The 72,089-nt window shown below is 29.9% G+C and overlaps 2 protein-coding genes across 2 annotated transcripts in view; both read right to left on the bottom strand.

The window, feature by feature from the left end:
* The window catches only part of LOC107444720 (uncharacterized), a 15,703-nt gene extending 5,402 nt beyond the window's left edge, over positions 1-10,301 (bottom strand). The window contains exons 1-4 of the mRNA XM_043050138.2: positions 10,200-10,301; positions 6,928-7,048; positions 5,618-5,818; positions 1,230-1,352 (exon numbers count right to left, since the gene is read on the bottom strand). Of these exons, the coding sequence (XP_042906072.1) occupies positions 1,230-1,352; positions 5,618-5,818; positions 6,928-7,020 (417 nt within the window). The 5' untranslated portion in view covers positions 7,021-7,048; positions 10,200-10,301. The remainder of the gene's footprint in view (positions 1-1,229; positions 1,353-5,617; positions 5,819-6,927; positions 7,049-10,199) is intronic.
* Positions 10,302-16,835: 6,534 nt separating this feature from the next.
* Positions 16,836-63,211, bottom strand: LOC107445542 (CKLF-like MARVEL transmembrane domain-containing protein 4). The gene is made up of 4 exons (XM_021144308.3): positions 62,739-63,211; positions 28,470-28,634; positions 24,548-24,682; positions 16,836-18,726 (listed from the first exon to the last, which is right to left on the bottom strand). Exons 1-4 carry the CDS (start codon positions 62,913-62,915, stop codon positions 18,595-18,597), a joined length of 609 nt encoding a protein of 202 aa, XP_020999967.1. The 5' UTR covers positions 62,916-63,211; the 3' UTR covers positions 16,836-18,594.
* Between the last annotated feature and the right edge of the window lie 8,878 nt (positions 63,212-72,089).

Below are 72,089 nucleotides of genomic sequence, written 5' to 3'. Positions count from 1 at the left end.
AAGCACTTTTTCGTGATTTTTATCAGCTTTTTTTTGCTTTAAATATTGATTTGATCTATAGTTGTAGAACATTTATTTCTCCCTCATGAGATTTACGTTTCTTCATTGTATAAACTCACACTAGAGTAGATGTTAATCAAAATCATACAACATCACATACATCAACAATCTAATTTTCACTTATTAAAGCTCATCTTTGTGAGAGAAAAAAAAATATATGCATTTTAGTAGAAAAAATATCTTTATCAAGAAATAAACTGTCAAAAATCAAAATATTTTTACAAAAATTCTCAATCATGAGAATCATTCAGTTTAAGAAGTGACAATAGTTTTATTTTAATATCAAAAGTATGTGAATTTAAAAACAAGACTTTGTAATAATTTGATAAAATACTAATACCTTAATAAAATTAAACTTAGTAAAATGAAAGTTCTAACAAATTAAATTTTATGAAGGGTTCTTTTTTAATTAATTTTATTTCTTAGCAGGAGAAAGTTTTTAAGAATTCGATTTACGTAAAGCGACTGTTTCGCCAAATTTGAATTTTGTGAAAAGGAAGTAAAATGGTACTAATTTCCCCCATGATAGATCCTTGTTAAAAGTTATTTTTTTATACAAATTCTTATCCTTCAAAATTAACAATTCTCAAATGAAGAAGTATTTTTTAAGCATTACTTTAAGAATAAAGAGAATTATAAGATTACAATGATTCAATTTAAATATGAATCCTACACTAGTGTAAAAACTAAACTAAAAAATCAAACTCAGTGTCACGACTGCCCATGGAAGACTAAGGCCTAATGTGCCCATCTAAATTTTCTAGATTTAGGGCTCTGAGGTGCAAGAACATATGTTCCGATTAGGTGGTCGGCCAAAAGCAAAACCCCCAATGTGGTATAAAAACAAATGCATTAAAATTGACTACTGAAAACAAAATTGAAATATTTCTTATTGTGCGATTTCTGACTTTAGAGACAAAGGAATTATATAAGTTTTATTATGAATATAATAATAATTATTTGTACTTAGATATTTCTAGCAAAGATATGTAATGAAATTTTTTTTTGAAAAATGCATTAATTAATTTTGGGAAATACGTGTGAGACAAAATAGTAGTAGAACCGTCCTATTACTTTTGATAAATTAATAAACTCAGAACAATGACAAAGTTAATTTATATAAAGTTTTAAATCTAATAAATAATGGATATACTTCAGAATATACTTACAGAGGCAGCTGCTTTGTGAGAATAGCCATATATTTCAACATTCTTTGATTCATTTATAAATATAATTAAGGCGAGACTTGTTACAAAAGACAAGAGGGTGGCAGTAAGCCAAAACATGATTCCCTAAAAGGAACAAAATATAGATGAATTTATCTTTGATGATAAAAATCTTTATGATTAATAAATGTTTAAGAAATAAAAAGAATTTTTTTTATAGGCATGAGTACTAAATCCTATCTTTGCTGGTTTTTATTAAAACAGAAATAAAATATAGCATATGCTACTCAACTATGGCTAAATACATAGTACTGTTTTTATAGCTCTATCTTTTAATCTAGTAATGCCTGATCCCAAAAAGCTGTTGACATATGAAAAACAACAGAGTGATAAAAGTGGTAGTTCATATTTGTTAAAATCAAGTATATATAAATATACACCTTCAAAAGTCCCATATCCGGATGTCCCTTTACTGGTAGGTCCCGTTTATTGGACACTTTAATAATCAAAACAAACTTTTTTTAATATTTAGGATCTGTAAAAAAAGTATAAAAGAATGACAATCCTCAATTTTTTACCCAATTTCCAATTTTTGTTTAATTTTAATCTGATTTCCTCTATAATATGATAAAAAAAAGTTTAAATACTACCAACAGGAAATCCAGAGTTTTGTAATTTTGGAGGCATTTCATTACAGTTTGAAAAAAAATTATGTGTCTTTCTCTTGTTGGGCATAAAGACTACTGCCAAGAGTCACACACTCAGTTTCAGAATGTGCAAAACTCTTGCATTTTAAAAAATATCAAGGACTTGAGATGAAATTGTCACAACTGGAGGGCGTCATAATGGGATCAATTAAAAGTACAATTTGTAGTATGCAGATCAAAGAGTATTAGTATAACAAAAAAATCAAAATATTAAAAAATATGTAAAAATTCTACAAACTACGGAAAATGTGGTCGACAAAACCACGTCGACAGTAAAACCGTTACAAATCCAGTGCCTCAAAAAATGATTTCTTCAGATCTGTGATTCAAAAATATGCATACAAAACAATGTAATATTAAAAAATCAAGATTTTTAAAAACCTTGTGAAACTCCGTGACAATAACGCAAAAACAACCAATAAAACTACATAGTTTTATGAGTGAATCATTAATAATGCAGTGCGTAAAAAAGTGATTCTTCAAATGCGCAATTCAAAATTTCCTGTGGGTTATAATGCAAATCATTTAAAGACCTGTGTGTGATTAAAAAATCATTTAAAAACTATGAAAATTTGTGGCAATAACAGACAAAAATGCGATCATAAATCCTTTTTTGATTACGGGTGAATTGTCAATAATTACGTGCATAGAAAAGTAATTATTTAAACGCGTGATTCAAAGATTGCCAAACCAAAAATAACATATAAAAACACAGAGATTTTTAAAAGCATGTGAAATTCCATAAAAATTATAATAAAAATCACATGAATTCAGAGTGGAAAGGTCTATTATTGAGAGGATTGAGAAATAATTAAATTAAATTCTTGATTCGGAATTTCATCATAGCGATATGAAACATCAAAATTTAAAAAACCAGTGGAAATCTGCAACAACAGCTACCAAAACTGCCATTGGCAAACTAAGTGGATTTATATGTTGATGAATGAGTTTGATGTTAATTATCATCCATTTTTTATTTTTAATAAAATAAGGAATACAATGTTTGTTTACCTCAAAGATCTATTATTCGGAAAAATCTATTTTCTACTTCTGAACTTGCCGAGTTCCATTGATTCCAGATGTGGGATTTCCCACTGTGCGTGTGTGTAAATATAAATATATGTGTGTGATAAAATAAACTAAATTAATTAAACACTAGTACTATTATCTTTTTTCTGAGAAAAAGGAATTTCCTTTCAAAATGACCTTAAGCACAAATGCGTTAATGGTAAAAAAGTAAGTGATTTTAAATGCTATCAGGTAACGTGGACAGACACTGAACCAGTATTTCACTTTCTAAACTTCCACGCTGAAAAGAAGACTTTCAGCAAAGATGGAATTAATGTACATCTCTGATATAATGCATGCTGGTTGTTTAGTCTGCAACCAGGGCTGAACTCATGACTCCTACCTCTCCACCAGCAGACTTTATTTAATCTAACGAATATAAATTAAAATCAATTATGCATTAAATCAAATTGGTATATAATTAGATAAATATTTCATGAAACCATAATTTCCTTTTCATATAATAAATTAGATATCTTCACATTAGAGTAATGGTCATTAAACACACTTAGAACTATTAAAATTTTCAAGGAACTGCAGTGTAAATTATATAATTATAAAATTTCATAAGTTTTAATTTGATGTAAACTAAAATTCATATCATTTTTGAATTAACACTTCTAAACTTCAAACTCAAATGAATTAGGTTGTAAGTGATCATATTTCTTTAAAATTTATAGTCATAATACAAAAACTATTTTTGTAATAAATTTATACAATGTATATGGTACACAATATCCCAACAAGTATATAAGATAGATTTTTGGTCACAACTTTGAACAACAGCCATACAGACTTATATGAGGAAATTGGCATAAAATTATTAAATTTATATGCATAAAAAAATAGCTATGGTTGAAGTTTTTTTTTTCCTGTTAAACTCTTTATTTTGTTGTTGGTTCGTTTAAAAAAAATAGTATTTTGAATGAAGAATGTCATAAATATATGAATTTGAGAAATAAATTATAATAACTAAAGATCTTAAAGACATTTATTTATAACTTTACAACTTATTTATTACTTTAGCATGCAATTAAATGTTTAGTATCTAAATGTTGTTTTAGAAGTGCTTGTATAAAAGAAGTTTTGCTCTTGATAGCTTAGTTTATACAAGAATTTTATATTTCAGCATTCACATAAACGTCATTATTTAGCAGTATACATTTTGCAGTATTTATAACAATTAATTGCTGTAATGAAATTTTTTTTTAATGAATGAATAAAAATTTTAATATAAAGGTTCAGGAAATATTAAAGACATTGAATTTAATGAAAAAATATTTACAATTAATAAAGTAATGAAAAGCAAATAAAAATATGAACATATGGTTGGCATACATATAAGCACAGAAAATAACAAAAGCATATTAGTTATCATAAAATAACAAAAGTATGTTTGTTTTAAAAATCCAAACTAAGTTTTTCATTCTAAAAAAAAAAACAAATAAAGAAAAAACTTTTAAGAATTTAATTGCGGTTTAAAATTAGCCAACACTGCTTTTTCTAATACAAGAATTATTTTAATCCAATCACATTTTGCACAAACAAGAAACATTTCGTTTAAAAAATGTGTATAAGCGAATACAAATTTCCCTGCTTTAAAATTTTTACTTAAATAACAGTAAATGCAAAATGAAAAGTTAAATAATAGTAGTTGTAAAGTGAAAATAATCATTTCAGTGAAATTTCTAACGTTCTTAAATATAATCAAACTACGAAAAAAGTATAATTATTCAGAGATGAATATAAATTATATGCAATGATAGATTGACTATGCAATGCTAGGTAAATGAACAGTTTCAGTGTTAGGTTAAAAGTCTCGAACAAAAATAAATAGACATTTGTAGTGTGCTAGTATGAGCCCACTACTATAGTACTAACCTAACGCTGCTACAAAACAAATACTGTACTTAAAAAATACATAAAATTAATATAATTTTTTTTAAGTTAAGATAATGCTTTAAAAATAAATAAAGAGGTTAAAAATCTGGAGATACAAATTTAATATGCAGGCAGTTATACCAACTAAATTCATTACATACCTACATAATACTCAAATGTATAAAATGATAAATTAAAACTAACATATTGAATGCTTGCATTTAAAGCAAGAGATGTCATCCTAATTGGTAGGAAAATAAAATTAAAATATTCGGCTAGGTTATGATCAGAATAAAATATTTCCAAAAAATATTCAGGTAAAAAAAATAATAAATTATAAAATAATAGGAATTAGCACTGATTTCGGTCTGTAAAAATAGAGTGCTCAGGATTTGTAGACTTGTGTACTAAAATTATTTTAAAAAAATTAATAAATATTTAAGTTTATTTAATTTGTTTTACTTAATATTAAATTTTAAGATAATTATATATTAAAAATCTTTTAATAGAAATAGTTAAATATTTAATTACAAGTTTTTAATCAGATCCATTAATTTAAAAAAAATAGTATTAACATTGGTGCTCAGCTTTCAGAAATCTTGATGCCATACAGTCACATTTTCCCCAAAATAAAATATAGGAAAAGAAAAGTTTTATGAAAATTATTCAGCTTAATTAAAAAGCTTAGCAGAAACACTGAAATAAGAAAATTATGATTTTGGGGAATCAACTTACTAGAATTGTTCTTTCCATCAAGAGAAATGATATATGAGACACAATGAATGAACATAAAAAAATACAAGTTATAACCATGCAAGCACATGTAGCAAGATAAAAATAAGTTTCAGCTGCACTTCCAACAAATCCTCCAGTGGAATGTGAATATGCTGGTCGGCAAGAGTTACGAATCAAATCCAAGCATGCGTAACAAATCACCTAAAATATATAACTAGTAAGATATACATACAAAAAACAATGCTGATTTTCCCAATTTTAAAAAAGTAATCATGTAAGTGAAAAATTTTTAATTATGTTTTCCATAGTATACAATACATTTTATAAAACCTTATAAGATTTTATTTAAAAAATGAAATTGCAAGCTTAATATTTTAATCATAAAAAAAAATATGAATTAAATGTTTCATATTTTATTAGAGATAATAAAATTTATACATTAAATTAAGAAATACAATTATTTTTCACTTATAGCCTTTTGTGCATTTTAGAAGAATGTTCTTCGATAATAGATTTAGCGTAGATAAAAAAAAATAATGACTTTACAACCAGAGACCCAGAACACTCTGAAGCTGTTGATTTCCTAGAGCTGGGAATAGTGCTCTAAATTTTCCCATGGTCCAGCAATTTCATTATATCCTATAGATATTCAAGCGGCCTGCCCCATTGTAACGATATTGCCTGTTAACAAAGGTGCTATAGAAAGACTATTCTTAGCATTATAATACAATTATAAAGTTTTAAGATCAAATATGAAAAAGGATTAATCAGATTCAATTCTTTTCTTAAGAATGAATAAATAAATCAACTTGGATTTAAATTAAATTTGCATTTTCTGCCAGAGTACTTGATAATGTTATTATTTTTTTATAATAAAAATTTATAATTAAAATTTGAACCCCAAATGCACACGTAAATATATAGTACAACAACTGCAGCCAGAGCTTTAGCTTATTACTTGGGAATGCAGCTGGAGAATCGAAAAATTTTCAGCACGTGATCCCTACTATATATCCCCATGGCAGAATCGCAGCGACATGGTGCCATTGTCGCAGTACGTTACGGAGTTCTTGCAGATAAACTTTTCGTTTAAAAAAATTACTTTTTCTTTCCACAGAANTTGGCAAACTTTAGTTTTTTACATTTTTGACGGGTTCTTGACGGTTTAAACCAGTATTATACACTTGTCATGTCAAAAACCACTTTTTGACGTCAAAAACCCAGCCCTGCCGATAGTATCGTAAATCGATGTAATGTGGGCTATATATGTATACATGTAAAGAAAAAATTAAATAAATTGCTATACTTACTATTTCACAAACATTGAGAATGCCATAAAAAGTACATAGGTACTTATAATTCCAACCAAGAAGTTTAGAAGTTTTTGTTTCTAAGGCAAACATTTTCAAGAAGAAGAAAACTAAAGCATATCTAGACAGATGAAATTAATCATTATAATATCATGTAACATCACAAATCATGTAAACATAAATATTCAGTTCATTATTTATCAAGTGTATCAAAGGTATAACACAAGAAAACAGCGTTACACTTAAAATGCATTCAAATAGGAAGTTGATGCAAACAATATTTCAAGACAAGTTACATATTCAGAACAAAAAAAAAATAGGATGGCGTTGTAATGGCTACAATGGCAAAAGATGCTGAATATTAAAAAGCATGTCACACACTAAATATATTAGAAATTTCTAATAGAATTAACTAGCATCAGATATGATCTTCCTAATTGATTTGTTCCCTAGGCCAGGGATGAGATTAGCCAAAAGGCAAAAAAGCTGAATTTCCACGATAATAAATTTTACGCNTCCCTGCTAGGCAAACATATTCGAGAAGAAAAAAAACTAAAGCATATCTAGACAGATGAAATCCATCATTATATCATGTATAGATCTACACAAATCATGTAAAAATAAATATTCAGTTCATTATTTATCAAGTGTATCAGATGTATAACACAAGAAAACAGTGTTACACTTAAAATGCATTAAAATAGAAAATTTCTATATTTTATAACTGTTGTTGAACAGCTGACTCAATTTTTGGATTTACAACTACTAATGTTCAACTCTGTAGCCTTGTAATTTTGAACCAATACAGAAGACAAAGGAAATCCTGGATCAGTACTCCCGGAAGTATGATTTGTAACGGGAACATCGAGGACTTTCAGATTTGACGTGCATCAGTCACCATTTACTACAAGGGAGTCTTCGGCTGGAAGGGATCGAACCCACGACTTCCTGGACATGGGTCCAATGCCCTACCAAGGCTATCCCTACCCCAAAATAGAAAATTGAAGCAAACAATATTTCAAGGAACGTTATATATTCAGCTAATTAGAAATAGGATGACGTTGCAATGGCTATGATGGTAAAAGATGCTGAATATTAAAAATATTAAAAGAGCATGTCACACACTGAATATATAAAAAATTTCTAATAGCATCAAATATGATCTTCATAATTGACTAATTAATGATAAAAAATAAAAAGATTTTCCCTTAGATACACACACCAAAATTATTGTCAAGTTTTGATGAATGACAGACACACAAAAAAAAAGTAATGCACAATAGTGCAAACCAATGGGTCAAATTATCAACCACACAAGGTGAATCAATGTAATAAAATAAATAAATTTTAAAGCTTATTGCAAGTATAAGAAACACTGGAAGTCATAATTAGTGAATTAAAATGGAACGAACAAACACCAATATAAAAATAACCCCATATAATTATCTTCAAAAGGCCATTACTTATAGCATAGTTATTTTATGATCAAAACTAAATCTGTTTGTATCCTATAATTTATAAGTTTGCCTTAAACAGATAATTGGTATGTCTACATTGTTTTAGATAGGTTAGGGCAGTGTTTCCCAACCTTTTTTGTACCATGCCCCACCTAAGCCTTTCTGAAATTGTTATGCCCCCTTATGTAACATATACATAATTTTTAATAATAAAAAAGTCGAATTGTTCACTTAAGAAACGTAGGAAATTGTTAGCGAAACAAAGTAACTAAATTTTCTGAACATATAATGAAGAACTAAAATTCAAATTCGAAATAATTTTAATAAATATTTTTCTATAATAATTTAATATTTTAATTAAGTGAGATTCTTGCCCTTGATGCTTGCTGCACGTAGACTTTATCTTAGGTTCCAATTTGGTTAGCCTCAGTCTCAAGTCTCCCCGTTGTGTTATATCTAGACGATTTTTTTTTACCAATAAAATCATTTACAGCACTAAATCCACATTCAGCTAAATATGAAGATGGAATCGGTAACAATAGTTTTCTTGCACATTTGATTGATTTTGGGTATTTGTTTTCTGTTTCCTCACGAAGCCAAGCCATGTTGGAAAATAAATTTGTTTTAAATCAGAATATCTTTCTTTCAAATCAGCCGATAGAATTTTCAGATAATAGACAATAACAAGTTAAGGGGTATCATTTACTTCACATTTCTGGAGCCAATGAAACTGTTCAAAGTTTTTGTTGTTAATATATTTCTGACATAACTCAATAAGGGTAATGAAGCCATATATCTTCGCTCTTGCACCAACAAGGTTTTATTTGCTCCTTGAAATTTCTTATTTAATATATTCAGTTTTTCAAAGATATTGACTAAATAACTCACAAATGCTTTACCATTGACTGTAAAAAAATACTTCATTTCAGGTTTGTCACTTAAAAAATCCCTCAGTCACATAATATTTATTGACCGCAATTATTTAAGAATTTGCTTTTTTCTTTCGATTTTGTCACCGAAATCTCACATTGCATTTAAATGGCTCAGGGTAAAAGGTTTAAACTCATGCCAAGTCCATTTTTGAATTGCCCCCCTTTGCAATTAAATTGCCCCCCGGTGGGGCGTGGGCCCCACGTTGGGAAACACTGGGTTAGGGTCTTCTGCTGGATATTTATTATTTAATATTAACCCACAGATGTGCCTTCTGTAAAGTTCAATAACTATTTACTTCCAGTGTTTTCCTCTAAAAAACATATGGAAAATTGCAAATCCAAATAATAGGAGTGCAATGGTATTTTTATTAATTTTTGTTTTGCTTGATATTAAATAAAAATAAAAGAATTGTTAGATTGCAATAAAAGTAGAGGGGAAAAAATGATAAATTTCATATGCTTTCAATTGAGACATTTTTTCCAATAAAAATCTGGAAACAGGACCCGAATAATATTTTTAAAATTAATAATTTTTACTTGGCCAGAATAAAGCAAATAATATAAAATTTTAAAAAAATGAAGAAAAAAAAAGGATGAAAAATGCATTTCACTAATACAACATTATTTCAAAACAGAAATCCACTTATTTCTAATAACAATAGAGATGTACATTTTTGAAGGTATATTTTTCATAAGCAATCTCATTCTTTTTTTATTACAATTCTAAATCCTGTTTTTAATCAGAATTAATTTTTACGAGTTTACTGCTTCAGAACTCAAATTAAAATAAGAAAGCTTTGAAAGAGCGAATAAAATTTTGTGCACACTTGCATCATGACAAACAAAACTTCAATTTATTATGTTTAAATTAACATCTCATTACCGTCTTCGTAATAAAAATTTAATGTAGATGCTGTCGTTAAACTTTCGAGTTGTTCCTTGGTTTGTTTGGGAACTAGGAAGAAAACAAACAGAAAGATAAGCAATAACGTTTCTGGCTCTCTATTTTTACCCATTTAGTAACCCTATCGTTGTAGTTGTTTTTTTCTTTTTACTTCATACTAGGGGTCCTGCATCACTGGCTGCGGTCAGTGTGTGGGTGGGCGACTGCAGGTCGTTGGGCTACCGAAGCGGGGGTGCCATTCCTCTGCAGAGGATCAAAATTGAGATGGCATGTCTTCGGATCATCGTCAGGGATGTTTCCGAGACCGTCGCCAATAGCCCATTGTGCAGCAGTAGTGCGACGTAAATTAACTAATTCCGAATTAATTCCGTAGCTCGAGTGCAACATTTACACCACAATCAAATCAAGCGTCTTTTTCAGGACCATTGTTACTGCAGGCGATTCCCATACCTCGGATCAATGTTGAAGAAGACTGAAAATCTGATTATTGAAATATATTTCCATGCGAAAAATTCACCAATCAAGGCCTCTTTCTCTCCTGACGGTGATCAAAAGTAAAAGAATGGCATGCATTGAGAATGAATAATTTGAAGATTTAGTTGTAGTTTTTTTTTATTTACTTCCCATTAGAGCTGCTCGATGGGCTATTAGCGACGGTCTGGAAAAAAACCAAGCCATGCCATCACAATTTGAATCCTCTGCAGAAGGGATGGTTCCCATCTTTGGTAGCCCGACTATCTGCGACTTTCGAATACTTTACGATTAAACACTTTATGGTACAACAGTTTAAAGGACACCATCAGTCCCGTCCCTTCGCAATCTATTTAAAGAGGTCCCTGTTGTGATGTCAACCGACGTCACCTTCCGTCATCACTACGAGTCAACGACGACAGCCTGTAGTTTCTGAATAGTGGCGCTGTCTTACCTTTCCAGAGAGTATATATACACATTCCTAATAGATGTTCAGCGCTAACCTTGTTACGTGCTGTAAGCATGTTATTGTTATGTTATGTTTTGTTGTTTTATTAAACTTATACCTTAGTTATTATGTGTCTTACTTGGATACCACCAAGGATAGTTCACAATACGATAGTCCCCCACCCAGTGGCGTACGCAGAATTTTTTCAAGGGGGGTGTTCATAATTTTCTGAAATTACTAAAAGAAATTCGAGTCTGTAATAAAGCACTATTATTTCCCTAATTTAGACAGCTAGACAATTTTGACTTTTTATTTAGACAACATTTAGTTAAATTTTGATTTGATTTTTTAAGTTTAAGAACATAATGTAATATCTTCTGAAAAAAGTCCAATGTCATATGGGTGGGAAGTAACACTTTGAGGGCCACTTTCACATTCATCAGATTTTGTTATGCTAGAAACGTTTTCTTCAACGGAAGTATCACATTTCTGTACAACAGAAAAACTTACATTGGTACTAGATGCTGTCACCTCACTAATTTCAGGTCGTGATTTTTTCTCAAAATAATTAAAAATTGTTAAATTCTTGCGTTTTGACATCCTAAAGATCCAAGAACAGCAAATATATATATATATTGGCACAGAAATATCCGCTATGCTACGATCTCAAAGTTTCGAGCTGGAATGAATAACTTCAACGAGCGCTGTATCTCCAATGGTATTGTTACTGATTTCTTCACTAGTCGAAATAGTGGCGACGACGGGTTCGGCGATTGAATGAACTTTTTGTTGAGATAAATCAAAACAGATTTAGCGACAAGCTCCGAAAGACAAGCGACAGAGATAACTCTTAGTCTGACTAACTAACTCCACTGTACTCCGTTCCCCCTTTTATATAATTTTTCACCGCATCTCCAAAATTCTCGAATTGTCTCAAGGACGACAGAACGTCTAGGATTCCAGAATCATCGCGTCAAGATCTCGCGATGACAGCCAGTCTCGAAAACTATACTGGCAGGACAGAAAGGAACCAGTCCGTAACAGTATCACGTGAATTTGGTTTCAAAAGTACAACCCTATTATAGTTAATGTTTTTTCAGTATTCTGAGAAATACCGTGAGAAAAAAAAAAGTAGGCATAAGGCAGATAAAAATATATAGTCTTAAAAAATAATAGCTCGCATAATTTCTACTAAAATTTTTATTTTTGATATTTTGTCTGAGCTCAATAAACCCCTCCCTTGCGTACGCCACTGCCCCCACCCACTCACTGACTGCAGCCAGTGATGCTTTGACTTCTGTGATCGATTGGGAACCTATCTTACTATTAAAAAAGAGATAATTTATTTCGTGATTTAAATCCAATAAAGTATCATTTAGGTAAAAGTTTACCTCTTCTTTTAAACAAACCGCTTTTTATTCACTGCGGGCCTGGCCGTATTTTCCTGCAAATAAATACCTTCTTCTCGTTGAGGTTCTAATAATAACTGATAAAAAGGAATGATAGGAAAATTTTATTATGGTATTTACAAATGTACAATTAAAGAGTAGAGGCATCCATTTTTATCGGAGCGGTTGCTCCCTTCGTTCGAAAAAAAAAGCAATAATAAAAAAACACATCCGTTTCAGTTACAGAGTTTTGGTTTTAGTCCGCTAGATGGAGGTGGCGGATTCGCAACACTTACGGTCCATTGTGGGACTGAAAATATAAGGCAACTGTTATATTATATATTATTTTGTTCATGATACTAGGGCTGCAGGTCTGTCGCGGCGCGAATTTCCGCGATGATTTCCGCGAAATTGTCTTCTTTTTTCCTAAAATCCGAGAAATTTCTCAATATGTCTAGACTTGCTCAAAAATTGCTTAAAATTTGATTTTTTTCCCATTTTTTATTTATTATTTTTACTAAACAGAATTTTTTATTTTCCTGAACCTTAAATTGAACATGTAAAATTGATTAGATATTTAGGGGAGTGAATCAATAGCAAAATGACATAAAAATAGTTCAGAGATAAGAGATAATCACTATCTTGTCCTTGTCAAGTAAGGTGGTCTTTCTACACTTAAGGAGGGTAATTACCTCCCTGAAGTCAGTAAGAGTACAAAAGAAATTGGAATCGCAAAAGAAGGAAAATGTTATAAATCAAATCTTTGACAGAAAAATTGTTATACATGCTATTGCGCTGGGCAATGAAATTTCTACTGCCTTTCTACATATCCAGTTAATTTTTCCTAGGCGGCTTCTTGTGATTTCTTAAATATGGATCAGTTTCTTAGGTGAAGGGGGGAGGGACTAGTAGTTAGTAGGGACTTGTAACTAGTAGTTTGAATGTAGAATGTTTAAGTTTTCACAACAATTACTTCTTACAAAGCAACGGTCCAGGGTCAAGGAATTGCACGTTGGTGAAGGAAAATTGATCGAGTTTTGGAAATCAAAGACCGAACGCTCCAAAATTGGCAAAAGCGGCCTGTCGAAGTTTGTCGGTGCCTAAAAACAGCGTTGACGCAGAAAGATCGTTTTCTAGGTATAAAAATGTATAAAGTGATGAAAGACGAAGCATGAATGAGAATAATCTGACAATGTACAATACTTTGTACCAAAATTCTGTTCATTTAAATAAAAATATTAATGTTGCTTGAAATTCAAAGAAATATTTTTGTTGTGTATTTTTAGACTTTTTTTTATCATTTGAGCAATTTCTGTCTTTTGCATCATTTATATAATAAATTTTTACATGTTTAGAATTTGTGTAATTTTCAAAATTTCCCGCGATTTTGGAATCTTTTTTCCCGTGACAAACTTGCAGCCCTACATCACAACGTAGTATTAATTTTCACACTAAGTAGACGCTTATTTGATGCATGTGGACTGCACAACTTATTTGATGAAAAGCACTAAACTAATCCAGCAAAAGTTGGTATAGATGTTCCATGGTTTGTATGTTAGAGCTATGAGCTTCCAAAGTTATTTAAATTTTATTACTTTTCCTTGAAGAACCATTGTGTACAGTCTAAACATTGAAAATCATTGAATTTGGAACAAATCCGTGACCGGTAGAAACCTTGGTCCTGCACATTTTAATTAATAAAAAAATGAATCTTTTTAATACGATGTGAACTAATGCATTCGTAAATCATTCGTTAATTATTAAGTAATATATCTAGAAAAAAAAGTGTGACAATTTAATATTCCTGATAACACATAAATTTTTTTTTGTTATTTGGGAAGAGAAAAAAATATTGCGATCAGCAAATGATAGATAGATACAGCTTTCGTCTTTCGATGATTTTCATAGTAAAACAATGACTAGGCGATCGAAATGGGCTACAGATTGTTCAGAGTATAACTCTCTAAATATGGCAACAGTTCGCATGCTTTCACTTTTAGAGGGTGGGTAGGCATAGGAGAAGTTAGTACGTAAGCTTCCGTCTTGAATTTCAAATATATTAAAAACTAAGTTAGGAAACTATAACTCAATATTGCATTTTACAAATTTCTTAAGGAAAGCGCCGGGGAAATTTTAGAAAATATTTTTGACTTTGAAATACAGAAAATACCATAGTACATTCCCATGCAACTGAGAAAAGGAGAGAGACGGGGCAAGGGTCAAGATATGGAACCGGTCTTCTCTCCAGATGGCGTATTCGAGCGTTGTGATCGCAAATTTCACATTGTAGTGATAAATAGTTGGGGAGTGGAAGTATTTTAAAAGTAAATTTTATTTAAATCAGTTTTGGAGATATTCAATGACAATTTCTAAAAATTCGAAGTATATCTCTAAAATGCTAAGTCCCAAAACGCACACCGTTAAGAAAATCTAAAAATTCTCTATTTTGAAAGTACTAGCATATTTTTTTTATCAGTTAATAACGTCGTAGCAACGAGCAATTTTATATGGAGTACTTCGCCTACATATATTGCAGTAATTTCGTTATAAATTAATAACATCACAGTCTCGAAAAATTGGAATTTACTTATTTTGAAATTAATTTGTTCCAGAAAATTGAAAAAATATCGTTTTTTTGTTGTTTAATTTAAACACTACGACGGTTTGGAGAAATGAAAACGTGCGTGGGTCATTCTCAGACTTTTCCTTACAATAAAGACTTAAGTTTTTGAAAATGAAGAAAATGGGTTACCCTTAATAAACTAATGGAAAACACTGAAATCTCAAATTTGGCAAGAATTTTTAATTTTTTTAAATTCGAAGCCTGTTTATAGATAAGTCATGTCTGTGGAAGACATTTCTTACTAAGATCTAGCCTTATAGTTAATTACTGAAGTAATTAAATAATCTCATTAAGTAGAGCTTTAGATATAGAATGAACTGTATGTAGAATTTATCGTCATTCTAAATTTCGGCCATTTTCCAACTAGCTAGAGTGATTAGGTCACAACACTTGGTGCCTGCTGATGATGTAAGTTTCAATCGTTTCACGACGGCTGCAAACAGGAATTATCCCCATTTACAATTAATCGTCAACAGAAATTTTGACCACTTCCAGTTGAAATTTGAACACCAGCTTGAGTGCTCAAATTTCAACTGTTTTGTGCCTAATGGCCTTACTATTACATCTATTTACAAGATGCTGAAAGCAAAATTTAGCACCATTATATTACTATTGAATATTTTGACCACTGCCCGGCACAAGCAAACTGACTGACACAAAAATATAATTAAAATAAAAATTAGCAGTAGTATTACTTTATTCTCGTCGAGCTAGAGCTGCACACTGAACTATTGGTGACGGTAAGGGAGATATCCCTGAGGGTGATCCGAAGGTATGCTATCAAAATTTTGATCTTTTGCAGAGGGAATGACTCACTCGTTTTGGTAGACCGACGACGTACGTACGGTGTAGTTTTAAGAATTAATAAGTACGTTAAATCTACTAAAATGAAGAAAATAATTGCATTTTTCTTACACCTTAAGTGAAAAATATAGGGTGCATCACTTTTATATAATATTTTATCAGAACCGAAAATACCGTTTAAAATGAATTAGAGGTTATATCTTTAAAATAATTCAGTCATGAAATTTCTAGATATTTTTTCTTAGAAGAAAACATCCGACTTTAAAAACATCCTCCCAAATAATTTTTAATAATTTTCATGAAATTTCTAGATATTTTTTCTTAGAAGAAAACATCCGACTTTAAAAACATCCTCCCAAATAATTTTTAATAATTTTCATGAAATTTCTAGATATTTTTTCTTAGAAGAAAACATCCGACTTTAAAAACATCCTCCCAAATAATTTTTAATAATTTTCATGAAATTTCTAGATATTTTTTCTTAGAAGAAAACATCCGACTTTAAAAACATCCTCCCAAATAATTTTTAATAATTTTCATGAAATTTCTAGATATTTTTTCTTAGAAGAAAACATCCGACTTTAAAAACATCCTCCCAAATAATTTTTAATAATTTTCATGAAATTTCTAGATATTTTTTCTTAGAAGAAAACATCCGACTTTAAAAACATCCTCCCAAATAATTTTTAATAATTTTCATGAAATTTCTAGATATTTTTTCTTAGAAGAAAACATCCGACTTTAAAAACATCCTCCCAAATAATTTTTAATAATTTTCATGAAATTTCCCTTTTTTCTTAGAAGAATGTATGTTTAAAAACACCTTTCCAAATAATTTTTTGGAATAATAATAATAAATAAAATAAAAACACACACACACAGAGGTTATAAAAATTTCATTTTCTAACAATTCGTACAATATTTCAATGTAATATATTTGTATAAATTGGATGAATCCTTTTACAACATTTTGATATAAAAAATCATTCAGAGAAAGTAATCATTTACTTTTAACATAAAACATTTATAAAACATAACGTCATATGTAAAAGTGAAAAGTAAAATTTCTTTCTGGTTTTGTAGATTGAATTTTCACATAATGGAAAAAAAAAGAACGTTTGGGGGTGATATTAATTCAGAATATTTAAATCATGTAGAAACCTATATTCTTTATTATTCACTAAATGTTTTTTTTTTAGCTGGGAAAAATAATTAGTGCAGATTTCAATAGTAATCAAATTTTAAAACAATAGTTTTCAACGTTGGGTTGTGGGCTTGTTTATAATTTATGAATAAAATTTTCATTCGAAAATTTTATTTTAAAAAAATGCTCTGAAAAAGAACAAAAAACAAAAATAAAAATTATTGCGGGAGTATGTTGCCTTAAGAATCATTAATTAAAAAACATAAAATAATTTTTAATGGTGTATTTATCTTGGATATAAAGCGTTTTAGAAATTCTGTTAGTTTAAACAAGCTTCGCGATAAAAACAGAGTAAAAAAAATCAGTCTTCGTGTATAATATCAGACCATATATAATATCAGTAAATATTTGCGATGTTGGAAAAACTTTCCTCAGGGCATTTATTTCGCAAGATATTGAAAAATGTATAATGAAGAAAGCATATTATTTTTAGACTTTAATATAAAGTTGCATTAAATAAGAATTTATGTTGATTTTAGTATTTAGTAAATTTGATAAACAGTTGAATTTCTACGTGTTAAATATAAAGGCACAGGGGCATTTTTTACAGATTTTTCAAAAAGTATTAATTTTTAAATCAGTCATTTAAATATATATTGTTGCTAAATTACAAAATATGAATTTTAAAATGGAAACAGACATGCTTATAATTTATGATAGTGTTTTTAAGATAATTTAAGAGCATCGCAATAAAAAAGAACATTAATTTTTCTGAATTCTGTAAAAATATTAATTTCTTTAAAAAGTCCAAAATGTCAAAGTTATGAATAAAGATACTGACTTTAGAATTTATAGATAAACTTTCTTTAAAGTTTTGAATTCTTTTTAGTTTTCATTTAAATTCTTAGTTTGCTGAATAATTATAATTCAACAAAAAGTTTTCAACTTCGAAGAAAAATACTCTCAAAATTAATGCTCTCTTTTTCAGCAATTATATATTTTCAGAAGGCTTACAATGTTCGTAATAATTTTTCCTGATTGTAGAAAAAAATAGTTTCAAGATGATTATACAATTTTCTTTATTAAACTTTTCTTGAAGGAAGTGAGCAGTTTTAAAATTTCCTAATTGCAATACAATTTCACGATAATACACTTGACATTTTTGCACAAGAAAATTTATTATAAAATTAATCACCATGATTAGCTGTATATTGTGAACTATAAAGGATAATAAGATGAATTCATTTTTTTGTTGAGTCTAATATGATGAAATGAATCGTTTGCTTTTTCACACAATGACCCTTCACGATTTAAATGCCAACAATTTTTACATCTTCTAAAGATCATATCCCCAAACCACAGAGACTTGCCAATCTCGTCACAACTATCAATAATTCAAGCAGGAAAACAAAATAGGTATTTGCAAACGCCTCTTTTTACAAAATTTTTTGCATCTCCAATAAGCTTACAGTCAAGCTTTCAACTCATTAAGACCATCAATGATTATTTGAAGTAGCTGTTGGTGGCGCCACTGCAGTAGATGTTGCTGGTGTTCTTGACTGCTTCCATTCCATGAATAAGAAAAATGTACCAGCTCCATATGCAGCAAAATTGAAAATTCCAAAGCACTGAGATAAAAAAAAAATCATTATTAATTATCAAAGTGGGATTAATTAGTGATTATGAGATTGTAAAATTTTTTTCTACTTAGAGTGAATTGAGATTTGAATTAAGAAGAATAATTTTTGACCAACTTTAAAAGCATGTTTTAGATTTTTCCCTCCCCATTAACGCCCCTTTGTCAGCTGAGTTCGGTTAGTGGTGAAAAGTCACGAGTCGGGTTTTGGCGGTGGTGCAAAGAGGGGTTAATGGGGAAGTTTTCATCAGCTGATTTTTATAAAGTATTGACTAGTAACTATTGACTTAAATTATAATTATTGACTAAAGGGTTTTTTGTAAAAATTGTTTAAAATCGAATTTATAAAATTAAGAATCAATTATGAAAGTTTTAACTTTGACACCATTTTAAATAGTTAAATTAGCATCATTAGAATATTGATGGTTATGAATATAGATAAAATGTCCACTTCGCGTACAGGGACTCAATAATCTACCTCAGCAAAAGCACAAGTACAATATAGATAAAATCTCTGCATAGATGAGGGAAAGATAGTTTATTTTCATATAAATTTTATCACTTTTCTAATTTATTACTATTATTGGCATTTCTTATAACATCCGGATCCAAATAGAAAGCAAGACCTGATTTATTGTAAGGTCAGAGAGGCCCAGGCCTAGGGCCCCCTCATTTCGAGGTTTAATTAAAATTAAAAAAAGGGGTGGCGCAAGTGCTTATTTGTAAGGATTCTTGCTCAAGCAAGAAAGTACTGTTCTACCTATTGCTATATGTTTCACGACAAAAATATTTACATTTGGATCGGAAGTTTTCTTTTTAAAGTCACTACCCTTTCAACGTTGAAGTGACACGTAACGGAAACAGGGCTGCCAACTTCTATGCTTTTAGCAAAATATTTTATAAAGGCGTAGAGAATTAAAAACTGAAGCTTTCTGAATTTTTAGTAATTTGGCCAATATTTTAAAAACCTCACCACGAGATAGCTGAAACAAACTGGCGTTTCTTATGAACTTTTGAATAATTTGCATGTATTGTTGCGGAAAGTAACTTCAAACCAAGTTTACAAAAGTAAGAATTATACATTAAAACATAAATTTAGCTACCACTAGAAGGAATTTCTTCATAAAGCGTAGAAAGTTGGCAGTCCAACAGAAAGAAATATTATAAAAGCCACTACATAGACTGCTAACCTTAAAGTTCCATCACAAATATAAAAGAAACANAGCTCCTTCGGGCACTTTAAAATCGCTGAGCGTGCAATAACTTCCTCTTTTGGACCAGCAATGGAAGTGTCCATATTCATCTTCAAAAATTTCACCGGGCTTAGCTTAACTGCTGCAAAGTGGCATATGACATAAGCTTTTGAATTATTTAGAAGTAGTGGTGAGTAAAAACCCTATAAATCAAATTTACAAAATAAGAAATCGTACATTAAAAGACTATCACTTGAAATTATTTATCTGCTGTCTGCAGCACGTTGGCATCTCTGCATTTATACGATTGAGGAATTAATGGGTTAGATTGATACATTTAATGAACTTGTTTTTATTTAATAATACACATGCTATTTGATATAGCACAAATTTAACATAACAGACACAAAATTTTCTATAACCAGGTGCGCTAATGTTACATATTTGTGGAACATAACTTTTTTTCAAACTGTTACAGACTGGTAACTCAAATCTTTCATTCTTAGCTCTTACAATTGCAGAAGCTGAATATCCCTATCAACCAGAATATTTTAATTACATAAAATTATATACTTTTTGATTATCTAGTTAATTATCACATAATTGCTAAGTTTATGCCAACTTGCTCCGCATAGCAAATATACATTTCAGAGATGCCAACTGCTCCGGACACGTCAAAATAATTAAAGAAACGGTAAGAAAATAAACTGTAAATTTTGCAAATATTTGACTATTTCTACTTGCTTTTTAAAAGGCATATCATAAAAGAAGTATCATAAAGTGGTGAATGATATAAGCCTAGGAATTATTTAGAAATAGTGGCGGATAAAAATCTACTAAATTGAATTTATTAAACCAAGAATCACAATTGATAAACTACCACTTTAAAATATATATTTGCTGTCCGGAGCAAGTTGGCATCTCTGACATTTTAAAGTGGCAGTTTATCAATTGTGATTCTTGGTTTAATAAATTTAATTTAGTGGATTTTTATCCACCATTATTTCTAAACAATTCGTAGGCTTATATAATTCACCACATTATGGTAGTTATGCCATGCTGTAGCTATTAAAAAGCAAGCATTAATAGTAAAATATTTGCAAACTTTAGTTTGTAGTTTATTTATCGTTTTATTAATTATTTTGGTGTATCCGGAGCAGTTGGCATCTCTGTTTTAATTGAGTGAATAACATTTTTTCGCACATATATATGAACTTGCTAACCCATTTTTTAAAAGACACTTTTTCCGTTTCTTCAAAATAAGAATTTGGCAAATACGGATAAAATGCTTCCATACTAAATTTTATCAAAATTAAATTTATTTTCCTCAGCAAGTAGTATGAAATTTATTATCTTGCGTGTTTTTCTTTATTTTATGAAGATTTTAGAATAATTTTTAACTTTTGATTTACTATAATTATTTCTCAGTAACAATTACCGGTATTTTTTTACTGCTTTTTACAATGCTGTTGTCGCATGCCAATAGTTGCAAAGGGAGTGAGGTTCTTGTTTTCCAGAGGCCCATCTATGGTCAAGAATTCGACTTCTGCCACACACATACTTCACAACTCGTTTATAGGGTGGACCCATTAATACATCCCCAGATCACAATGGAGACTTTGTGACTCTACAGATTGAACGTGCACCAGTCATCATTTACAGCACGGGGTGTCTTTGGCCCGTGGGGATCGAACTCACGATCTCTTGAACGTTGGCTCAATGCCCCTCTAATGAAGTATCTCAGACCGCTTTTTGAAATGCACATACTACGAGTAATTGAACTAGCAAAATGTACAAAATTTTTTTTGCCGTATTTACATTTTATAATAATGTGGAAGTGCATTCATTGAAAAAGCAGTAAACATTTGTGATTAAATTAATTAGATTTAATTACTTTTGTCACCCATTGGGCTTAAAAATTTGACTTATCCATTATTATGCGCGTTTAAATGGTTAACGAGCTCGTTGAACGCAATTAAACCTTCACTTTACTTCTGAAAAAAGGTGGGAACCTGAGCCAACGATGCCCTCTTTATAATCGGTATGTCTTTAACGGCCAGCCCGGTTGTTAAATTGTATAATGAATTAAATTTCAAATTTAACCTCTTATAAAACTTAAATTTTTGTTTATAAACTTGTAACTAAACTTTTTTTAATTTCATAATAAATTTTAAATTTTCAAGTTAAACTTTTTAATTTTTAATTTTCTTAATTCTTTAAAAAAAGATTTGCTATTTCACATCGTCTAATGCAGTGTGTCCCACTGAAATAAAGTCACCTTGAGTTTGTGCCATAACGGGATACAGAAGAAACTAATGAGATCGGAACATGTACATTAAGAAAGTCTATGTTGGACATAAACAGATTTTAAAGCAATAACTCACTTCCTGTCCCATATGGGACAGGAAAAAAAGCGTCCAACCGAAATAAAGTCGTTTCTGTTAATACCTAATATATCAGTTATATTTATATATGATTTTAAATCTTCAATGTTGCACACCATATACCAATCTCTGAAGGGTAGTAGCAACAATATTATTCTAGGTTTCGATAATAGCAGTCTTCAATTCCGCCTGTCCATGGGGATATACAGAACCAATGAGGATACTCAACACTTCCTACAAGAGCGAATGCATTTGCAGGAAAATCTTTCACTTTTGTAGTCCGAAGGTACGAACATAAACTGCGCAGTGGAGTTAAAGTAAGCAAGATGTAACAGCGTTCGGATGTCTGTGCTGCGAAGTGGGGGGAAAATAAGAACGAAGTCACTAAGTAAGGGCAACTAAGGACAGATCTTCTTGTTTATGGTAAACCATGTGAAAATATTCTCTCTTCTATGAGATGTTGGGATATCCACCCACATATTCTTGGGGATTCAGAACAGAACAGCCATTGTATGAAATACACCATACTGTCCAAAAATCATACGTGTATAAGTTTGTAACTTGAATCGAATCATTGCTTTTTCGTATTTCTAACTCTAATTAAACTTCCAGAGATGCCAACTGCTCCGGACTCGCCGAATTAATTATAAAATTTTTAAATAACTACAAAATAAATTTTGCAAATATTTGACTATTTTTGCTTATTTATTAAAAGGTAAGCGGTGAATTATATAAGCCTACGAATTATTTAGAAATAGTGGTAGATAAAAATCTACTAAATTGAATTTATTAAACCAAGAATCACAATTGATAAACTACCACTTTAAAAAATATATTTGGTGTCCGGAGCAAATTGGCATCTCTTAACTTCTAATAGTAAAAGCCGTAAAGAACAATAGAAAAGAAATAATTATTTATCACAGGCGTATTTTTTTTTTAAATACTGCATCTTGGTTTACTATACTTAATTTATTTTTACTAACTTTGTTATGGTTCATCTTTTTTTATTCTCTCATCTATTCTTTGGCTTTTATACATTTAATTACCAGTTTGTATTAAAATAAGCGACTTAAGTATTGTGTCTCTAAATATTGAAACTTATAAGTGCATATATGTGAAATTTTATGAATCGTTAGTTTCAAATGTAGGTTTCAAATAGTATTGAAATGTATATAAATTTAATATCTCTGCTCTGCTTTCAGTTTCCGCTGCTACTTTCGCAGTTCCTTTCGCTCTTTAAATACTTGTATATTTTAGTATTACTTTGCATGTTTGAACCAAGGCAACCCAGACTTATTAAAAGTGTTGATGCATGTACAACGGCTGTTTCCTATGGTTGAAAATAACTTAATAAATCTTTGCAATCGCGGATATTTATTACTTACAAAAATCAGCTAGAAATTAAATGATTTTTCACCCAGTTTTTTCTCCCTCAGAACAAACAACAGCCCTACGGATTTACGTTTACAGAAATAATAAATTTCTTTTTTCGACTGTAAGAGTTGAAATAAAATTCTACTACAACAGTTAACTCAGTTAGTTTCTGACCCAGAATCAAGAAATATACGAGAAATAATCACTTCGCATACGATCCAAATGAATATTTATAAGTGTAAAAAAAAAAAAATTAAAAAAAAAAAAGAATGATTAATNAAAAAAAAAAAAAAAATAGAGAAACTTACATCTATGTTCGTCATCAATAGCCAAATTTTGAGGGCTTCAGTTTTTTGAATAAATATTTGTAACTGCAGTTTTTGAAAAAGTAAATATCGCAACATAGTTTTATAAAATTTCTATGTTTATAAGTTTGGTATTGAATTAATTTAAAATAATGCCTTATTTAGCTTTTATGCTCTAATTTAAACCAGAAATCCTAATATGTTGATCAAAATCTTATTTGTAAAAGAAGTTAGTATTTTAATTTTGAGGAGAAACTGTGATTCTCGTCTGCTCATTTCAGAGTCATGAATTCATCAATTTTTACTTCAAAAACTGTTTTTATCTTTTTAATTCATAACTGGAACCTCAACTGATTTAATCGTTTAATTTAATGACTTTGATAATTTGTTTACTCAACTCGAATTTTGATTTAACTATACATGCAGAATTTTAATAACGAATTTGATATTTTATCAAAAGAAACTGATCATTTTAACTTGTTAATTAAATAAGCTTAAAGTAAGAATTATGAGAGCTAATGAAACTTATATATGAAGAGAATATTTAATATACAGACCCCAGCAGCTATGTAAGATGAATAGTATCCATGATGTGTAAGTGCATAATGATAATCTCTTCTATTCGTGGCACCCAGCTGAGCCACAGACACAATGAAATACAGCACGGTTCCAACACCAGTGGCACACAGCTCCTGAAATCGCGTAATATAATGCATGAGTTTTATTGATGGAATTAATAAATAAAATATATATTGCAAAAACAACGTAAGAAAGATACAAATTGTACAGTACAATATTTACAACGCAATTTTTCTCTCCCAGATATAGGGGACTCTCGCAGCGACTAATGTGCGTACCATCATTATGCCTCCAATTTGCACTTTAAATACGTAATGACGTATATTTTTCGAGCTGCTATTAACCAAGAGAGAGCTGCAGGTTGGTGGGTGTGTAATTTTTATCCCCCTGGTCTTGATCTTTTATCAAAGCAATCTTATCATTTTTACTTGTTAATTAAATAAGTTAAAAGTAAGAATTATGAGAGCTTATACCAATGAAGTATGAATGTTTCCACTTTAAAATACTATTGCAATGGTTCTAACCCTTTCGAAGGCCGTGGGAAGTATATTTACCTCTACTTTTTTACCACTTTTAATTTAGGTTTCCATTTATTATTAACTTCAGTTTTCTAGAAGTGAGTTTGAATAAAATTGGTAACGATTTGTTAGTTTTTAAAAAACGTATAAAAGTTATAAAATACATAATTCCTTTTTTTGAAGTTTGCAGCATTTGTAAAATTTATTTTATAAATAAAGAAAAATAAAAGTCAATAAGTTCTTAACAGATCGTGTTAAATATATTTATCACCAAAAAATGGCATTTTTATAAACTAAATGAGTTTTTCTTTTCTTACATCAAATAAAAATTCTTAAAACATTTTCAATTCCAAAAATATATTAATTTACCTTTACCGGAAATAAATGGCTCATTAAAGGCTTAAAGGATCTGCCAAGCACGGAAAGCCATAGTGCGGTTATTAGCCTTCCTATTTGATTTTATCCTATTATTATTTCCAATTCGCTTTTATATATATATATATATATATCCTTATTAAGCTAGNACCTGGAAATGGTTGCCAGCAGGGGTGTACATGTAGATTTATTAAATACACCTTGTGCGCCATCTAAGAACCAAATCTAAAACCCTACACTCGAAATTTTTGCTCTGTTACAATCGTACCCTGTTACAATTGACCCCACTCTCCCCTATATATTGTAAAAACAAACAAAGTAAGAAAGAAACAAATTGTACAATACAATATGTATGACGCAATTTCCTTTTCCCTCGTAGCGACTAATGTATGCACCATCATTATGCCTCCATCATTATGCATCATTATGCTTAAATACGCAAGGACATATATTTTTTAAGTTGCTATTAATCAAAAGAGAGTTACAGGTTGGTGGGTGTACAATTTTGTATCCTCTTTGTCTTGATCTTGTATCAAAGCAATCTTATCATTTTTTCTTGTTAAATAAATAATTTAAAAATAATCATTATGCCTCCAATTTGCACTTTAAATACGTAAGGACATATCTTTTTTAAGTTGCTATTAATCAAAAGGGATTTGCGGACACAAGGGGCTTCCCTTGTGTTCGCAAATTGCTTGGTCGTCCGTGCTGGGAGGGTTGCTGCGCAACCACGGGACATCATTTTGGCTTATGGGCCAATTGGTCTGGGTCGCGACACTCGATTCCTTAACCAAATCAAAAGAGAGTTACAGGTTGGTGGGTGTACAATTTTGCATCCTCTTGGTCTTGATCTTTTATCAAAGCTATCTTATCATTTTTACTTGTTAATTAAATAAGTTAAAAGTATGAATTATGAGAGCTTATACCAATGAGGCACGAATGTTTTCACTTTAAAATACTATTGCAATGGTTTTAAGGGATCTGCCAAGCACGGAGAGCCATTGTGCGGTTATTAACCTTCCTATATGATTTTATCCTATTATTTCCTATTTACTTTTATATATATATATATATATATATATATATTAGAAAAGTAAAAATTGGTGACAAGATGTATTATTTTTTCATCATTCTGGATTTCGATTTGAAAATACTATACTATTTTAGGGAACCGAAAAACTGCGAGTTCGAGCAAGATTTCTTTCTCCCCTCCCCCCCATTTGTACTACAACGTTATTGTCATATATGAAAACATTGCCGAAGACATCAGAAGCAATGCGGAACTGTAATTTTGTGCTAATCATTAAGATTGTGAATTCAGATACCAAAGATACCGAAGACAACTTGTAATAAATATGTTATCAAAAATAAACTAAATTGAATCGGGAAATTTTGACTCATAAGCAATGATTTTGGTTAGGCTAGAATTCTATTTCATAACTAGTAACAGGCAAATAGAACTGAAATAAATTATTTTTTCGTTTTCACAGTGAAAAAAAATAAGACATTTTAATCTGTTTTAGAATAAGTTGAAAATGTTTAGTTCATAAATTTCGAGTTTAACTACTTATCTTACAAGCTTTAAAGTCACATATAACGTTATCTCAGATTAACAGTTTGGTTCAAGTTCCTCAGATGGCCGATAAGTAGATGTGCATTAGAATCGGTTAATCTCATGATCGATTATGAACTAATAGCTTTATACGAATGGATTAATCTGGGAGGGGGGTCAACCATAAAAGCATTTAAAACTCGTTACCTAAGATTTAACCTTAACACTCAATTTTGATAGGTTGCGTCAAGAGCCATGAATTATTTTTTTCTTCATATCGTAAAGAGTGCTATAGCTTAAACCAATTTTTACTTTTCATTTTATTATTATTTCATCTTGCAATCATGTAATTATTCAAATAAATTGGAAATTTTAAGAGAAATACAAAAAATGTGTGTCAATAAATTAAATTTTTTTATGAACAGAAGAAGAAAAACTTCTTTAAAATAAGTTACAACACGGTGTAAACCGTACGTTTAAACCTTTACTATTGAACTATTAGAAATCTTAATGAACAATACTTAATTTGCGTTCGTGTTTTCTAATTTTAATAGTCGAGTAAAAATTCCATGCCAATGGAAACTTAATTCACTGAATATTTACGTGTAGTTTACATTTAGCTTAAAATTCTAAATATCATGCTGGTGTGTCATAGGAAGGTCTGCGTCACGGAAAATCTTATAAGCTATGCTGGTGTACTTAGCAAGACTGCTAACAACTACGCTGTTTCAAAGAGTGGTAAACAATTGAAAACTAAAGCTTTCAGAATTAATGGTAATTTTGCCAACATTTTAAAAGCCTCACCACGAGTGAGGTTTGTTTGGTTTATTGGAATTACATATGTTTTCAGGTTTGTGTGCTCAATTTAGGCTTATAAATCTTTGTCAAATAAAAGAACAGATAGCAAAATACAGAGAAAGACAGCACGAAGATACATCCAGGATAAGAGCGGGATTCGAGCCCGCTAAAATTTCCAAGGAAAATTTGCTGCTCCGAAAAAGTTAAAAAATGTTTAAATATGGTATATATTTTTCCTTTTTTTTTCTTGCAAAAATGATTTACTACTTATTGAGCACATAATACAACATAATGTGAACATAATGTCATATTTGATGAACATAATGAATTACACTATGTACATTGTGCAGCATAATGTGAATATAATGCAAAATAATTTGAGCATATGTCAACCTAATTCAATATGTTTTGAAATTTGCAATCATCAAACAGGGATTTTGTAAAGGAACCTTTTCATTGGGAAAAAGTAGATGACACAAAACAAAAGAGTGATAATAAAATAAATGGCAACGATGAAATAGATAGTATTATGCGAACATGATGTTACATAATGTGAACATAATGCAACATGATGTGTACATTATGCAGCATAATGCTAAATATGATGAGCATATTACTACCTGATGTCAACCTAAATCAGCATCTTTTGAAACTTACAATTAACAACCAGGGTATTTTGGGAAGGAGCCTCTTTATCGTGAAGAAGTAGATAACACAAAACACAAGTGTGATGATGAAATAGATGGCAACGACGAACATGAAGAAGTTGGTGTAAGTGGTGACGACCGGTGATCCACATCCCATGCATATGATGGCAAACAGCTAAAAAAGAAACACACACAAAATCAACACATAAATTAAATATAAACATCGTTTCTTATACAACTAAGTATATGTAAACTACTAAAAAACTTAGTAGTCCTCAGTTGGTTATTTATTTTTAGAACAATTTTGTTATAAATCTAAAAGCGCCGATACAATCCATGAAAGCAAATAGTTTAATTTTTATGGATAACTCATTCATAAACTTATTTACATACTTATTTCTTATCATTAGGACTATCAGTTAGTTCTGCCTGCGAAAACATTGCAGAAACAAATACACGCCTTCGTTTACAATAATGCAAAAGGTACTTTATTAAAAGAAAGTTATAGAATTTTTATACTTTAATTCAGTGCTAATGTTCTAGCTTAAAGTATCCGGATCCGTATTCTAGCGAAAGTATCCGGAAGAACTAAGTGGTTCTGATCTATACATTTAAGAGTAAATGCTCTACCACTTTTTATATAAATATTTTCTAAAAATTGTATAACATTTGTTGATCGAATATTCCGAGCAACTTGAACTAACAAACATATACAAACGAAAAGAAAATGTTTGTTATCGATTCATTTTTTAATCAATTTCAGGTACAACTGGAAATTTTATAGAATGTGGTTTTATTTAAGTGAAATTTACTTAAATTACAGTCATTAAGACAAAAAAAAAGTTTTGAGCATGAAAAATAATATTTATTTAAGAAATAAAATGGTACGTATAAGCACAATTGGACTTATCAATGCACGAACCATTTAGTTAAACACTAGTTTTTTTTTTATAAAATTTATTTTATCTATAGAACTTGCTACTTAACATTCTTGAGGGAGAGTTTAGCATCAACAACTCAACTCACAAAAGATACACCTTACAGCAAGGGGGATAAAAGCGAGTAGCAGAGATCCCCCCCACATCATCATCAACTGTCAACATTCTTGAGCTACTTTTTCATCTTAAAAACATTAAATGAATCTCAATTAAAATAATTATACATTTTTAAAAAGTCGAATTTGGAAATAACCGTTTCAAGTCAAGGAACTAGAGTAGTTTAAAAAGTTCGCAGCAGAAAGTATTAACTCTAAATGAATAATATTTTATCGACGTCTTCAGAGCTCTTGATAACAGCAGAAAAATTAAATTAGTGAAAGTACACTTAGCATAGACGAGAATGTACTACCACTTTTTTTTCTTATGGTTAATTTCCAAATCTAGATACTAAATGTTTCTAAAATCAATGGCGCGACAGCACACAGAGTGCCAAGGCCTACAGTGTCCATCTCAATTTCTTTGACCTTGGGTTCCGGGGTGCAGGAGCAGGTGTTGGATGGTCAGCCGAACGCGGAACCCCCAAGCATGCTTGGTACTCATTTTATCGTCCCACTTTTTATCGTCCATTTTATCGTCCCACTTACTCATTTTATCGTAACCCTTTTGAAGGCCGTGGTAAGTATACTTACCACCACGTTTTACCACTTTTAATTTAGGCTTCCATTTTCAGCTTTCTTGAAGTGAGTTTGAATAAAATATGTAACCACTTGTCACTTTTAAAAAACGTATAAAAGTTATAAAATACATAATTCCTTTTGAAGTTTGTAGCATTTAAGGAATTTATTTAATAAATAAAGAAAAATAAAAGTCAGTAAGTTCCTAATAGGTCATGTTAAACATATTTACCACCAAAAAAATGGCATTTTTATGAACTAAGTGAGTTTTTTTTTATATCAATTACTGTTCTTAAAACAATTTCAATTCCAAAAATACTTTAATTTACCTTTGTTAGAAATAAAGGGCCCGCTAAAGGGTTAATGCTTGAAAGGCAGAGTCTTTTTTTCAAAAAAATAAAAAAAAGTGGTGACCCGACTGTTTTATTTTCACATTACCTCCAACATATGAGGCTGTACGAATTAACAGACTACGACTGGAATATAATTATCCGCTGTCCAGAGCAAGATGGCATCTCTGCATTACATTGGCTACCAATATGTTTAAATTCTTTCTGAAAGAATTTTTAAAATTAAAGTGATAGCTGAAACGAAACTTTAAAAACTGCGCTAAATATACTATCACTTCTTTTACCTCTTCAGTATTTCCCAGTTTATGCTATAAGATTAAATGGGTTAAAATATTTAAAAAGAGTAAGAAAAAAAAAATAAAACACCTAAAAATATATTCTATTTAAAATTTCCTTCTGTTAAAAATTGCTTATCTGATTAACTAGTTTAAGTGCGTTGTTTTGATATATTGGACAATTAATAGAGCTCTGTTTCTAACATCGTTTGCTAATTTTAAAATTTTCATAACTATTTTAAGCTAAGTTTTACGAAATGAAGAGTTTTTTTCTTATAAATATAATTAAGGTCAGTTTCGTTCTCTTTTACTTTATTCTTAACAGATCTTTTTATGTCCAGGGAAGAAATATTTAGTCCTGATTTTTTTTCTCCCTTTTCTCTATAATGTAACATCTCAAGCATAACCGTTGTTATCTAAGGAACAATTCAACATCAAAAGCATTTTATTGAAACTTGTAACCTTGACTCTAAACTCAGTCTTAAAATCAATTGTTTTGTTGTATAGTAATTCTTGTGGTCTTTTCTATACGCTTCTATCTCAACTTCCAGACAACGGTGAATGAAAGAATACGTGTCCTTGTAGAAGTAAAAACATTGCGAACAAAGTTTTTTTTTACTATTTAGAAAGTAAAGAGAAATTTGTTACTATCATAAATTCCTCGGACGGTTAAGTGTTGATTCTTCAGGATATGTTTCCACATTTTACCTCGCTCTTACATTTTTTTTCTTCTTCATAATTTGATTATTTGTTTTTTGACAAAAAAATAAAAATCTTTATTATTGATGTACCATTGTTAAGCTTATTTTTAAGAATTGAAAATTAATTTTCATAGCTTTATACATTTGTACTCGTTATGCAGTTCTAGCAAATAAATATTATAGATCCAGGAATCTGGAAATATATCAAAATGTTTCCATCAACAATTCTATTCAATGTTTTTTCTTCCTTTCATTGAAATAGTTTCATACATATGGCGAAATACTGAAAGGGGATTTAAGACATTTTTCTGGGGCAGTCTAACTCTTTGCGGGGCAGAAAACTTTATTTAACACGGTGAATAACACGCTAATTTTACATGGCTTGCCCGTCTGGCCAAACGGTAAATAACTACAAATTAAACTTGCAAATATTACACAGAATTTGCTAGTTTTTAAAAGGTTTAGCACGACACATCTTATAAAAGTGGTGAATTTTATAAGCTTACGAATTGTTTAGTGGTGGATTAGTGGAGAAACAGTGATGGATAAAAATCTACTTAATTGAATTTATTAAACCAAGAATCACAATTAATAAACTACCAATTGAAAATATTCATTCGCTGTCCGGAGCAAGTTGGCGTCTCTGTGTATATAAACAAAACTACTTTTGTGTGTTCTATATTGCATTAATTTCTTCAAACCATTTTAGTAACGCTAATAATATATAAAAAAATTAAAAGCATTAAAAATTTACTCGAANATATTTCTTTGCTGTCCGGAGCAAGTTGGCATCTCTGTGTATATAAACAAAACTACTTTTGTGTGTTCTATATTGCATTAATTTCTTCAAACCATTTTAGTAACGCTAATAATATATAAAAAAATTAAAAGCATTAAAAATTGACTCGAATTATGTGTTTCTAATAATCTTGGCTTCGCCGGACACCGGTGACCCCCGTGGAGCTACGAACAAACTCAGTGCCGTTCACCGGTGACCCCCATGACATTCAACGTGTTAAAAAAATATAATGAAGTATGTCTAAGAAAATAGTAGTCAATTTTAGTGGTTTATATTATTGTGAAAAATAAGAGGTATATTTTTTTGCCCAATTTTCCTGAAAAAGTTAAGTGAAAAAGTACTTAAATAACTACAAATAGAAGATAGTAATTTGCATGATTCTTTTGTACCATCTCCTTTACTCAAAGACTACAAACCATGACAGTAAAATATCCAAAAAATTTTGTTTCGTAACTGATAAATATAGGTACTCATTTGAACAAGTTGCACCAGAAGTATTTGCAAGTCAATTATTCTTCACCTACGTAGTGGTATCTAGAAGGAATTTTTCTAGGTAATAAAACTATTGGGGGTACTTTAAAAGTTGTATATATATTCTTTCAGCAACACTTTTGAGCATAAAGAGTTCAAAAACCTCTACACATCAGCAGACATGAGTTGAATTTTTAATGAACTCGCAAAAATTATTCTTTTTCTTCATCTAGAGTGATCCGGTGAGTAAGTATCAATTAAATCGGTTGAAGTTCTCTGGGCGAAAACAGTAGGATGGTGATCTTATTTTCTTAGAACACCATTGCGATAAGATTATCATATCTAGCCTTTATACAATACATCGTTTAGATAAAAGCATGAAGTTCAAAAATGATGATTAAAATAAAAGCAATTATCTACGTGAATATTTTACAAATATTTACTCACTAGGAAGTGATACTTCCTGACATATGTTTTTACCAATTACGGTTGTTTTTTTAACCAACCTTCACGCTTCAGCAATTAAACCAGTCAAAAGAATACTTACTTTTAATATTTTATTGTAAAGTGTAGTAAATATATTCTCTAGCTATGCGTATTGCGTAAACAACCTTAAGCTTTAACCCTATTTATGTCAACCATTAAACATGACCAGTGAAACGTATAAGAAAAATTTTGGTTCTTCGAGAGGGGATACTACCAACGCCTCCTATTGCTGAAAGCCTCCACGCGGTTTTTTGCAATTAGTCCGATCAAACCACTATGAAGGTAAACCAATTTGTGAAAGAACCATTCTGATGTGAAATCTATTAGAAATTAGAAAGTGGTAGCAAATATATGTCTAAAAATTTGTTTAATTTATGAATATAATTGGTTTGTTTTATTTATTTGTCAACCACTACAGATTCAGTTCTCAAATATATATGATAAATTTTTCCCAAGTACTTTTAAAATAGAGTTTGGGTTCTTGTGCACAAATGGGTTCGCTTATTAAATAATCTGCGCAGAGTACTTATAAGAAACCGTATTGAGGCTTTCTGATGTAGGAGGTGATGATACTAGCCTCAGGGAAGGGGACATATTCTTTTAATGTAATACTACGTACTGAGAAAGAATTTCTAGGAAATTTTTAACCTCTGTAAATTATGATTACCTGTTTTTCGTTGAAGTACGGAGGGAAGGATTAGACCAGTGCTATAGCAGAGATGTCAACTTCTCCGTACACGCCAAAATAAGTAAAAAAACGATAAATAACTACAAAGTAAATTCTGCAAATATTTGACTATTTCCGCTTGCTTCTTGAAAGATATAGCATGACATAAGAACTATGAAGGGGTGAATTATATAAGCCTACGAATTATTTAGAAATAGTGGTGGATAAAAATCTACTAAATAGAATTTATTAAACCAAGAATCACAATTGATAAACTACCACTTAAAGATATATATTTGCTGTCCGGAACAAGTTGGCATATCTGCTATAGCATACCTGCCAACTCTTCCGGATTTTCCGGAAGATTTTATTTTCATATTTAAAGTGGTAGTAAATATATACTATTTTTTCTTTTATAAATTTAATTTTTAAATGATTTTGACCACCACTATTCTTACAAAAATTAAGCACATATATCAATATGCGTTACAATCATGGTTGTCAACTTAAGTTTTCTCAAATACAACGTATTTGTTTGCTTAAAATGGAAGTTTTAATTCCATTTTAATACCACTGGGAAAAATTATAATGGAAAAGATTAAAAGTTGGCAGGTATGCTATAGTCATTTCTTATGTTCGCAGTTCTTTGATATATTTATTAACCAAGGGTCAAATTTCAGGTACATGAGATTCAGAAAATTTTCTATTAATTTTCTTTTTTTAGTATAGTTTTCAGATACGTCATTAGACACCTTCTACCTTAAAAAAAGTAAAATTATGGTGACAAACGAGATTTTTCCAATTCTTTATCAGAAATTTATGTGCAAAATGCAGTTTAGTACTCCCAAGGAACATAAACAAATTAAATATATAAACTTCCGAAATTTTTTGCAGGTATCCTATGTTTCGAAGACTATAAACAGCTACTTTTTTGTTAGTTTAAAAATTTAAAATTATTCTGATGGGTCTAATAATCAGGGGATATATTAAAGCAACAAGTATAGGTGCAGTATAGTGATTAGGCAGGCTCAGGCCAGGATCTCGAGTCTGACGCGAGCTCATGTTAAGGTTGTCATATACCCTATTACTAATTTTAAAATATGTTTGGATCAGTTAATAAGTTTATAAATTTGCAATATTATTATGCTTAAACTATTTAAAATTTTAGTTATTAACATCTGAAAATAAATGAACTCAAATTTAGTATCTGTTAGATGGATGTTTGGTTAACTCTACGCTGTAACTTCAGCAATAGCGTAATAATTAGCCTCTAATTAAATGCATACTTTTCAAGACATGCTTAAAAGCAAAGGAAAAAATTGAGTTAATATAAATCAAATAAAATAAAGTATCTGTTAGATGGATGTTTGGTTACCTCTGCGCTGTATCTTCCGCAATAACGTAATAATTAGCCTCTAATTAAATACATTCTTTTCAAGACATGTTTAAAAGCAAAGGAAAAAATGGGGCTAATATAAATTAAATAAAATAAAGTATCTGTTAGATGGGTGTTTGGACAACACTACGCTGTATCTTCAGCAGTAGAGTAATAATTAGCATCTAATTAATTACATACTTTTCAAGACATGTTTAAAAGCAGAAGAAAAAATGGAGTTAATATAAATCAAATAAAATAAAGTATCTGTTAGATGGGTACTTGGACAACACTACGCTGTATCTTCAGCAATAGCTTAATAATTAGTATCTAATTAAAAACATACTTTTCAAGACATGTTTAAGCAAAGGGAAAAAATGGAGTTATTTTTAGAATTCAGTCTTGCTGAATTAGAGACTCGCTGCAAATATTTACAGATTTTATTGAATCGTTTTATTTTAGAAATCTGAGCAATAAATCTTAAACATTTAATGCTTACTTATTTCCGTGTTCATGTGGAAGATAATAAAATTTGTACACGCGTTTTATTTCAAAAAATGCACCTGCGATTCCTTACATAAACTTAAATTTGTAAAAGTAGAACAGGAGAGAAATAAAATGCTGAGTTGAATTAAATCAAAGAGGCAAATTCAGATAAACAAATGCTCAGAATATTTTTTAAAGAACCTTTTTCTCGATTTTAAGCTTAAAATAAGAAAACAGAAATTTAAAAAATATTAACTTCAAATTTAAAATCAATTATTCATATAATGTCAATTTTCACTTTTTTCATTGAGTTTCACTTGGTAGGTTCTTGCTTCTTTTTGAACGATTTTATTTTTTATGTTTGAAATGGTATCATAACTTCTATTTTTAGAAAATTTATTTAAAATGATTTTAACCACCACTACACATAAACGAAATAAGCAATAATTAAGTTCTTGTTAAATGAAAAAAAAATATATCTGCCTATATTGATTATTTTATTACCACTTGGAAAAATGATTTGAGGGAATTGACAGGAACACATAGCGTTCTTCGAATGGGATGACTCATTTTTCAAAAAGAAATAACTTGCAAAACAAGTATCCCATAATTGTCCTTCTTTACAAAAACAATGCAATTTCATTTGATATAATATACCAATTATGTTAAACTATACATTTGGAACAGCTGTATTAACAAAGTGTTCCCTTCAAACTTAAAATAGATTAGTAACAGAAAGAAGTAGCCACTTGCAATGTTAAAAGCATACACGCACCATATATCCCAACTTTCTCCACTCAGAACGCGTTTTTTGTTATAGCGGTAGCCAAAAGACTGGAAGAAGAAAACCTGGCATAAGCGTTTGAATTATTTAGAAGTAGAAGTGAGTAAAAAACCCTATAAATCGAATATACGAAAAACAAAGAAACATGCATTAAAAAAGTACTACTCGAAAATATTTATCTGCCGCTCTCCGGTGCAAGTTGCTAACCTGCCAACTTGCACGGTCGCTGAAAAAGATTTTATAAAGCGGAAGTAAATTAGGAATTAAAATTGAAAATATTTTCTGAAATTTAAACTACATAACATTTAAGAGCTAAATAAGTTTCTGACTGACTGATACATTTGAATCAGAGTACCTAACCCTGAAGCTCATTTTCTCTTTCATCTGAATTGAATAACAATTAAGGGTAGGGAGGAATAACAGCTAGAAGCTTAGTCTGAATTTGGTGAAAAACACTTATATCGTATAAGAACGAAGTCTGGAATATAAGTAAGCAACATAAATGTATTAATCGAAAAATATAAGTACCAGGAAAAGAATTATAATATTTACAAATATATACAAAAGAGAAGGTGACTCCCTGAGCATTCCTTTGCCTCGTCTCCCCCCTCCCTAGTAACCGGACTTCGCAGATGCAGTGTGCACAGTTTGTCTAAATTTCATACCTGCCAACTCTTCCGGAAGATTTTATTTTCATATTTAAAGTGGTAATAATTATATGCTATTTTTTCTTATATAATCTTAATTTTCAAATGATATTGATCACCACTATTCTTAGAAAAATTAAGCACATATACTAATATGCGTTACTGTCATGGTTGTCAACTTAAGTTTTCTCAAATACAACGTATTTGTTTGCTTAAAATGGAAGTTTTAATTCCATTTTAATACCACTGGGAAAAATAATAATGGAATGGATTAAAAGTTGGCAGGTATGAAATTTGAAATATTAATCTAAATTAAGGTTAAAAAGTTTTGACACTACGCTATCACTTATTCAGAGTAGAATAAACAAATAAATAGATCATATATATTTAATTATTGATTAACCTTGGTAGGTTGGAAATTTTTTTGAAGCTTTAAATTAAAGATTAAATATGTCAAAACGCTATAGTGTACCACTTTATTATGCCACTAAGAAAATTTTTTCTCAACAGTTGTACAAGTTGGAAACTACGAAAAGAGTAGTTGAAGTGAAATATATATATTGTTATAACAGTCAAATATTCTTGGTAACCATGGATATTTTATGTCTCCCCAAAACAAGCGATAATAAAATGATTTTATTAAAAGTTTTCGCTCTTTTTTCATCTTAATATATATTAGCTTTCATAATTGATTTGAATGTGTGATTCAGATTTCAGAGCTCGTAGCGCCCTCTAAAAATTTTAAACGTGGTAGCAAAAGTCAGAAATTAAAATGTACTTCTATAAATTCGTGCTCACCACTACGTTTAATTTTTCCAAATAAATATAATTAGTAACAAAATTCCAGCTTTAGTTGTTATAAATAATGCATAAAATGCATTGAAGCATCATTTCGCTCCAGATACCGCGATATGAAATTTATGTAATATAAAAACCAGAGATGCCAACTGCTCCGGACACGACAAAATAATTTAAAAAAAACGATAAATAACTGCAAAGTAAATTTTGCAAATAGTTGACTATTTTTGCTTGTTTTTTAAAAGGTATAACATGCCATAAGAACTGTGAAGAAAAATCTACTAAATTGAATTTATTAAACAACGAATCACAATTGATAAACTACCACTTTAAAATTAATATTTGCTGTCAGGAGCAAGTTGGCAACTCTGAAAGACTACTGTTTTAATACTATTTTAAAAATTTTTCGACGAGTGCTGAAAGTAAGTGTAAATTTTTATTTGTCCGAACAATGCGAACTTTCGTTTCAAAATGCGAATTTATTAAAATAAAACACGTTGAAAGTTTAAGGTAAGAAAACTCGAACAAACCCCGCGAATCAGCATATCTTATCAAAGGAAATAGACCTATAAGACAATAAGGTCATCTTCCCATGATCCCGTTATGATGGACATAATTCCCTGAACCCTTTAATCTTCAGAAATCTAATTCCATCGTGGACATAAAAATCGTTGTTTTTACAACACAAAATGCACGCATTGTTAGGCCTATTATTCGGACACAACAACAGTTATTCAGATACTTTAGCAATATTTGGAATTTATTGAAGCGGCAACAGGAAGAAAAAATTACGGAAAGATGAGCACATTTTACTCGCTCCTTGATGCGTTACAATGGAATTCCTTTCACAAAGAACAAAACTAACAGAAAATTACAACAAAAGAAAAAAAAGAACGAAAGAATGATGTGTTTTCGGTCTTCTTTTTTTCTAGAGTAACTTGACATTGAGTGGAGAGTTGTAAAGGACGTAAACATCTACCAGATATTTGTTTTCTAGCTCTCGAAAAAAATTAATTTTGTATATTTGCCAAAGAAAATACTTTTTATTCGTTACAAAATAACGTTATTATATTTTCGTTACGAAAGTGACTGATTTTTTGAGTTTAAAACCAGTGGATTAAGGGAAAATAAAACAGTCTCAACAATAAACAGTTTATTATTATTTTAAGTTAATAATTATAAATTGATTTATGAGTATCTTATAATTATTAATTAATTTATAATTAATTAATTAATTATATAAATAAAATTAATTTATGAATTAAATTTAAATTTGTTTAATTACAATATAAATTTATAAAAATATTTGTTTCCTTGCCTTCGTAATCTGATATGTGTGCAAAAGAAAATACTTTTCATCCGTTGTTAAAAATCAAATTATTTTTTTCGTTATAGAAGAGACTGATTTTTGAGTTTTAAACCAGTGGACTAGGGGAAAATAAATCAGTCAAAACTATTAACAGATTTATTATTATTTTAAATTAATGAATATAAATAGTTTTTTATGGGTAATTTATAATTTGTGAATTAAATTCAAATTAATTTAAATCAAGTTAATCAATCTTAAATAAATAATAAAGATATTTGTTTCCTTTGCTCTCGAAAAAATTATTCTGGTATAAATGTAAAAGAAAATACTTTTCAACCGTTACAAAATAACATTATTTTTCTTTTTCTAAATGATTAGCTTTGATTCTTGAAACTTGTTAATCCATTTATATTTAATCAATGATAAATTACTAATTTTCACTTCAGTTATTTAAAAAAATATTTATGCATAATACCAGTGGAAATATAGCAGAATTAAAAAAAATGTAAGTAATTTAAGTTAATAGTGGTTAGTAGTTATTTAAATAATAGGATCATCAGGAGTAAATTATAAAAAAAGATACCCATTTATAAAAATCTTGCATTAATATTTCTCCCTAAACTTCTCCCTTGAAACCAAAATAACTAAATCCATCAATTAAGAAATATTTCTTCCTGATAACCCTTCTGAACATTAATATAGTTCTTTTTCGCTTTCATTTCAGCTTTCAGCACATGAAAATGCTAATGAAAAAAACTAGACTAGGTACCGTTCCAGTCTAACTAATTCAATAGTCTGACCTGAAATCTAATTTTGAATCTATTATTAATAAAACAAATATTTTTTTTCGATTAAATAGTTTCAAAATAACTAGTAGTGCATTTAATTAATATATTCGCAAATGCTAATGAACTTTATTTATGAAGTCGGTGTTTTTCTAAAAGAAGGATAATCACTTAAAAATGCATAACAAAAAAAATGGAATTTGCTGCCATGCACTACTACGGAATGAAGATTGGGTGTTAATGAGTAAAACTTTAAAATTAGCTACAAAGTTTTTTTTTTTTTTTTAAAAAAAAACAAGTGTAAGGACAACATAATTGCGGGTTAGAATGATGAAAGCTTGTCAATTACTACATTTTTTGAAAAATATTTTATAGAGTGATAGACATTTCAAAGCTTTCAAATCAAATCAAAGTTTTCAGAAATTTTGGTAAAATTTTAAGAACTTCACCACGAATAGAGCGAGGAAAAAGTAGGGCTGCATATGAACTTTTAAATCATTTATATGTAGTGGTGTGGAAAATAAGTTCACATTAATATAAGATAATACATTAAAGCATAAATTAGGTACCACTGGAATAATAAGTTCACATTAATATAAAAATAATACATTAAAGCATAAATTAGGTACCACTGGAATAAATTTTTTCAAAAAGCGTAGAAATTTATATATGCTAATCTGCAAACTCTCTGCGCGGTTTGAAAAAATTTATTTTAGTGGTAGCTAAATTTACGTTTTAATGTATTTATTATTCATTGTTCTGCAAAATTGATTTAATTAGCTTTTTAGTATTATTTTCCATACCACAATATGTAAATTATTCGAAAGCTCACATGAAACTCCCCTCTGTCTTTGTTCTCGCGTGTTGAGGCTTTCAAATTATCTGTAAAGTTATCAAAAATTATGAAAGTTTTAGATTTTAAATACTTACCACTCGATAAAATATTTTGCAAAACGCGTAGTAGATCGCAACCCTGTAAATGTCATGGTAAATGTTAAAATTTTTACAACTTAAAGTGTATCAACTAATTAATTAATTTGCATTATATGGTAAAGATAGAGTAAAGATATAAATGTAGAAAGAGGTAGAAACTCAATTCACCTTTTTATTTATTATCTCTTTAATTACCCAATCGTAGCAACCACTATGACTTGTAGTTCAAATTATTCTTTTTTAAGACAGAAACATTTTTAGCATTTACTTCCAATAGTAAACTGAAAATATATACGATAAAAAGTTTGCTGATTTAAATTTTTTAAAATAAAATTTTGAATTTTATTAGTCAGCACTTTTTGCATTTTCAGTTGTCCGTGGCAACCCTTTTAATAAAAAAATTAGAGTTCCTACAGCTAAATACAGGAGCTCAAAACAAAAAATATATAATTGAATGTTTAGTAACGGGACAGTTGCAGGCCACGAAAATATAAAAGGAATTTTTGGTTTTAGAGTAGTTTTTTCCACTTTTGTTCGAACTTTATTTTCAAAATTTTATCTTTTCATAGACCTATTAATAATTTAAGTTTTTCATTGAAAACTTTATTTTACAAACATGTACAATTTATAACAAGTATATAGCCACCACTCTGTTTTTTTATAAGAAGTCTGCTCAGACTAATTAAAATGTGAACCAGTTGTGAGGATGAACCCAAATTTTATTTTAAAAGTACTTGAGAAAAATTTATCATATATATTTGAGAATTGAACCTGTAGTGATTGACAAGTAAATGAAACAAACAAGTGAAGTAATTAGTCTTTCAGAAAAAATAAAATTTTAAATTATTTATAATTATAGTCAAATAAGCAATTAGTGATTAGCGTTGCTAGTAGATAATTTAGTAAATTGATGAACATATTTTTGGACGACAATCTGTGCTATGCTCCAGGGCGAATGGTATATTTGGCGCAGATAGAACATATATAGCAAAAGTGGTGAATTGTATTAACCTACGATTTGTTTAGAAATAGTAGTGGATAAAAATTTACTAAATTGAATTTATTAAATCACCAATCACAATTGATAAACTACCACTTGAAAATATTTATTCGCTCTCCGGAGCAAGTTGGCATCTTTGTGTATATAAATAAACCTATTTTTGTGTGTTCCATATTGCATTAATTTTTTCAAACCATTTTAGTAACTATAATGATGTAAAAAAAAAATTAAAAATTTTCACAATATCTCGATGAATTTTCAAGCTCATCGAAACATTTTATACACAGTTATAAAATTCGCTTACCCAAAGATTATTTAACGCAAAAAGTAGCTTTAAATATTTATAATTTATTATTATACATATTTGTGAAAACGTTTCAAACAATTTTGAATTTTAAGTTATTTGAATTATTAAATCATTTTAAGAAATTTAATTTTAAATGAATTTAAAAATATTAAATCTTTTTACGTGACAAATGTTGAGATAGAAATGGGGTACTTCAAATTTTAAAAACTACCGTTTTAAAAAATAAAATATATTTAATAAAAATTAATTTGTTGAAATTTGAGTATAATTGGTTGACAATGAGACATCTCAAATAGGTATCTGATAGCAATTCATTTTGCTGGTAGATACTAACAGTAAATAAAGGAAAGTATTTCTAAATTCATTGAAATGGGTAGATGAAGTTTATTTTATTATTTTTTTTAAAAAATGTGATAGTAATTTGTAATAAAAGGAACTTTTTGTGAGTTCAGAAGATTGGTTGATAAGTATTTTCTGTTAGTTCTGAAAATTTCTACTGTTCTCTTATCGCTCTTGAACAGGCTTCTCAACAATTAAAAAGTGTTTCTATTATAACCACAAACATAGATAATTAAGTCTGTCTGAAAGTTCTGTTCGCGAAAAAACGCGTATCATTTTCAGATATGCAAAAGGTGCATTTATTCACGTTGTAATGAATTGCAATTTCTTTCTTTAGACCGGATGCATTAGATAGTAGACAGGAATTTCGGATATTTTTTCGTCGCTGATTTCAATTTCGAAATCGGTTTCACTTTACAAGATACAGTTTTTATGCAATTTAATAATATATTTCTATCCAGAATTTTTTTCAATTTAGTTTGTGTGCACACTAAGAGTTCCTACTTCTCTGCAACGTAAAGAGTGGTGGGAAGAAGGAGAAAATACGTTTACATTTACGATGAGATAAATTATGTTAGTTTGTAATGAAAAAAATAATCGATATTATTCTTTTCCATAACAAACAAAGATTATTCATTCATTTATCCCGCTGAAGTCGTGTTCTTTAGAAAGGATATGCAGCGGTGTCACAGGCAACAAAAAATGTATAAAGTGGTAGAAATCATATTTATTTATTTAATAACACTATGAGTTACATTTAAAATTGTTCTTGTAGAAAATTTCAGTAAAATCTTTATTGGAATCGACTTTCAATAGTAAACTAGAAATAAAAACTACTCCGCTTTCAGCAAAATTCTAACAAATTGATAGCGAATTGAAGAGTACACCATGTAAAATTAGGAAAATTACGCCCACTCTTTAAAAGTGTCGCCACGAGACAACAGTAATAATGTTGCATTTCTTATGATATTTTATATTTTCAATCTGTCAAATTACATAAAATGAAAAAAACTTATCTAAAAAAAACTTTAATTTTGATATTACTAGAAAATATTTTTTTTTTTGCAAAGCTGAGAAAGTTGGCATTTCTGGTAATCTAAAAAAATATGCTATAAAATTTGCAAATTTTAATCTCTTTTATTAAAATTCTAAAATTTAATCGTCACCACTTATTGCTATTTTAGTCACCTGTATCAAATCTGGAAATGTATATGATTTAAAAAGCCGGCCAGGTGGCCGAGCAGTTAGCACGCCTGACCGTGAAGCCAATGGCTGCGGGTTCGAATCCCGCTCTGGGCATGGATGTTTCTCTATGTGTTGTCCTCTGTTGTGTGTCATGTGTGAATGTGGCCCACTCTATGAACGGGTTTGTGGCAGTGTGGCTTGGGTAATGCTGCTCGCCACCGTGACTTTGGTTCACAGGTGCCCACTGGGTAACGTTAAATGAGTAACACTTCCGGCATCTTCTTTTGAAAAAAAAGAAAAAATATGATTTAAAAAAAACATATTTTGTAATAAATAATGTTTTTAACCAGCTTATCATTAGCATTTAATGCATAAAGTGTTTAGTTTTAATTTTTATCTTCTTCGTATTTTATTTTTGTTGCACAAAAATAAAAACTCTGAATAGCATATATGAACTAATGATCGGAATTAGACTTCAGAACCGATCTTAATGATTCAAGGGCCAAAATTTTAACTTCCATTAATTAATTACACTCAATAATTAGTGCAGCAGACAATATTTTAAGAAACATAATCAGTCATATTACCGCACATTTTTTCTTAAGTTTCTTTTCGGTCAAATTCGAATTCTGTCCAATTCTCATAGTATGGTCAGGAAAGCGATCAAAAGTTTAGTTCTCTTAATTTTACTTTTTGCGTCTTTCGCAATATCTCGATGAATTTTCAAGCTCATCGAAACATTTTATACACATGTTATAAAATTCGTTTACCCAAAGATTATTTCATGCAAAAAGTTGCTTTCATAATTTATTATTATTAATGTGGAAACGTTTAAAAAAATTTTGAGTTTTAAGGTATGTGAATTATTAAATAATTTTAAGAAATGTAATTTTAAGAAATGTAATTTTAAATAAATAAAAAAAATGCTTCCTTTTACATGACAAATGTTGAGATAGAAATGAGTTAGTTCAAATATTATAATCTACCATTTCAGAAAATAAAATATATTTAATAAAAATTTTAATTCTATGAAATGCAATTGTAAGAATTCATAAATAATTAAATTTAAAAAAGTATCAGACATCATTACATTTGGATACTGAAAATAGAAAGAGGAAAATAATCCAGAATATAGTTTACTTCATTGTTTCGGAAAATTTAATTCTTTTTTTTGTTGTTTAAATTGAGATATTCTACGCAAATCTTCATTTGAAACATTCTCCTATTTGAGAATTGAATTTGTAGTGGTTGACAAGTGAATAAGACAAATCGATCATATTCATAAATTAAACAAATGTTTAGACATATATTTGCTACCACTTACTATTTTTTAATAGTTTTTTGTATTAAAAAGCTCTTTCGTTAACATGTATAGTTTCATGGTGGTCTGGTCAAACTACATATAAAAAAAATTGTGTGGAGGCTTTCAGTTATATTGCCATGCTGTTCTTTAAGACAATCTATTACACATTTTATTGAATAGATGTATTTATTTAGTTATTTTTTATGATTGTACAATTAGCTAAAATCGTCCTATACTTTAAATTATTGAAAAAAAATTATCCGACATATTTCCTTCATTTTTGTTACGTTTAGTAATTGAAATTTTATTTACATAAGGTTTTAGACGTTGATAAAACCTCGAGTTCAAAGGGTAAAATTGTCTTTCCATAACGAAAGTGTTGATTTTCTTGGATAATTGTAATTAATGAAATAATTTTATACCACTATCTAACATTTGAAAATTTTAAAGCTGTGCAAGGTCCAAATTACTCCACCATGTGATAAATTTCCAGCGGTAGCAAAATTTGAGAAAACTTAATAAAATTGTGCTTTAAAATTGATCTGACGTTAATTCACAGACATAGTTGCCAACTTGTACGGCCGTTGAGGAAATAATTTTTTTTAGTGTTAGCAACATTTTGGCGTATTAAATCTTAAAGTTTCAAAATTGTTTTTAATCAATCGCAACGAATCAATAATTAAAAAAAAATGTTTGGATAAGATATATTTTTTGACTGATTATGCATATAGATACCTTAATAGTTTTGTTTTTAGAAAATTCTTTCAAACTTAATTGCTTTACTACCACTTGGTTGAATATTTTTCAACAACCGTACATGTTGGCAGGTACGCCAAAAGGCCTTTCACACGTTCACGCCGGGAAAGGTGAAAATACTGATCGAAGAACTATTTCAATATTAGATAATATTCGGGAGGAGTTAATCTATTCTCAACAATAACAATTCACTGTAAGGAAATTTTTCACTGTGAAGAAGCAATTCAATATAAAAATTGCATTCGTTAAAAACAATTCGTGATTATGGATTTTTATTATTCCCGGAAAAAAACTAAAAAATGAAATTTATTGTTACCAGTTTTTACTCCGGTGCGTGCCAAGATGAGACAATCTAGCGTGACCCATCGGTGGGTCACCCCGACTTGAACGTGTTAAAAGCTTAAGTGATTAGTAATAAACTTGTTCAGTTTCTTAAAGTAACTTTCAAACTTTAAAATAATCATTTATAATCAAGGTTGCAACATTCCAGAAGAAAAATTTAAAAGCTAGTGGGAAAGAATTAAGCAAGCAAAATTTTTAAACTAATTGCTATGGACCAAACAGCATTTGTAAATTGAATTGCGTTACATCTGGGAAAATGAATTCCTAATTTAGACGTTAAATTAACGATGACCTCATAAAATATTTATCATATCATCACTTTTTAAATATTACTGTCTCTGATCACACTGATAATACTCGTGGTAGATTAAAATACGTAACATTTTTAAAACAATAATTCAACTAGTTTAAAAATACTTCGTGTGATCTCGTGAAATAATAACGATAAAATTTAAAACTAAAACTCCGTGAAAAAAAAGTGATATATTATTTCACGGAAGAAAAAAAATTAATTCCTTAAGTTTTCTCACTAAAGAATGTCACCTTTTCAGAGTAAGTTTTGAAGAATATGTAAATATCCTTTTTAAGCTCTTGATAAAAATTAAACAGCAACACTCAGGCTTATAGGAATAAGCCCTTGGGGGAAATCTTCTTTTACAATAAGCCGTTCTCACACTTAGACGGCCTCATTGTAAACAATCTCTACAAAGCAAACGTTAACTTTTTATATTTAACCCACATCCTATTCAACCAAAACTTTTGTTCAAGATTTTGACCTTTAGACATCAAATAAAAGGTTTTTGAACACCAAAGTTTTATGATTTTGGTAGATAACAGATCGTCTAATTTTAGTTTTTCTTAATTAAAAAAATTGTTTGATTTGTTTGCAGTTTCTTTCATTTTTATTTATCGTTTTTAAACATTCTATCTTAAGGAAGATTGTTCGAAATTGTTAAGTAAAGTTAATTTCAAAAAAATAAAAAATCAGAATGTTTGTGGGAATTAATAAATTTATAAAACATTTCATGGTTTTAAAATTAGAAATATATTTAAGCCTTCATTATAACAAAAAAATTATTAATATTAATTAATATCAATAATTAAAAAAAAATAAGAAATAGATACCCAAATGTTTAGTTTTCCATGAATAAAGTTCATACGCAGTCCTTAAAAAAAATTAAAATTTCCAAAATTGATGTAATGAAGAAACTGCATGTAAAGTGTTAGGAAAAATAAATTTTTCTATCATTTTTAGATTAAACACAGTTTTTTGATTAAAAACAATTTTGGGTAGCAAAATATATAAATAACTTAAGTTTTAAATTTAGTTCACTAGTAATATTAGTGGGTTGTGTTTTTATTTTATTTTAAATAAAGCAAAAGCTAAAACTCAAATAATCATTAAATACAACTTAGATAATCACAGTTTTGAAGGTCTTAAATTATTTTAACAGTGTTAATAAATTTATATTTGTATAGGTAGGAATTTTTTTTTATAACATACATCCATTAACGTTTAGTAATCCGTCATTTAAAGCTTTTCTTTTAAAAAAAATGTTTAAGGGTAGACAAGAATGATATAAAATGATATCGATGTTTGTTTCATTTCCATCACCATTTTTAAGAAAATTTAAAACCAGCCGAATCCTGCTCTCACTTTTTAATAGGATGTCGTGATCTGAGTTAAACATCATATAATTTAATTTTATGACCCTTGTGAAATATCTTTCCAAGCAGTAAAGAACTCAGAGTTTATTTTCAGAATTAATTTCATTGCAGGATGTTAAAACAACATTACGACTAAAATTATAACATAGCATCCAGAGAAAATAATGATACTAAAAAAAAAAAAAAAAACTAAATAAGGGAGATTTTTTGAAGGATATTAGCTCGCCTCCCACTAAGGTGTACCGGGTTCGATTCCCAGCGATAACTGGTCAATACGAATTCCGCACCCGCCTCACACCAACCATAGTTCTGACGTAAAATACCCTCAGTCGTAGACGGATCATAGATTAGAGTTCTCTTGCCGTCAGATTAACCGTGAGAGGTTTTCCTATCCATGTAACGTAAATTCTCCACGACGGTAAAATTTCTCCGTACACTTGATCCTGGCGATCTCTGGTCTTCTGGATTGGGTTCAAAATTGAACATTGGTTGCAGCGTTGAACATTGGTTGCCGTAAACTCAACATTAAGTCGGCTGTTCAACAACGGTTATAGAATGTAATATTTTAAGAACAAAAATTCCTAGTAGAAATTCTGTAACAGATTATTTTTTAATAATTAGAAAGTTAAGGGACTTTGCTTTTATTAGCGTTTTTTTTTTTTTTTTTNCCTGGTTAATTTTAAATTTTTTTTTTTTTTTTTTTTTTTTTTTTTTTTTTTACCGGTATGCTGGTAGGATATTTTTCATTTATGTCCATAGCTGCCAGCATTTACATTTCTTCATTTAATCCTTTCCGGTGAAGTGTAGTCTGTCTGGCAACACTTATCCAACAACCCTCTAGAAATGTAAAACTAATTGCTTTTAAAAGTCTCGCAACAACTATTCTTTTAAATAACAAACAACTGAAGTATATCGCTTTACTTCATGTGTACATTTTAACAGGGTTACCACGGTTTAGAGCATTTTTGAAAGTGGTAGCAAATGTGAAATATTTAATAGAATTTTAATTTTTAATAGAAAGGAAATACATAAGTTTGTGAAAACCACATCAGGAAAATATTTCGTTATTCTCACAGGGTTGCCAACGGCTCCAATTCAAATGTTTTAATAAATCAAAGCAAATTAATTAACAAAATAAGGATAATTACGCCTACTTTTTTAGGAGTAACCGTGATTTGAATTCAATTCGGGGCTGAAAGACCATATATATCGAGACAGAAAAGAGTAAAAACTGGTAAAAAATAAATTTTAGTTTTTTTTTTCCAGAATAATAAAAATCCATAACTACCAATTGTTTTCACGGATGCAATTTTTATATTGAATTGCTTCTTCACCGTGAAAAATTTCTGTCATTGCATACCAGAATGTTGCAAACTCAAAATGTTTTTTACACACTATACAAATTCAGGATGTATGGGTTAGGGGCAGCTGCGCGGCCCAAGCACCCAATTTTTTGATAATAAACGTAAACGTAACGTGAAAAATTTCCTTACATTGAATTGTTATTGTTGAGAATAGATTAACTCCTCCCAAATATTATTTAATATTGAAATAGTTCTTCTACCAGTATTTTCTCTTTTCCGTCCCGCTTTCAGGCCTGATTCAATAAAGTTGCATTTCATATGATATTTTGGATGTGTAGTAATTAATTGAAAAAAATTACTTAGAATGAAAAATGAACTTAAGATGAACTGAAAAATGAAAATAAGCAAAATGTCGATACAACTAGAATATACTTTTTTTTTACAAAGCGGAGCAAGTTGGCTTCTCGGTTCTTAAATTGCACATATTTTTAGAAGGTTTGAAAAATTTTAGCTACCACTCATTTATTCTCATACATTTACCCTGAATAAGGTCGCAATAGATAATTTTCTGCCTGACTTAAATTTTCAATCGAAATTTGCTATTCCGGAAGTGTTAAAAAAGAAATAATTGAGTTGCAAGTTTTTATATTTTTGAAAAACTATGCAGTAGATTAGGAGTTTAGGCAGTGAAATGGGCCAAGTTAATTGAGGTTGTAAATCTCATTTGCAAGCGTAAATATATACACATTGTGTACCGTAGATTGAAACAGGGCTTCGGAAAGTCTTCATCCGAATAGATAAATATTGATCATGAAATAATCTTCCAAACATTTCATTAACCCTTTAATGGGTCATTTATTTCTAGTAAAGGTAAATTAAAGTATTTTTGGAATTGAAATTGATATAAGAAATAGTAATTGATATAGGTGAAAAAAACTTATTTAGCTTATATTTAATCTAAATTAATTATAAGCTAAATTAAATAAAACTTGATCTGAATTTAAATGCCTTTTTTTTTTTGGTGGTAAGTATATTTACCACGACCTATTAGGAATTTATTGACCTTTATTTTTCGTTATTTATAAAATAAATTTAATTACTGCTACAAACTTCAAAAGGAATTATGTATTTTATAACTTTTATGCGTTTTCTTAAACTAACAAATGGTTACCAAATTTATTCATATCCACTTCAAGAAAGCTGAACATATTAACAAATGGAAACCTAAATTAAAAGTGGTAAAAAAGTTTGCCATGAACTTTAAAAAGTGGTGATAAGTATGCTTACCACGGCCTTCGAGAGGGTTAACGTATGAAAATAGAACTAAACAGTATCTCTGTTAAATGAAGAGTTATAGCAAACATTTTTTAAAGCTACTAAAATATTTAGAAAGCCAAGCCAACGTAATTTCTAGTCGATGGGGAGTCTTAAATAATTTGCAAATCGGGACGAAAATGCGACAAACGTCGATATTTTATTTTTACATTTGTGACTACATTCATTCAAAGAAAACATAGCTATATGAGAATTTTAGACTAGCAAACTCTTAAACTGTGAAAGCGTAGCTAGAATTTATTTAATCTTACTTCCACTAGTTAGAGTTTTAGGGACTGTGGAAACCAGATAATTGCATATTTCTCAAACACATATATTAATAGGGATGCCAACTGCTCCGCTTTCTGGAATGATTTTAATAAAGTGGTAGAAAATTTAACAATAAAATTCCATAAAGAAGGATAGTTACGCCTACTTTTTAATAGAGTAACCAATAAATGGATGTTTAACCGTTGCATTTTACATCATACTTATAATTTTTGATATTTAGTGGTGTGAAAATTACTTAATATGAAGAATACTAAACTAATACAGACTTAAATTTCGCTACCACTAGAAAATACTATTTTACAAAGCGGAGCGTTGGCATCTGTGTAAGATGAAAGCTTTAAAGGGAGATGTAAAACTATCCGGTATATGATAAGCGTACTCAGGCGTGAGTAACGAAACTGAATATAATTCGGCTACGCATTACAACTATTGATAGATACAGCAGTTTCCACTTAACTCCTGAAAACTTAAGTGGAATGCGGGAGTAGAAAATAATATAAGGAATTAAAAAATATCTAGCATCATTTCATGGAGTCCAATTTTTCTTTTATTGAAAAGAAGCCCCTCAGAAAATGTTATCTATTATTTAATATAAATTATGATTTGAATACCACTTTTTTAAAAATATTACTGTTTTAATATGTTTCGTATAATACTTCGTTCATTACATAGTTTCTTATGAATAATTCTTTGATATAATGCGAAAGCTCTCTCTTCTAAAACGAAGAGGGAAGCTACGATTTCCAGAATTATTAAACAGTAATAATCCATAAAGAAGGATAGTTACGCCTACTTTTTAATAGAGTAACCAATACATGGATGCTTAACCGTTGCATTGTACATGATACTTATAATTTTTGATATTTAGTGGTGTGAAAATTACTTAAAAGAAAAATACTAAACTAATAGTGACTTAAATTTCGCTACCACTAGAAAATACCATTTTAAAAAGCGGAGCGTTGGCATCTCTGTATTAAGACTGTTGGTGCTCAGTTATTAATTCATGTGAATGCAAAAAAATTTTTGCTTATGAATAATACAAAATGTAAGTCATAGTGGTAGATGTGATTGAATAATTAAAGAGATAATAAATAAGTAAAAGTAAATATATTTACTACCACTTTTTTCATAAATAGTCGCTTGTGGCATCCCTGTAATGCTGGAAAATATTCGCAATAAGAGATGGATTACTGCTTCAAAACAATTCTAAAAGTGGATTTCCTAATAACCAAGTTCGAAAATTTGTTCTTGACTTTCACTTCAAGTTGTAAACACGAAAAACGATTAAGTACAAAAAAGCCGACCTTTGGACATTAAATTAATAATAATATCTTAATCATATAATAGAGGATAATGTTATAGGAACAATGACTCTTTTGTGAAATAAGAAAGAGTAATAAAAAATAATTGAATAATCGACACCAACAACGGATATCTAACATCTAGAAATGTGTTTCATTTATTTTATCCACTTAAAAACAATTTATAAAACCTATTTATAACCTTGAGGAAGAAGGCGGTATTTTATTTTATATTTCACAATACAAATATAATAAATTTATGTAAACAGACTTAATGTTATTATCCGAGGGATTGTTATTTCCTTTTAAAAAAAATGCTGTTTAAATACAGACAAAAGAGAAATGTTCTACTCAGTTCCTGTATATTTATTTTTATCAATGCATAAACCATGGTTTAAAGTTTTATTTCACAGTGGTTGTTCAAATAAAAATATTTCATCATACTATAACTATTCAGTACACTTCTCAGCGCCTCAATATTACAGAAATTTTACATACATGCAAAACTGTAGCTACCATTTAAAGAAAAGAAGGGAAAAATTAATAAATAAACGGATTACGTTAACTAGCACTTTATTTGATCGGATCTTCACGTTCTGGAACTCGATCTTGATGGTTTGAGGGGATGACCTTATATATGCTAATTAATTAGTACAGACGATATTGCAAATTACAAAATCTGAATCTTTCTCTAAATAAACATAAATTTTTTTCGATTGATTCGTATTTTTGAGCCCGAAATAAAAGGGTAGCCACAGTTAGGAAAATATGAGCCCCCATAATTCGGACAGGAGAATGGTTGGACCCCTAAATGTTAATGTTCCTTTTCGCGCATTTCGATATAACTTGAAAGTTTTTCAAGTAAACTGAAAAATTATCGCACATAATTATGATATTCGTTTTTCCAAATGTAATTCCGGGCAAAAGATAACTTTTTATCAAATATTTATTGTTTTCTATTTTTTTTTTATTTTGGTTAATAATGGTGGATAAAATTTCAATTGAAAGTTATACTATTTTTTTTACATAATTTTAAAGAATATAATTATGTAAAAATACAAATTTTAAGCGGAATTGGTCTAATGATTCTCGAGAAATCGAACTTCAAAAAGTTCGCATCTTCAAAATTCGATTTCTCAGGAACTATTTGAGGTCATCCCCTCTGACCATTAAGATTGAATCCTAGAACGTTAGATTAAAAGTTATTTAGGGTGGTCCATTAATTTTTTTGGCAACTGTACATCAATATTTAAAGTATGTTGTTATACATTAAAAGTAGTTTGTTCCGCTGACCTGTCAATTACTCCAGCTTTTATAACAAACAATTGCATACCTGCCAACTCTTCCGGAAGACTTTATTTCATATTTAAAGTGGTAGTAAGTATATACTATTTTTTCTTTTATAAACTTAATTTTTAAATGATTTTGTTCACCACTATTCTTACAAAAATTAAGCCCATATATTAATATGCGTTACTATCATGGTTGTCAACTTAAGTGTTTTTCAAATACAACGTATTTGTTTGCTAAAAATTGAAGTTTTAATTCCATTTTAATACCACTGGGAAAAATGATAATGGAAGAGATTAAAAGTTGGCAGGTATGCAATTGACTTAAAATGATTGAAACAATCTAATTTCACCGTCCCTTTAAAATAACGCTAGGTACAGCTGTGTTAACATATTGACTCGCTGCCAACTCTTCCGGTTTTCCCGAAAGATATTAATTTTGTATTTAAAGTGGTACCAAAACTCATGACATGCCATTAAAATTTTTGAATTATAATAATAATTATAAATGAGTTTGACCACCACTGCATATAAATAATTACAACAAATATATAAAAGCATACTATTCTTTACGATAGCGAATTTTAACCTAGTCAAAATATAAACAAATTTTTAGTAAGATTGTTTTTCGGTAATTGTTTTACTACCACTTGGAAAATTCATTCACAGAAAGAGTGAAAGTTGCCAGGTGTGATGTTGCATGCAGCAACTTTTCCAAAATCTATTATGCATACAAATGTTAAAAAAGTGGTAGGCAATATTTCATAAAACCTGTAGCAAACTTGTTACTGTAGCATACCTGCCAACTCTTCCGGATTTTCCGGAAGATTTTAGTTTCATATTTAAAGTGGTAGTTAATATATGCTATTTTTCTTTTATAAACTTAATTTTTAAATGATTTTGATCACCACTATTCTTTCAAAAATTAAGCACACATATTAATATGCGGTACTATCATGGTTGTCAACTTAAGTTTTTTCAAATACAACGTATTTGTTTGCTTGAAATTGAAGTTTTAATTCCATTTTAATACCACTGGGGAAAATGATAATGGAAGGGATTAAAAGTTGGCAGGTATGCAATTGACTTAAAATGAATGAAACAATCTAATTTCACCGTCCTTTTAAAATAACGCTAGGTACAGCTGTGTTAACATATTGCATCAATATACAACATCAATTTTTAAAGAAAATGCGATGAATGATTATGATAGTGAAAACACTGAATCATTTTTGTTTGTTGTAATCACGAATCGATAATTTTTTTGAAAAACAGAGCGGTAACGAAGCAGTTTTAATACCGCTTTTTAAACTTTTGTATGCATCACATAAATTTTAAAAACGTATTTTTACGTGACCCACTTGCAATGCAGAGATGTCAAATGCTCCGGACACGACAAAATAATTAAAAAAAAAACTGTAAATAACTACAAAGTAAATTTTGCAAATATTTTACTATTGTTGCTTACTTTTTAAAACGTATGGCACGACATAAGCACTGTAAAGTGGTGAATCATATAAGCCTACGAATCATTTAGAAATAGTGGTGGATAAAAATCTACTAAATTGAATTTATTAAACCAAGAATTACAATTGATAAACTACCACTTTAAAATATATATTTGCTGTCCGGAGCAACTTGGCATCTCTGGCAATGTATTAAATGATCAAATCCCGATATTTCGAATCTTGATACATTTACGTAATATCAGTAACTTTTTTCATTCCACTGTCACCTATACCAACTGCTCCTGCTCTCTGCAAAAGTCTTAATAAATTTGTTTCGAATTCAAGGCAAACCTTGAATAATAAAGATAATCTCTCTCACTCTTTATACGAGTCAACACGAAAAAATTGCAGTCATGTTGCAATTCATATGACACCTTGATTTTACGATATGTAATGGAACGAAAATTACTGAAAACGAAAAATACTAAACAACAAATAACTGAAATATCGTTACCACTAGAAGATATTTCTTTACACAGCGGTGTAAGATGGCATTTCTGCTATACGCAGGGCTGCTAACTTTCTTACCTTTTTGAGAAAATTTCTTCCATTAGTTGATAAGTGTTTATCTTAACCCTTTCTAGAGCCGTGGTAAGCGTACTTACCGTCATTTTTTAAAGCCTATGCTAACTTATCAACCACTTTTAATTTAGGTTTCCATTTCTTAATAACTTCAGCTTTCTTGAAGTGCGTATGAATAAAATTGGCAGCCATTTAAAAAAAACGTATAAAAGTTGAAACATGCGTAATTCCTTCTGAAGTTTATAGCATTGATAAAAAAAATTTTGTAAATAAAGAAAAATAAAAGTTAATAAGTTCTTAATAGATCGTGGTAAATATAATTACCACCCAAGAAAATGGCATTAAAATTTAAATAAATTTTTATAAGCTATATGAGTTTTTCTTTTCTTATAGCAATTACTATTCTAATATGAATTTCAATTCCAAAAATTCCTTAATTTACCTTTACTAGAAATAAATGGCCCACTAAAGGGTTAATATATGATTTTTTCTTTTGTAAATTTGATTTAAAATAGTTTTCCACAGCACTACATGTAAATTAATCAAAAGCTCATATGGAACGCCACCCTGTTGCATATCTCACAAAACAAACTTATTAAGAAATTCTGCAAGCTTTAGTTTTTGCTGTCTACAACCCATAAAATATGATGCTGAAAGCGTTGTAGTGAACAATTATCATAAAAAGAACATCAAAGCTAACCACTACGAAATTTAAAGTGTTTATAAATTAATAATCCGTTACCATAATATTAATCAAGGATAATCACTTCCACTCTTTAAAAAAGTCACCACTAGACGGCTGCAAAAAAGTTGTATTCGATATACTTTGAATTTTCGATATGTAATGGTGGAAAAGTTAGTTTAAATTATAAATACTAAATAACAACTAGAAAGTACTTTACCGCAAATGTGAACAAGTAGACATCTCTGTTAATCACACTACGCTAATTACGTAGTTGCTATTTATAAACGATGTAATCCCAAACGTCAAATATGTAAGAATCTATTTATTATATATTAAATAAAATTTTACTATTAAAGTGGTGATAATTTTAATTATTAATTGTAATTAGACCCGAAGTCGAGACAGAGAGGAGTAAACACTATTAGCATACTTGCCAACTCTCCCGGATTTGGCGGGAGATTTTATTTTTATATTTAAAGTGGTAGTAAATATATACTATTTTTTCTTTTATAAATTTAATTTTTAAATGATTTTGATCACCACTATTCTTACAAAAATTAAGCTTATATATTAATATGCGTTACTATCAGTGTTGTCAACTTAATTTTTTTCAAATACAACGTATTTGTTTGCTTAAAATTGAAGTTTTAATTCCATTTTAATACCACTGGGAAAAATGATAATGGAAGGGATTAAAAGTTGGCAGGTCTGCTATTAGTAGAACTACTTAGATAGTTTTCGGGAAGTATGGATTTGTTCGTAACAATAAACAATTTTATGCTGTAGGGGTGGAAGCAATTCTATATATTTATTGTATCCGTTAAAAAAAAAACTTGGTAGTTATGGATATTCTTTTGTTCCTCTTAAAGATAAAAATGAAATTTAATTGCTACCAGTTTTTATGTTTACTTTTTGCCGTTTTGATATATATCAACTTTCAGTTTAGGTAACAACCTGCAGAATTGTTTGTAATTGGAATTCTAAAATAATATTTGTTTTTAATTTTTTTTAAATTTTGCTTTCTTAAAACGATAATTATTCGATTTACTAGTAAAGCGAATAATTAAATGATATTATGAGTTATATTCCAAATAAATATTTCTAGTACCACTGCTTAGGAAAAAATTTCAAATGTATAAATCGTTTTTCCCCCCAGTTAGAATCAAAGACGATTTTGATTATCTAAATTTTAGCACTTTTTCGATAAATCACTGCTGTTAAAAGTAACGCAGATGATTAAATTTTATGTTAATTATTTAATTTTTATTTATTTTTATAAAAGAAGAAAGAAAAGTGGTTATGCAAGAGTTTCAATTTTAGTTTTTTTTGTATAAATATGATAAGTCTAGCGAATTAAGAGTTGTTTTTATTCAAATGTTTATTATAAACTTAGGAATTCAATCTCATCTGAGTGGATACAAGAGACCCTTGTGGTATTTTCCCCTTTTCATTTTGCTATTTTCTCTCTTCCTTCAAAGTTTTGTGATAGTCATAGTTTCCACCATCATCATATTTTATTATTTTTAATACTTAATGTAGAGAGTTTTTATTCGGCAACACCACATCCGGCTCGAACACAAATCAATTATGCATTCGAATTCAGTTGTTGTGCTCGTTAAAAATGTTAAAATAATTTTAAATAGTACACTAGTAATAATACCTTGATTTCTTTTCAAAATGGTTATTGCATTTACAAATAAAAAGTATAATTTCTTCGCAATTAGTGGTCAGAATCTTTATCAGAATACAACGACTTCAACTATTACACTTTTAGATTAATATTTTATTAAGTAGTAGACATTTAAAAAACTAATATTTCAGAACAATTGGTAATTTTGACAACATTTTAAAGCCTCATTACGGAACTAAGGGACGTTTCATATGAACTTTTGAATCATTATGGCATAATAAATAATCTTATAAATCATTTAGATTTAGTGGAATGAAAAATGATGGGGGGGGGGAAATACGAATTATTCTGAATAATTTTTAATCTAATGATCGGATTTTCACGTTCTAAGATTCAATCGAGAGGGTGACCTCAAATATGCTAATTAATAAGTGCAGACGATACTGTAAGTTACAAACTCAGAATCTTTCTTTAAATCAGAAATCGAGACGTAACTCAATATCATAACAAAGTTCGTCCGAGATTGGAATGTCCCTAACAAATCACAGCTTTTATGCGATTTTTGAAGATAAAGAAGATGAAAACAGTTAAATCTAGTGCAATTAGCTTAATATTTGAATTAGATTGTGAATATTTTTTAAGTGCAAACTTAAAAAATACTTAATTAAATAAATCGAAGAGCTGAGAGGATGAATCACATCAGGGAAAGAAGAATAAGTTTATCCGAACTACTTTATTAACCGAGTTAAAACGGCTCTTTCAAGAATTTTTCTTCGATTTCAAATAAGTATTTCACTACACTCAGCATTACCATTGGGTGAACTTTTCCTATATCATAACATTGACTTGCGCATGTAATTTTATTTTTTCAGTAATATTTTAAGTATAGTGGTGAAAACAAACTTATTACTAAGTATTTTATTTTCTTCACTTTAGTTCCATTTTTTAAAACTTTAAGGACCATACGATATTTGTTAGAAGGTAAGAAAAATTATTTTTTGACTTATTTCATTTACCTTTACCCAATTTGAAAGAAAAAATCATGCAGAATCAAAACTAATGTTGATTAGTTATGTTACAATTAAAGTGCAGTCCAAAACAATTCTGTGACATTAAACCTACCCACATTGATGCGCCCACTTTATGTTATTTATAAAAATGTCCCTTACCTGTTTCATTCTCTAAATTCTTTCTATCACAATGTTATTAAAATAAATTATTCTTTTATGCTTTTTTTAAATAAATGTTAAAAAAAAGTTAACTATTGCGAATAAATGTTGAGTAACTAGAAAAAAATATTTGAATTAAAGAAAATAAAAAAAACACATAGTTATTTAAATGAATTAAGAAGAATGTAAACACTTTTTTAGAGGATGGCTAAGTAAAATATCAACAAATCCAACGTTTTCGGGAAAATTTAACTGGAAACATGCTCGGAACAAGAAATTGAAAAAAAGTAAATAAAAAAATAATAATAAATCAAAAATAACATAGCGAAACATATACAACATAATTGATAATTATAAAGTCTTAAACAGATATCTATATTTTTCGTTTTTACAATAATATGATCCTTTTATTCCCCTTTTGTTAATAAAGGCCATAAATTTTAACTACAAATTCATGAGTATCATATTTTTTTATTTGAATAAAAATGATCGTTTACATATTTGCTATGGTTAATTATTATTTCGAAATGAAGCATGTTTAAATAACTTCAATAAAGTGTAATCCTTTGCATCTAAGGCTCTTTTTACACTTAAAAGAACGATTCACAAAGAGTTTAAAAGAAGAAAAAAAACCTGTTTGTTTACCAAATATTACATGACACTCTAAAAGCAATTTCTTTACAAAACATTAAGTGTAAAAATTTTAAACATTAAGGGTCTTAAATTATTTATGATGTCAGACAATAGCATTCCAATACAAAGAGTTAAAAGATTTCTTTTTTTTTTTTTTTTTTTATAANTTTTTTTTTTTTTTTTACTTAGGATTAACAGCTTATGAAATATAATCTTCAATATCTCCATTCTCTGCATTTTATAATTCATCAGAAATTATATAAAACTTACAATTGGTAAATTGTATAAGGCACTTATCCATTTTGTCAGCGCATGTAAATTCTGCTATTTCCTTTCTTTTATTATTTCTTTCTTTTATTTTTTATTTATTCAAATAAAAAGATTTTTTAAAAAAAACAGTTAAATTTTTCGTTTTTTTTTTAACGTTCACTCTATTACCAGGTACGGAGTAATTTTGATTCATCATATTCATGTAAACGTAATCATTTAAACATTATGATCACATTCAATTCCTAATTTTTGCTACATGTTTCTTTTTATAAAGCTTATTTTACAAAGAATATTTATGTTTGTTAATTGCAAAGTGATATCACACCATCATGAATATTGAGAATTCTATCTAAAATTTAAAACAATGTTAGTTATAAAAATGTTCACGTCTTAAAATTTTTCNATATAATCTTTAATATCTCCGTTCCCTGTATTTTATAATTCATCAGATATTATATAAAACTTACAATTGATAAATTGTATAAGGCACTTATCCATTTTGTCAGAGCATGTAAATTCTGCTATTTCCTTTCTTTTCTTTCTTTATTTCTTTCTTTAGCTTTTTATTTATTCAAATGAAAAAAAACCCAGTTAAATTTGTCGTTTTTTAAACGTTCATTGTATTACCTGGGCCGGTGTAATTTTGATTCATCATATTCATGTAAACGTAATCATTTAAACATTATGATCACATTCAATTCCTAATTTTCGCTACATGTTTCTTTTTATAAAGCTTATTTTATAAAGAATATTTATGCTTGTTAATTGCAAAGTGATATCACACCATCATGAATATTGAGAATTCTATCTAAAATTTAAAACAATGTTAGTTATAAAAATGTTCACGTCTTAAAATTTTTCATTTTTAAATTCGCAACCATTTATTAGCTATAAGACACAGGATATTAAAAGTATGTCGCAACAATTCATTTTAGCGTTTCAGAGAAATTATTGCGACACATGTCGTAAAGTTTTATCGAATTATGCTCATTTTATATAGCCTTGTATGTACTTTTGAGTATAAGCTTCAGGATTACTATAAAAAGAATTATTTTATAATCTTTAATTTCTGATAATGTTTTCTGATAATGTTTTATTTGAGAACTGTTTTTCATTAGAATTTAGATTCCTGAGAAAATTTTAAAAAAGAAAAAATAGTTATTTAGTTTTCTTCAATAAGATAAGGGAAGAAAAAATATGTTTGGAAGCAATTTAACATCGAGTATCGAGCATATATTGAAGATATTTTTTTTGGTTGAAAAATTAGTTTTGAAGAATAGCGATGGTTAAAATAAATGGTTAACTATAATCCAGAGATGCCAACTTGCTCCGGACAGCAATTAAATATTTCCGAGTGGAAGCTTATTAACGTGTGATTCTTAGTTTAATAAATTCATTGAATTAGATTTTTATGTACCACTATTTATAAATTATTGAGAGGCATATATTATTCGCAACTTACAGAGAGCCATCTTGCTCCGGATATATTTCAAAGTGGTAGTTTTTCAGTTATGATTCTGGGTTTAATAAATTCAATTTAGTAGATTTTTATCTACCACTATTTCTAAATAATTCATTAGCTTATAAAATTCACCAACGTATAGCATTCATGTCATGCTATGCTTTTTAAAAAGCAAGCAGTCAAATATTTGCAAAATTTACATGTATGTATTTACCGTTTTTTTAATTATTATGGCATGTCCGGAGCAGTTGGCATCTCTGAATAATTAAAAACATGTTACAGCGTCCAAAAGAAAAGCAAAACAAGTTTAAATTGATTGAAAAAATTTCTAGTCAAATAGCTACCATTTTAATATTAAAACTACCCATTAAAATGACAAAACGAGATCTAGAAATTTAACCATGCATTCTAGTACACATAAATTATCTTTAATTTCTAAGAGCGATTCTTAAATAAACAGAAAATTTTTCTTATTACTTTTTACGTTTAGGCTGCATCGTTCCGCGCTTTTCGGGAAATTTTCTGATAGTGGTAGTTTATGTTTTAATGTATTTTGTTAATTTAATTTTAAAAAATTTCTCCACTCCACTATTTGCAAATGATTCAAAAGTTCATATGAGCCGGCGTTTCAATCCATCTCTCTCAAAAAGTTGGAAAAATTACCATAAATTCTGATAACTTTATAAATGTCCACCACTCTATAAAATATTTCGAAAAAAGCGTAGTAGTTGGCAACGCTGCATTTATACTAGAAAAAATAATTTCTTCAAATTAAATCTGATCTTAAGAAGCTACGTCACATTAATTAACGTTTCAATCAAAACTAAATTGAGAGAAATCATATAGCATTGGAGAAAACCATGTGACGTCATAAAATAGACTGATGAACATATCAAGATAATTATTACGACCAAACAAAATCACTTCGAAATCTAACATTACCAATTAATTACTAATTAAGTAATTAATATTAAAATAATAAATCGTTAAAAATATTATAGTTTATGTTATTTTGTTTTCAGAATTTGTTTTAATCAAATGATTATAGATAACTAAACACTTGTTAAGATGACTAGATAAAAAATCAAATATGTAAAGAAAAATCTTATTTTAAGAATACATTGATTATTCTTAAACCAAATTACTACACTAAATCTGAAGGAATAAAACTTATTATTCAAAAACAACACGTTCCAAAAGCTTACAATTCGAAGTAAATATTACTTAATGAAAATCTGTTGTCTAATTGAAGATTCATTAAGAGTTCAAAAAAAAAAAAAAGATTTTTTAAGAATAAAAATTTACAAGTATATAGAAAGAAATAATCACTTAGAAAAACTGCGGATAGGGATATTTTTTAAATATATATAGATATATAAATAAATATCATAAGACGAAACAGAAACCGAAACAGTAAGGCGGAAGAATAATGCGTAGTCACGAAACAACCCGTTATTAAATCAAGCAAAAGATAGTTCGGATGCCAAACGATAATTAAGCGAAAGATAAACATAGGTACGAACCAGTTGCACGAGCTTCAGAATTCCAGGAACAGTAATGAAATAATAAGGGTTTAACTCCAAATTATCAGCTATTCCAGTTGATTCAGCTTTTGTTGTCACTTTTACTCCAACAGAATGAGAAGTATCGGTTTTGTGTGTATTAGTCGTTTGCACACTAGTTTCAGAAGGAGCCATCATTTTGGAATTCCAGGAGAAAGAACGGAACCGTTCGAAGTTGAGATGAGAACTATGTGGAGGTTTTCTCTCCGCATTCGAAGATAGGAACCTGTTTCCTTCAACGAATGCACGTTTGAATGCGTGTGTTGTGTTAGCACCTTAGAGCGAATGGCCGCCTATCATCCGTGACCGTGATTCAGGCTGTAATGAATGTTTGAGATGGTTTGCGGTAGAAAGAAAAATAAAAAAAAGATTTGTTCGGGTGGGACGTAGGTTTGCTTGTGCAACTACCTACCTGAACTTCTCGAGACGAGAGTGGGTTTTAGTTCTTATATGTATTTTGTATTGTTGATCATTTTTATTTCGTCATTTAGAGTAGGTGTATAGTTTTCTCTATTTATTTTTGGGCAAAGTTATGTACTCGGATATGATGTACGAATTTTTACTCTTTCTCTCTATGTCTCTCTTTCTCTCTCTCTCTCTTTATAGAGGAGAAGGTGTAAAAATGGGCACAGGTGTAAATATGGGCACCCCTCCCTAGTAGCTATGGGAGGTACTGAAGACTGGCGGCAAGGACTGTATATGGGGCCAGTTGCTAATATAAGATTGTACAGAGCAGTTGAAACCATTTTTTCAAGTAGTGTGGATGCAGCGTGAGTTATTGTGCAAATTGGTGTTTATTCTGGACTGCAAACTTTTGAGAGGTATGTGAAATCGTTTTCTTTTCATGTACTTATGTTCAGTTAAAAATAATTTGACAGTGATATCCGGAAAGCGGAGATCTTAAGCTATTTTTTGAAGCACACCTTTAGTCACGCACGCTTTTAGGTTACTTGTGATAGTGGCCATCCTTCTTAGGTGGGGTTGGTGTAAATATGGGCCCCCATTTAAAGGGTGCCCATAATTACACCAACTTTTTTTAGTGGAGTTTAGCACATCAGGCTCTAGTTATGCCAATTGATAAGGCAGCTGAAATACCTCAATGTTCCCCGGGAACTTCAAGTGCAATTTCTCCGTTCGACATATCTCCTGTTCCCAACATTAAGAAGATAACCACTACTCGTGGACGCAAAGCAGCAAGGTCCAGCCTCATCACCGGATTACCATACAAGGATCAGTTGACCAAGACGCTTGACAAGTGCTCTCAAGAAGACGTCCTTGAGTTTTCCCGGGGTAAGAGACCGGCCAGAGGGCAGGGTGGGAAGACGAAAGGCCTTCAAAAAAAGAAAATTCGGCCCACGCAACGATACGATTCATCATCGGACTCATCAGACTCGATGACCCTCCTCTTATCTACAGCGATGATGATACGAATCTAATAAATGTCAACGGTGGGGATAAACCAGACTCAAGCGATGCAACTTGCAGTTTTTGTGATGGAAAGTTCTCTGAAGACACTCGAGGAGAGGTGTGGGTAAGATGCGTTATGTGCCAAATGTGGGCACTGTGCCGGGGGTGAAAGAGCCAGTTATGTTTGCGATTTCTGTAAATAATTTTTTTTCCTGTAATAAATAAATTCTCTACCATTTTGTATTGTTTTATCCTGTTTTTAAACTATTTTTGGTGGCTTTTTTGAAGAGGGCCCATATTTACACCCCATTTTTTCTGGTGCTTTTTTAAAAGATTTTTGAAAATCGTCGTTTTTGAAATGAAATAATTGATGTTAATCATTGTTTTGCCTTCTCGCATTTAGGAAACTTGTTATAGTTGTTAATGAAAGATAAAAATCTAGAAATTTTCAAATTGAAAGTAACTATATCCAAAAAACAAAAGAGGGTGCCCATATTTACACCTTTTCCTCTATATATAATTTTAGTTATGTAATATAATTTATAAAAATTATTATGTTTGGATCCAAAATCTACGTAGTTTCCGTTGTTTCTCATAAATATTATAAGAGGACATTTTGATGGAACTAACCCGCACGGAGAGGAAGACCACGAGAATCTCCCGCGGTTAGCCTGACGGCAAGGGGACTCTAACCCATGATCCGTCTACCACTGAGGATATTTCACGTCAGCACTGTGGTCGGTGCGAGCCGGATGCAGAATTCGTATTTACGGGGATTCGACCCCGGCTCACCTCATTGGAAGGCGAACGCTCTATCCCCTGAGCAATCACGGCTCGTTACGGAACAGTCAACTTTTAAACAGAACATCTTTATGTCTGTACATTGACACCCTTGCAATTCAGGATCATTCTCGGGATTGCTTCATTTGATCGGGATGACTTCTTTGTTCACCACAATCTATTCGTTTTCTAGTACAGATAAGGCACCGGCAAGTACGGATAACACACAGATGTGCATTTCAAGACTTCAGTATTCCCTAGATGCCCCTTATTGGAGTGAGGTGGGGCGTGGTAAAGCTAAGTTTTATGATCCAGTACATTGAAACAAGAAATAAACTTAATGGGAAATACCCTTTCGGAAAGTTCTGTTGCTTTCCGAACAAAATAAATTTCTGATTTAAAATCTCCATAACCAGATTAGGTTACGATGAAATACTTGTACAAATGTTCCTCAGTGTTATTAGTCACTCCTAAAACACGTATAGTAAAGGTGTTAACCTTTTCGGAACGGGCGAGTCATAATTGTAGTCGTATGAAATCAGAATCATGATAGTAAAAAATAAAAAGCCATAGCTTTAGTTTGAGCATAGCTAATTTGACAGACTTATTTTTGCTTTCACTTTAAATCTGACACATCCAATCCCTGTTCTTCTTTCTTTATTTATAAAAAATTGGGCACCTGGGTCGTGCAGAATACATCCTGAAATAGTATAAAAAATTAAAATAAAAGACAGTTTGAGTTCAGCAGTCTATGGGGTGGCTGTTACAGGGAGACAAGCACCTTGCTTGCATAACTGAAAGAAATTGAAAATAATAAGAGCAACTTGCTGTAATCTGTGGATGGCTGTAGTTTGATTGTCAACGTGAAGTAACATAGGTCAGGATTTCAGTATTGGTATCAATCCATGTGTGTTAAAAGTGCAACTATACAATTTTTAATTCGAAATAAGTAGTGGTGAATTAAATAAAGTAAACTATTAATACCCGGCCCACAAATAAATTGCTAAAAAAATAGTTTGGCTACCAGTTTTATTTTTTTTACCCTGATTATCGATCCCCTGAGAATGCATAGATGACAAGTCCGTCTCGAAGAGGTTAACGGGAAATTTTTTTGTGTGTCTTTAAAGTTGTACTAAGTTTTTAACCAGGTTATTTTCTTTAGACAAATTTGATTTACAATAATTTTGAATCCATTATTACACCCAACTTTAAAGACTAGGCAAAAGGAGCAATGATATCATCTATGATATCATATATCTGAAATTTTTATGTTTTTATGTATTTCATCTACCTCACGCAAACTTTTAATGACACGATGAATGGGCAAAGGCCGTGTTTGGCTCAAGTACCCAGCTCAATTTGGTTAGTGAAGTGATTTTAAATTGCATTTTTCGCTAAATAATAATCAAGTTCAAGCACGGATACTGACTTGTTCTGCTCTGAGGAAAATATGTGTGAAATTTTGAGTTAATAAATTTTATTTAAAGACATGGTGCTCGTATTTTGCATACCACTACGCGCGAGTGATTCAAAAGTTCGTATAAAATGCCTCTTTGGTCCAGTAATATTGTAGCACCCGTAATACCACTTTTTTTTTCGTAAATAGAAACCGCCCTCTTGAAAAAACGCTTGATATACAAACATTACTCAGACAAATCCTAAAATTTAGAATAATATCTATTTCATCAAAATGTGAATTTAACCGGTTAACGCCCAGCGTCATATATTTAGGACAGTTCCTTTTTTCAAAGACATTCATTGTGGTGGGAAACTTTTTCAGTATTTTCATTTATCTGGGTGAATTAAAAGATTCTCAGATACCACAATGATTTAGTTATTTCTGATTAGATCTTGAATTATAAGGAGCAAGTACTCTTTGATCTATCAAAGTCTTTTTGAATGTTCTAACTGTAGAAAAACCAATTAATTTCGTTAATATATTTTACCATTTTTTTCATCATTTGAATATATAAATTCGGGACAAAACTGGTTAAGTTGGTAAGAGTATATCAGCACGCTACATTTTGCTAAACTACTGAAAGAGTCATATTAACAGGGATTAACCGGTTAGCGCCCCGCGTCATATGTTTAGGACAGTTCCTATTTTCAAAGACATTCATTGTGGTGGGAAACTTTTTCAGAATTTTTATTTATCTGGGTGAATTAATAGATTCTCAGATACCACAATGATTTAGCTATTTCTGACTAGATCTAGAATTAAAAGGAACAAGTACTTTTTGATCTATCAAAGACTTTTCGAATGCTCTATCAGTAAAAAAAAACAATTAATTTCGATAATATATTATACCACCTTTTCCATAAAACCACTTCTTGTATCATTTCAACATATAAAGTCGGGACAAAACGGATTAACATAACAATTTTATAATGAAACTAAACCATAGCACCACAAACATTATTCGGATGCTATTTAACAAAAACCAATACTTTTGATTTCATACAGTAACTAATGTTAAGTAAATAAATATAATGTTTAAAAATTTTTCAGTATTTAGGTGGTAATCAGTTAAATTACAGTAATTGAAATAATTAAAAGGAAACTGTTACAAAGTTAAACTGTATTAAGATAATTTTTATTTGATGAGCCCATAATAAAATTAACTGATATTAGAGTTGAATAAAAATTAATAAGCATAATGTTCATGAAAGAATTTCAAATGTATAGATCGCTTCCCTCCCCTCCCCCCCGGCTAAAATCCATTTACACACTTTTCCGTGGAAATTCTTTTCGAAATTTGTTTTGAAAAGAGTTTGAAAGGTTTCAGCTTCTGGATATCCTTTATGAATTCGTTTTTTTTCTTCAATTTTACTCGTAAATTAAAAAAAAAGTGGTATGTCTGTATAACGTTAATAGAAGTAAGTTTTTTTAAAAAAAATAAAAGTAGAATAATTATTCATTGCAGAAAAAAATCCTAATAGGTAGGAGGCTTTAGTTCGTGGATGTGGCCACCTCCAGCACGAATGCACAATGTAATACGGTCGGAAATTGATGCATGCAAGTCCTTACAATGTCATGTGGCATCTCGATCCTCAGGTGCTGTAAACACTTACTAATGCGACTAAATTTCGAGGCTGCCCAAATTGGCCCACCCCCAATTGAATCATAATCGGTCGGTCGGTGACAATTCATAGGATTGAACAGGCCTGGGAAGAGTAATAATATGGTGGAAACATTCCTGTGAAATTTTTGCTGTGTGTGGTCGAGCATTTTTCAGTCAAAAAATGGCTCTAGAGAGCGTTGCCATGTGGCTGGAGTGTGCCACAAACGTGCCGCAAGGTTCTAGTGGTGTCGTGGATCATTATTAGGAGTGATATACGCGATGGCATTTCATACTATCACACCAATTCTGGGAGTGTTTCGCTGCTGTACATCTTAGGCAGGATAGAAGCGTTTACAAAGGAGCCTTCAAACAAGTACTCTATAGTCATCACTACCCGACTTGATTGTGAAATTTGAGATTCGTCGCTGAGGTCTACCTGGCTCCATTCGGTTGCATTGCAGTCCAATCCTCTAAAGCACGACATCACTCTGTTGTTGTTGTTGCACATCCCGTTGGTGTAGGAAAGCCTACACCAGGACCAAAAGATTCCGTCGCCTGAGAACATTAAAAATCCTCTCCTGTTCAACTAACAGTTGCCCCCAGGAAGCTCCCAAACAATTAAGAAGGTGAACAGAACTAGCGGAAAGGGAACAGGAGCAGGAAAAAAAAATCTTTCCCCCATTTTGAACGACATCACTCTAAATGGAGGTATCAATACTGCCTACGATGTAAAGCAGCAAACGACTCTTACAACTGGTTTGATGGTATTGGTTGCCATCTAAAACGACAGACAATCGCTCCTAATATTGTTTATTGATTGCATAAAAAATCTTTTGAAAAATCCGGTTCAGACTGCAAAAATGAAAAATAAAACAATAACATATTATTTATTGATTGAGGGCAAAACGCTGACTGCGTCATCTTAGGAGTTTCGAGGTATATAGGCGTTTGACAATATTTTGGAAATATTTCGTTACACACTACATGCAACTAATCTTTCTTTTAGCGGGAAATGTTTTTGTAGATTTTATATGATACAATTGTTGGCACAATTTGAAAGATCATGCTTGAAGCTGTTATAAATGGTATCCCTTTTTAGTGTGCAAACATTTTTTTAAATGGCGGGTACTTGGGACATTGACCCATTGGCCAGAGGAATGTCAGAACTGCTACTCTCTTCTCGTTACCCAGTGGGCAACTGTGGCGAAGCCACGGCGGTGGAGCAGCGTCACCCACGTCACATAACCACAAACCCGTTTATAGGGCAGGTGACTCATTCACACAATCACACACACAAAGGAGAAATGACCCAGAACACAGAGAGAGAAAGAAACATCCTTGCTCTGAGCGGGATTCGAATCAGCAACCATCGGCTCCGTAGTCAGACACGCTAACCACTCGGCCATCTGGTCGGCGTGTGCAAACATTGCATCAACAAAAATGATCATAGGAAGTTCAATTTTTTTGCTTTTTCCATCACCACTATAATTAGTAAAAAAACATTATAATATAAATATTGCAATTCATATTCAAGAGCTTGCCCAGGTGCCCAATAAGATCAAAACACTAGGACTAGGATATTCAAGAGCAGGGAAATTCCCATCTGGTATCATAAAAATTATACAAGCCTACTTACATAATAGAACTTTTCAAGTTAGCTTTAAGCACATGAAGTCAACAAACAGAAAAGTAACAGCAGGAGTGCCCCAAGTAAGCATTCTTGGGTCCATATTATTTATATTATTTACCCACGACTTTCCTGTCGACAAACAAGACTTTAACAGCATCACAGCACTTTTCGCAGATGACACTGGAATCGTAGTGAAGTCAAAAAACCCCAACATTGCCCTACAAAAACTCCAAGGAAAACTGAAGGAAATCGAAACATGGTGTCTAGACTGGAAATTCAAAGTAAACGGACAAAAATCAAAACTACTAATCATTCAGCATAAAAGAAAAACCATCCTCCCCAAAAATCAAATTGTTCTCTTTAATGAAATTATTCCCATAGTCAAAAGCGCAAAATACCTTGGTCTGGTCATTAACAGTAAATTTAATTGGAAAGATCACATCAAAACAGTTATCAACAAAGCACAAGCAGCCTGCCACAGATTACAAATCCTTCTTCAGAACCCCAAAATGGAACTTAGACTTAAACGAATACTCTACATCTCAATGATCCGTCCCATCCTGACTTATGCATCTCCAGCTTGGTGCAACATCTCCACATCACTCCTTAAAAAACTCAAAACATGCCAGAACAAAATCCTCAGGAAAATAACAAAAGCAAGATGGTTTATCAGAAATAAAAACATACATCGCGACCTCAACATAGATTCTTTAGATCATCACATTGCAAAGCTAAATTTCAGATTTTTTGAAAAAACCATAAATTGTGACACATCAGGATTCAACGAAATTGTTACTTTTGAAAACTTAAGAGAAGTCATAAACCTCAGGCCAATGGCAGCTTACTTTTGTAGTGACGTAATTTTATCTGAAATTCAAAATATTTAAATTCCTTTTATTTCAATTGTATTCCAATTACCAGAAAGAACTACCCTAAAGATCACAATTCAAGACGAATGGGAAAAAGGCAGCTAACGGCCCCAGGCGCCCAGATAAATATTGATGATGATGATGATTCAAGAACAGGGGTTTCCAACTTACATGAAGCCAAAAGCCACAACTTTATCAAAATTTTATGTAGGACTCTTTTATGTTTGAAGGAACATTAAATATTACTGTCAGATTTTTACCAAGTTGTACAAAACAAAGGTGTAGAATTACAAATTAAAATAAAAAGTAGATTTTTAAAAATATTTAATTGCGCATTAAAAAATTTGGGCTACAATAACTTTAATGTGCACCCATGTATTAAACAATTAATTTGCAACAGATATCTAATTGTTAAGATATAAAACTTTAAAAAGGTTGGTATTAAAACTTGCATAGTAGCACACAAAATGTTCAATGACAAAATTGAGATTTGTCTGCTGTAACCACCAGAGAATAGATATTTACATTTAAAATTTACAAGTGTGTGTGTAAATATTTTCGTCCGAAATGAGTGGTTTCAAAAAGTTAAATCGGAGAATTTTTTCGTGAAAATTTCTGATTCACATGTGCTAAATTATGTTCACAAAATACAAAAAAATGAAATAAAAAAGAGCAACATACACGATTATTTTTGTATTTGAATGAATATTTTCTTGGATGCAATACCTGAGAAATAAATTTTTTTTTGCACCGTTGGTATGATAAATTTCACAGAAACGAAGAAATTAGGTTTTTATTAGCGAGAAAAGTATTTTAAACTCATATAGATTTTTTATGAAAATTGTCCGCAGAAAAATTACAACTAATATATTTTAGTTCGCGGGCCACAAAAAAAGACTTCGCGGGCCGCCAGTTGGAAACCACTCTTCTAGAGGTCTTTCGAGATTTCTCTGAATATAAAAAGCAGCTACGTAATTAGCGTGGTGCAATGCAAAAAGTATCAAACCTAGAATAAATTCTCTGAGATATGCACTTTCTAGTTCATCAATTATGTCTTTCATCTTTCAAAAATCAATTATTGTACATATCAAATCATGTTTTTTCTTTATTTTTAATCTAAGTCTACAATCAATATTTCTAGTGTTATGTAAAAAAGTCAATTTGTCATATTGAATTTTTTCATTGTTTTATTATTTCACAAGCAAACGGCTTGATTTTTTCCATGGCTACCACAATGTTTGCCAAATCAATGTATTTTACCTTACTGTATGTAATGTAATGATGAATGAGATAGGGCCGCTTCGTGGCCCACGTGCCCAGTTTATTTAAAGTACTTAATAGCTAACGACAGGAATTTTTTAAGTGCAGCTTAAACTTATTGTCTAATATTAAATTTGATGAAAACAAAAAAGAATAAAATTTTAATAGCTACCACTTTGTAAAATCAAAACGATTTTATAATAAATAAGAAGGCTAATTGTTAATTTAATTCAAGAATTGCAAAAAGCATGTTTATCTAGTATTTGCTAGCAATCTGATATGCTNCTCCGTCCACAAATAAAGT

Source organism: Parasteatoda tepidariorum, chromosome 6, assembly GCF_043381705.1.
Source record: "Parasteatoda tepidariorum isolate YZ-2023 chromosome 6, CAS_Ptep_4.0, whole genome shotgun sequence".
Taxonomy (NCBI): Eukaryota; Metazoa; Arthropoda; class Arachnida; order Araneae; family Theridiidae; genus Parasteatoda; species Parasteatoda tepidariorum.
Note: the sequence above shows the minus strand (reverse complement) of the source record. Positions and strands in the feature narration are given on the sequence as shown.

Bases quoted from the DNA above. Each gene is read 5' to 3' on its own strand.
- LOC107445542 (XM_021144308.3), bottom strand. From the start codon at position 62,915: ATGATGGCTCCTTCTGAAACTAGTGTGCAAACGACTAATACACACAAA. The intron at 24,683-28,469 runs GTAAGTTTCAAA...ACGCGATTTCAG, and splicing joins AAATACCCTGGTTGTTAATT to GAGCTGTGTGCCACTGGTGT. The intron at 18,727-24,547 runs GTCTGTATATTA...TTTTTATCTCAG, and splicing joins CATCTTACATAGCTGCTGGG to TGCTTTGGAATTTTCAATTT.